General features: G+C 41.5%; 1 protein-coding gene across 3 annotated transcripts; it reads right to left on the bottom strand.

Annotated features, from left to right (window-relative positions):
- Nucleotides 1–14,504: 14,504 nt before the first annotated feature.
- LOC142149761 (beta-1,3-galactosyltransferase 2-like) lies at nucleotides 14,505–55,769 on the bottom strand. 3 transcript variants are annotated; one of them, XM_075205063.1, is made up of 2 exons: nucleotides 55,700–55,769; nucleotides 14,505–16,401 (listed from the first exon to the last, which is right to left on the bottom strand). In XM_075205063.1, the coding sequence occupies exons 1-2, from the start codon at nucleotides 55,725–55,727 to the stop codon at nucleotides 15,362–15,364; spliced, it is 1,068 nt and encodes a 355-aa protein (XP_075061164.1). In that variant the 5' UTR covers nucleotides 55,728–55,769; the 3' UTR covers nucleotides 14,505–15,361. The 3 variants fall into 3 exon arrangements, with proteins under 3 accessions (XP_075061164.1, XP_075061165.1, XP_075061166.1); XM_075205064.1 differs by lacking the exon at nucleotides 55,700–55,769 and adding an exon at nucleotides 24,302–24,489; XM_075205065.1 differs by lacking the exon at nucleotides 55,700–55,769 and adding an exon at nucleotides 16,649–16,756.
- Nucleotides 55,770–67,858: the final 12,089 nt, after the last annotated feature.

Genomic DNA, 67,858 nt, shown 5'->3' with positions numbered 1-67,858 from the left:
GAAGCAAAAGTCAAAGAATTGGAGAAGGTAGAATAGTGGTGGTCAAAGTCGAGGTTGAAGGACTAGAGAAGGTAAAATTGTGGTGTACAGTTACACAAAACAAGTCTTCAAAAGTACAAGCAGAGAAATCACAAAAAAAACTTTGCTCCTGCAAAGGTTTTGGTAAAACTGAGGCACTTTATAAAGTGGTACTGGTAAGATAAATTGTTCTGATTGACCTTTTTACTGAAGGCTTGATTACAGAGTAGGGAAAGCTGTACAATAGAACAAAGGAGGTGACTACCTAGATTACTGTTCTTAGCCGAGTGCTGATTACAGGAATTGAGAACAGGTGTTTGTGAACCGTTTTCTTACAGCGGTCATTTGGAGCTAGTGTTGTGAATCCTTACAGTAATTGTTTTCTGACAGCTGTCATCTGAAGCTAGTGTTGTGGATCCTCACAACACCCACATGGTGGACGCAAGTATTGGTTCCTTCCCTCCTAGCCCATTCTCTCTTCTCCCTTCACTCTTATCCCTCTTCCCAATGGACAGGGTGCTTTTTGGGCATATGGATGAAGGCTTCAATGGGATAAGGCTACAATAAAGCTAATTGCAAATGAGGGAAGACTACAACGGGTTAATGTGTGCTAATGGAATTGGATGCCAAGGGTTAATGGCAACAGCTACAAAGGATGTTAGATGAAGGACAGCGTGTTTTAAATGCAGATAGTGTGTATATTTTTATGTGGAGACTATGATGGCACACACTATGAGCAGAATAGCGTGGCTAGGACAGCAGTGATAGGATACAATGGCCCTGAGTCATTAAGAAGAGCAAGGCAAATAAAAAGAAGTAACTTTGATCCTGGACAAACCAAGTTACACTGCAAGGGGTGCAAATTAGTTTATTATTTTGCATCACAGGAAAACACTGGCGGCTTTTTCATGTAGCACACAAATATTTGCTAACTTAATTTTCATACTGAAATTTAAAGTTGATCTAGGACATGCTCTACCCCAACTATAAGTCTGTCACCACATTTTAAATTTACCTCCTCCTCCAATGCAACATGATTTTGCCAAGGTGCTCCTTTTTTATGCTTTGCTCTCCTTAAGGACTCAGGCATATAACTTATATGAAGGCAGGGCCGGACTGGCCATCTGGCACTTCTGGCAAATGCCAGAGGGGCCGATGGCCAGATGGGCCAGTTACTAGCTGGCCGGCCCCATTGCTCAGCGCACAGACTGTCATGCCGGAATTCGGCATGACAGTCTGTGCGCTGAGCGATGGGGTCGGCACTACACTTACTGATTGCAGCGCCTCCCCTCCGATGAATGGATCTGGAGATGTCACATGGGACGTGCACCATGTGATAGGTGCCGTCCCATGTGATAGAAGACACTACAGAGCACGCCGCGGAGCGTACAATGTAAGGAAGGGGGGGTAACACCTCCTTCTGTGGAATCAAGTTTTCTTATGTTCCAAATGCTTGACTAGACATAGTGCTTACCGTCACATCATCTGAAACTATATTTTAAGCTTCTGATTTAATATATTGTACCAAATGCCCTGTTAAAGTCTAAATAAGCTATATCTACCGATCCACCCTGATTTAACACTTTACTAACCTAGTCAAAAAACTAGAGATGTGCACCGGCGACTTTTGGTGTCTCGTGTTTTGTGTTTTAGATTCGGATTTCCGCAATGTTTTGGGTTCAGATTTGTTTCGCAAAACACCTGCCGAAAGGTTTTGGTTCGGATTTAAGGTTTTGGATTCGGATTTTTTTTTGAAAGAAGCATAAAAAGTTCAAAAATCAAGTTTTTGGGCTTATTTTCACTCCTACGCTATTATTAACCTCAATAACATTCAATAACAAGCATTTCCACTAATTTACAGTGTATTCTGAACACCTCACAATATAGTTATTAGTCCAAAACGTTGCAACGAGGTATCTTTCTGGACTGCGTAGTGGAGTGGTCCCCACAATATAATAAGAAAACCATCAACTGGTCTTAATCGCACCAAAAAATGTACCTGGACTGCGTAGAGGAGTGGTCACCACAATATAATTTAAAAACCCTGAACTTGTATGATTCGCACCAATAAATGTATCTGGACTGCGTAGAGGAGTGGTCACCACAATATATAAAATAAGAAAACCATCAACTGGTATGAAACGCACCAAAAAATGTACCTGGACTGCGTAGAGGAGTGGTCACCACAATATAAATTAAAAACCCTGAACTTGTATGATTCGCACCAATAAATGTATCTGGACTGCGTAGAGGAGTTGTCACCACAATATAATAAGAAAACCATCAACTGGTCTGATTCGCACCAATAAATGTATCTGGACTGCGTAGAGGAGTGGTCACCACAATATAAATTAAAAACCCTGAACTTGTATGATTCGCACCGAATAATGTACCTGGACTGCGTAGAGGAGTGGGTCACCACAATATAAATTAAAAACCCTGAACTTGTATGATTCGCACCAATAATGTACCTGGACTGCGTAGAGGAGTGGGTCACCACAATATTATTAAAAAAACCCTACACGGGTCTGAATTCCACCCAAAAAGTTTATGGACTGCGTAGTGTAGTATTCCCCACAATATTATTTAAAAATTTTGCAGCAACAGTCAACGTTGTTTAATATCTGATACACCTCTATCTGGACTGCATAGTGGAGTGGCCCCGGTACCCAATTTGGTACCGGGGCCACAATACCTCCTCCAACCATGGTACAGACCATTCATCATTGAGATCCCATCAAGTATGTTAAAGACAGACAGGGTCGAAGTGTTATTGATTGACTTTGTAAACCAAAAAACTGTCCCTGTTGCACATAGTCGTGCAATGAAGACTGACTTTTTCATTTAAAGGCACCATCTTTCAAGTGTAGTATTTGTAAGTCATATTATACTTTTGGTAAAATTTGTTTATTTTCTTCCTCTTTATGGTAACTACTAATAGAATTAAAGTATTAAATAGACGCGGCAGTTCCTCTTTATGGGAATTAGTAATAGAATTAAAGTATTAAATAGAATTAAAGTATTAAATAGAGTGGTATAGAGTGGTAGTGTGGTATAGAGTGGTCCCCACAATATAATAATAAAACCCTCAACTGGTCAGAATTCCACCAAACAAGTATCTTTACTGCGTAGTGGGGTGGCCCCGGTACTCAATTTGATACCGGGGCCACAATAAAATAAATACACCCTCAACTGGTCTGAATTCCACCAAACAAGTATCTGGACTTCGTAGTGGGGTGGCCCCGGTACCCAATTTGATACCGGGGCCACAATACCTCCTCCAAGTTCCAAGTGTAGTGTTTATAACATCTTAACACTACACTAATTCTAGCCACGTCAAAACCTCTTGTTTTAAATAATGACAGGGTATTTAACTTTTGATTTAATTTATTGAATTTGTTGGCATTTTCTTTTACTTTTTGAACATGGCAAACGACTGTTGAATGGTCACATAATGCCCAAAAAATAGTTGCAAGATGGAATTGTCCTTGGGCCCTCCCACCCACCCTTATGTTGTTGAAATAGGACATGCACACTTTAACAAACCAATCATTTCAGCGACAGGGCCTACCAAACAACTGTGGCTGAAATGATTGGTTTGTTTGGGCCCCCACACCAATAAAACAATTCATCTCTCCCTGTACAAACTAAACAGGCTTTACTGAGGAAAGATGTTGTCCTCATCCTCAACCTCTGATTCCTCGCCCCCTACAGTGTGTACTTCCTCCTTCTCACACATTATCAATTTGTCCCCGCTGGACTCCACAACCACAGGTCCCTCTGTACTGTCTGGAGGGCAGTGCTGTACTTCATTGAGGAATTGATTATTCATTTTTATAAACATCATTTTTTCAACGTTGTGAGGAAGCAACCTCCTTCGCCGCTCACTGACCAGGTTCCCCGCTGCACTAAAAACTCTTTCCGAGTACACACTGGAGGGGGGACAACTCAGTTAAAAAATAGAGCCAGTTTGTACAGGGGCTTCCAAACTGCCTTTTGGAGTTCTACCACGTCACTACCTCTAGTTAATTTAGATTGCAAGGCTTGTAAATATAAATACTTTGAAGATAAAAAAAGCAGGCTGCACAGACTGTGGAGCTAGAAAGTGTAATTAAATGGACCACGTTACTTTGGTGGCTATCTATGCCCCCCCCCCCCGCCCTACACTTGTAGTTGAATATAAATAAAGCAGCCTGCATAGACTGTAGAACTAGAAATTCAAATATACAAAGAAATGGACAAAGGCAGTTTGGTATCTGTCTGCATCAGATCCCCTCTTCACTAGGAGTAAAACAGAAAACTATTCATCCATTATATAATCTAGAATATAAATAGAAATTGAGAAAGGCAATTTGGTATCTGTCTGCATCATAATCATCAACATCCTCCTCAGCGCCAACTACATCAATATCCTCCTCCCGGTGTACAACATTCTGGTTAACACTTGCCTGGTTAAAGCGAGTGAGCGAAACGCGCGTCGGCGTTCGCCTCGCAGTGTTATGCATATTAATTAATTATCAAAACTTGTTTTTTCGGGAGGGGACTAATCTCTGGCGTGTGTGTGAATGTTTTGAATGAGAGCCCATAACCAGTAAGAAGAGGGACTCTTAGATCAGTCTAATGATAATCTCAGCCAACAGTTAGGGCTTTATTAGCTTGACAGACTGCTGTGACTGAATGCTCAGATGTGAGCCTCCATTATAGAGAGATACGCAGATCAGTCCTATTCTAACCCAATTATAGCTTATGGTTAGGGCAGGATTTAGCCTGACTAATGCTACAATAACAATCATAATGAAATATATAATCTTTGATGTTGAAAACAACATCTTATAGTGTGGTAATCTGTGGCTTATACATATCATGTTGCCAATAATTAAGAGAGAATATATCTACCCATACAGCACTCTTAAGTCTGATTTATAGTGATAAGACTGCCACTGCCAGAGTTCATGTCCTATTAAACGGAGGTTACGTGATTATGGAATATTAAGGGTCTACCATTTTGATATATATCCCTTGAATAACTACTCCACTACAATAAGGGAATAACTTTGTCTATACTATCATTACTCCGTCAATGATGTCTTATTATATATTCATGACATCTCCCGTTTAGGACCAAAAAATTTAAATGGTCCTTTATATTTTTGGATTTATAGACCGCTATTAAATATTTTGTCATTTATTATAAAATCTTATTGAAGACTTTTTGGCTGTCTCATTACACTGCGAGGCTTGGCGGTGTTCTCTGCCATTTTAAAATTTATATGTTTGTTTATTTCACAATTTTTTGTTTTTTATTTCGCAACTGGTGTCACAGGCACTACATTGGGACTTATTATTATTTTAATAAAACTAATAAAATGTAAGTTTTAAAATACTCCATTATCATAGAGTGCCCCTATGTTACATGATTTTCTTCTCTGCACTTGTTAATTTATTCATACCTTCATTAGCCAAATCTGTAACTGGACTGTGGGTGATCCTTCCAGCATATGCAGAGGGCGTGCTGCAAATGCTGGATGGAGTCACCTCTTCCCGTACAGTGATGGGAAGGTCAGGGTTCACAACCAACAACACCCTTGGACTCGCCTTAGGGATTTGTGATGTCATCTGTTTAGAAGGCAGAGTTCTTTGCTGTTTTGTTGTTGTTGCTGACAGCATAACTCTCTTAATTTTTTTGTAGGGGGGGGGAGGAGGGCTTAGATCCTTGGGTGAAGTTGGACCACTAGTCATGAACACGGGCCAGGGCCTAAGCCGTTCCTTGACACTACGTGTCGTAAATGGCATATTGCCAACTTTACGTTTCTCCTCAGATTATTTTAAGTTTCTCTTTTTGCTATTTTTTGAGAACTTGGGCTTTTTGGATTTTACATGCCCTGTACTAGAAGATTGGGCATCGGGCTTGCCAGACGACGTTGATGGCATTTCATCGTCTATGTCATGACTAGTGGCAGCAGCTTCAGCATTAGGAGGAAGTGGGTGTTGATCTTTCCCTACTTTATCCTCCAAATTTTGGTTTTCCATTATATGTAGCACAAGAGAGCGTACCCCTAAGCCACACACACTCGGCAAAGCCTTTAAAAATTATATGCGGCACAGGAGAGTAGCACTGGACTTATACTGCTGAATCAGTGAACTTTGTAATAGCAGTACCACTGGACTTATACTGCTGAATCAGTGAACTTTGTAATAGCAGTACTACTGGACTTATACACTGCTGAATCAGTGAACTTTGTAATAGCAGTACCACTGGACTTATACACTGCTGAATCAGTGAACTTTGTAATAGCAGTACCACTGGACTTATACACTGCTGAATCAGTGAACTTTGTAATAGCAGTACCACTGGACTTATACTGCTGAATCAGTGAACTTTGTAATATATCAGTACCACTGGACTTATACTGCTGAATCAGTGAACTTTGTAATAGCAGTACCACTGGACTTATACACTGCTGAATCAGTGAACTTTGTAATAGCAGTACCACTGGACTTATACTGCTGAATCAGTGAACTTTGTAATATATCAGTACCACTGGACTTATACTGCTGAATCAGTGAACTTTGTAATATCAGTACCACTGGACTTATACTGCTGAATCAGTGAACTTTGTAATATCAGTACCACTGGACTTATACTGCTGAATCAGTGAACTTTGTAATAGCAGTACCACTGGACTTATACTGCTGAATCAGTGAACTTTGTAATAGCAGTACCACTGGACTTATACTGCTGAATCAGTGAACTTGGTAATATAATATTGCAGTACCAATGGGCTTATACTGCAGAATTGGTTTTGCAAATTTTGTTGTAATTAATTTTTTTTGCAATTATTTTTTTGTATTTTTTTTTTATAACTTTTTTTTATTTTTTAAAGCACTTGGGAATAATGGGGAAATAATAACTATGCCCTTAGAAGCACAGAGCACAGCACACAGCACCACTGGACTGATACTGCAGAACACAGCACAGCACAGCACAGCACAGCACAGAACTAAACAGCACAGCACAGAACAGAACTAAACAGCACAGCACGAGATATAGTAGGACAGAGGACCACCTAACACACCCTCCCTCTACCCTGATCAATGCCCGAGTGAAGATGGCGGCGACTAGCGGGGAATTTATAGGATCCGAGTATCGCGAGATCCGACAGCGGGATTATGACTCAGAGCCTCGGTTTCAAGTTTTCATTTGGCGCCAATACCCGGATCTGTCTCGGATCCGACTCGGATCGGAAAGGTTCGGGTGGGCTCGGATTCACAAAATCCGAGTGCGCTCATCTCTACAAAAAACATGATTTGTTTGATATGATATCTCAGCAGCAAATTCATGCTGCTATGGGTCTTGCAACTTGTTTGACTAGTTTGTCTGCATTTGCCATTCTCCACTCACTTGGAATTACACCAGTCAGCAACAATTGTTTAAAATGTTTCATTAATGGTTCTGCAAGCACTAATGCTAATTCTGTATTACTCTTGGATGTATAACATCTTGTACTAAAGACTTGTCTACTTAGAATTTAGTAAGTTCAAGTAGTGCCTCTTGTATTATTTATGATATGTTTGTGTTGAAAGTTTTTGGTGGAATGATGACTTCTGTGCAGAGTTAAGGCAAACTGGAATAAATCACCCGACGCCCCAATATGCACAGACAAAATCAATCTATCCCAGCTTTTTTGTTCCTTAATTCCTTAAGTGTGTTTAGCACAGATGGATGTATTTGCTAGACATAGTTTCATGTTATCTTTCTGTCTAGTCTCTGAACATACCTAGGGAGTTGTGCCAGCACCCACTCTTCTGCCCCCTGCCTCCGGAAGGGGGGACCTCAGAGGGTTCAATGGGGTGGGAACCACACGGCCACACCATTCACCCTAAGTCATGGAGAGGAGCCCATAAGTGGAGGTGACAAACAAGGAAATTAATTAATAAATAAGTGATGAGTGTGTACGGGGAAGGGGGGGGGTAGTTTGTGTACAGGGGATCTATGGTAGGTTTTGTGAGTGTGACAGGGGATCTATGGTAGGTTTTGTGAGTGTGACAGGGGATCTATGGTAGGTTTTGTGAGTGTGACAGGGGATCTATGGTAGGTTTTGTGTGTGTGACAGGGGATCTATGGTAGGTTTTGTGTGTGTGACAGGGGATCTATGGTAGGTTTTGTGTGTGTGACAAGGGATCTATGGTAGGTTTTGTGTGTGTGACAGGGGATCTATGGTAGGTTTTGTGTGTGTGACAGGGGATCTATGGTAGGTTTTGTGTGTGTGACAATGTGTGTGTGAGGGCCAGTGTATGACTATAGTGGGTGTGTGAGCCAGTGTATGACTATAGTGTGTGTGTGTTACAGTGTAACTATAGTATGTTTTGTGTGTGACAGGGTATGACTATAGAGTGTGTATGTGTGTGACAAGGTATGACTACTGTATGTGTGTGGGGGCTGGTGTATGACTATAATGTGTGAGGGGGGAGGGTCTTAATATAATGTGGGAGGTAGGCTATTAATCTAATGGTGAATTGCAGGTGGGGCTAATTATTGGGTGCTATTTTATTTGTGGGGTGATGGTGGGGCAATTTAATAATGGGGCCTAACAATTTAAGATGGGCTGATTGGATTTTTAATTTAATGCTGGGGTGGTTTGGGAGCTAATAATTGAATGTGGGGCTGTTTGGGGAAAATGAGGTCTATTTATTAAATGTGATTATGAGTTAATGCCTGGGGTGGTTGTGGGAAATGGATATATTTATTAAACGTAAATGCTATTTAATTTCTTGCTGGACTTGTTTGGAGAGAGGTAAACAGTTTTATTTATTAAATGGGAATACTATTTAATGTCAGGGCTAGTTGGAGGGAAATTGATGTATTTATCAAATGTGAATACTTGTATTTTAATGTTGGGGCAGGAGTGAGGCCTAATTTTAAAACGTGGATGCTATATTGATTTAACACCGGGGGGTAAATGTATGAATCTCCGGATTCTTCATCTCCGGCGAGTTCAGCCTCTTCAGCGCTTAAATTTAAAGCGGCGCTGCCTTGTAAAGGGAAACTTCCCTTTACAAGGCAGCGCCGCTTTAAATTTAAGCGCTGAAGAGGCTGAACTCGCCGGAGATGAAGAATCCGGAGATTCATACATTTACCCCTGGGGCTAAATTTCATGTACTCATTTTTTTTTCCAAATAGGGCATCCAACATTCCAGGATCCAGACAAGCAGCAACTGATCTAAAGACACCAGCAGCCACAAGTGGTAACAATGACAAGACAGGTAGGAGAGACCAGGACAGTCTGCCAACTGTTCTGAATTTGGTGGGTGACTGTCCGCTTAATCAGGATTTGGTCTGACTACAAGAACAGTTGGGAGATATGTCCTGCATCACACGGTACTGCTTGTTAAGGCAGAACTGCGTGCACCTAACAGTAGTGCACACAGTATTGCCTGTGTATTTGTCAAAAATGTGTCTAATAGCCAAATTACATCATAGGAGACCCCCTGACTTAAGTGCCTGGGCCCCCCGAGCCTTAATCCAGTTCTGGTAAGCAGGAGGAATCTGTGCTCCCAGTCCAGGGCAGGACACAGCCTGCAGAGCAAGCCGAGGAGCTCTAAGTTGCATGAGATTTATTAATCTCGTGAGACTAAAAGCTTCCCTGCTCACTCAACAGGAATGTCAGCAGCATTAGAAGCATTGATAAGTACAGTGGGCTAGGGGTGTCATAATGTGTCTGGGGGGTGACGTAATGTGGATGGGGAGGGCCTGATAAATGTAATGTTTTATTATAATGTATGTATCAACGCACCATTTTGACCATGCCCCCAACATAATGTAGCCACGCCCTTGGCGGCGCACCAAATGCGCTGTGGCACGTGTTTTTTTTTCCTGCTCATCAACAGAGGTGGGCCCGTGTGCTTTAAATGCCAGGGCTGATTTTTAGTCCCAGTCCGGCCTTGTATGAAGGGCAGGGTGCTATGTGGAAATACCACATATAGATAATACTGAGGTTGTATATGGGTGCACAGAAGTATTTTACAGTGTGCTGTAATATGGAGGACACTGTGTTTATATCGAGGAACAGGTTGATATGTGTTTATATAGGGTACCTACACATATATATTGTATCATCAATATGTTTGGTGTGTAATATTACGTTATTGAAGATATGTTGTAACACTATTCTCCAAATAAAGATATTTTTCATACATATATATCTGCATTATGCCTGAAGGTTTTATACAGCCCTGATACAATAGAAAGTCATGCGGTCTGTTGCGTCCATTGACTGCAGTCGCTCATGTGTTTTTGTTTCTTAAAGGCAATTCAGGGCAGGTATTACTAATTCCTAATATGTGTAATCAGATTTCAGAAGGACTAATCTCAGGTAATTAATGGTGCAAAGTAGGATAAAATAGCGCCATATTTTGTAAGCAAGCAACCTTATGAAATTTAACAGCAGAGGCTAAAAATTGAACAAAACTCCCTAAGGCAAAGGTGCTCAAACTCAGTCCTCAAGGGCTACCAACAGTTCATGTTTTCAGGATTTCTTTAATCATGCACAAGTGGATTAACCTATTTATCTGGGTCAGTATTTATCCCACCTCTTTCTACAGACAGAAATCCTGAAAATATGTTGGTAGCTCTAAAGGGTTTGAGCATCTCTTCTGAAGGTAAATTGAATGGTAACCCTGTATGCTGTATTCTTTGTCTCATGCTCTATGTACCGTGCTGTGAAACCTTTGTGATGCCTCATACATATAAGATAATAATAATAATAATAATAATAATAACTCTCCATAAGGTACTTCTAAGGTTATGTCCCTATGTGTATGCCCTTAAGGTTTCTTTGCACGTGAAACAGTGATCGGCTTGCCAAATATTGGGAGACTCCAGACTAAGGGACGTAGCTGTCTTACCTCAGCCCTAGTGACCTCCCACCCCATAATTCGGGTACCTCAGGAATATTTAGTGGAAAGAGATATAGTCCTACTCGATATAATCTTTGAGGCATGTGAGAGCACACCCAGCACTTAGTTTGGTCTAAAACCTTACCCACCCAAGAATGATAATCATTCTCAAAGATGCCTGCTCATGTCCGAATATTACTGGACTGGCATCGCTGGATGTACCTCTCTTCAACTATGGGGTCAACGTACTTACGGACGCAATACTCCTCAGACAATAGCCCCTCGCAATTTCTCCAAGCTCCAAGGTTTTCAAATTTTCCTTTACCCCTGAATTGAATAGAGTAATTGGCTGGACCGATTGTGCTACCAACTTCTCCTTTATCTCCAACTCCTCAATATCATTACCTGAACCAGCGTCTGTCACCTGTCCACAATTAAAATAATTGACTGTCCTGAAAAGAGAATGAGATGAGAGAAACACAGAACAGGAAAAACTACAACTTCATGCTGGACAACTGTCTTAGTCTTTGGCTCAGTTGCTACTAACTGCATTTGAGGCTTCCCAGAACAGATTCATGAGTGCATCTCTGGGTGTTGGCTCCTCTGCAGTGGGTGGAATGGGTACCATTGTGTCTCTGCTACCCTTGAGGTCATGCTGCTGGTAGTCTACACTTGGTACTTGTCCGCCAAATAATCTGAGCCTAGGAAATTACTGTTCCACAACTTACTCTCCCGGTCCAACGTCCTGACAGTTAGTGTAACTTTTCAGGAGACAGTGTTTTGAACGTTCTCGGTTGCTGTCTCACTATTTACCTCTCCTCCCAAGGTCTAGACCAGTCTCTCAGTTACAAACTCATCACAAGAAAAGTCATAAACATTTCAAAAGTCAACAGGTTAGGAGTGATCTTGATAGTGGGGAGGACTAGTGGCCAAAGCTACCAGCCACTTCAATGAAGTTCCAACCCTCATTCTATTCAATTCGTTCTAACTAGTACCGTTACTTTATGTTCACACTGGTTTGTGGCTAATCAAAAGTTGGTTCAGCAAAGTATGTTATGCATAATAAATATGGTGCGTATGCAACGGCATACTGTGACAAATGGGTCAAGATGACCCGGGAGTGTGTGAAACCTTTCCCAAACATCGGTAGTTTTGACTCAGAGGTGTAAAATAATGTTAGAGATAAAGTGCGGTTGATTAAATCTAGGACACATTGTCACACAGCCGCGGCGCTGTCTAAGAAGCGTCCGCGGCGGTGCTGTATACACTACAGCACTGCCGCGGACGCTTCTTTGACAGCGCCGCGGCTGCTGTATAGGACAGTGCAGCTATAGCGGCCACTTAGTTAGCGCAGGGGGGTTTCTGGAGACTCAGAAACCCCCCCTGCGTGCGCCACTGGTCCTTATGTTTATGTTCCAAGGCACCCAACAGTGCCTGTGCAGTAGGGCATTGCCCAAAAATATGCTGTGCTGTTTCCGATCTGGTGATGCAGAAGGGGCAGTGGACATATCAGCACGGGTTCCGGGAGTGCATGAATGTCCTGAGAGGCAGACATCCCTGCATAGCCATCCATGCAATGTCTTTGTGTCAAGTAGTCAGCCTCTTAGAGGCCACATTCTCACGTGTTTAGATTACAATTTTGTCGGAACTGGGGCTGATTCAAAGCTCACTGATGAACTGGCTTTTTGCTGTGAATTTCAATGGCTCTTTTTAGTGCATTGTCTGGCACCCTTGATTGGTGTGTGTCTGATAAAAGCATGCATCCCGGGGGGGGTCAGCGCTAGTTGCTATGTATTAGCTGTAGAATTACCTCACTTATCCAAGAAACAGGTGGAACGATCAAATGAACCATAACTGATTTCATGATCCAAGGACAATTCCATCTTGCACCACTTTTCTTCTCTGCCACTGCTGTGTGACAATGTGTCCTAGATGTGCTAGGAAGTGCCGTGTGTTTGAGCCATTGCTCCGTCGCTTACCACCCAGCCAGATTGCTGCAGTATTTGGCTGAAAGTGTATAAAAAGCATATTGTGACCAGTGAGATGGTAAAAATTGAATGGAAATCACTGGAATTTAGTGTTAGTGAGGTTAATAATAATGTAGGTACAAAATAATACCTAAATTATGTGATTTTAGCCCCCAAAAAATTAATTTTTAAAAAAATAGCTAAACAAAACCAAAACCAAAGCACGCAAGGGTGGTTTTGGCAAAACCAAAACCAAAGCCAGAAGGCAATCCAGATCCAAAACACTGGGGTCAGTGAGCATCTCTAATAATTATATATATATATATATATATATATATATATATATATATATATATATATATATATATATACACACACACACACACACACATACACACACACACACATATATACATACATGCTATAGATGTGGGATAGAAATATTGTGAAACTAGCCTCATGTGAATCCTCATGCAAAAAGACTTAAACACTAGTCTTCAAACCTTCAAGTGTTCTCACCTGTTCAGGCAAGCTTATAATATTCCTCAACCACCCTCTTAATCTCCCTAGGTTACCCTATTACCACCTTCTACACAGTTCACACAAGACAACAACCCGGTGACCAAACATTGCTGTGTGACTGATCATGCAGTGCACTAAGCACTTTTTACCTTTGCATTCTGGCTGGACCAATGTGCAATATGTAGCACTTAACCTCATGTGTCAGACTCCCATTGTCCCATAGATTGGAAAGGCCTCCAAGCTGAAACCTCTTAACTCTGTGTGTATGTGTATTACCCAGTATTATTTTATTGTTCTGAATTGTAAAGCTTTCCCCTAGCTAGCTCAGTCCCTTTCTATCCTCCTTTTGGGCATGTCAGATTGAACACCATTTGAACAGTTAAAGGATATAGATGATAGATAGGTACCAGATCAGCTCTCACTATAGTTCACTCCCTCATTGAACTCCTCCAGCACATACTTAATAGTTGCAAGAATGGTTGCACTAAATACTCAACCGGACTGGACAGTCAAGAGCAAAATATGGCTTTAGGCTCACCCCATGGGTGTAGAGTGGGACCATAAGTCATGGGCCTGTCTGCTCTGTACCCATGGTAAATTCACCACTGCTCAGCAGCATTCTGCTATCACAAATCCAACATTTTAAACTTATGAAACATCAGTAGAACCATATATGTTATATTAAATATTATCTCCTTAAGTAAATTAGAAATGATCCTACCTCTCTTTCCCTCTGACCTTTCTGTCTGACTTACCAGTGGAAAGACTCATGAATTGGGGTCAGTACCCCTTACTTTTGGTTTCTTGCTTTCTTGGCTTTAATTTCTGTTACACAGGCTGGATATCTGGGGCTCACACACACGCAAACTACGCAGGCTAGCCCAGAAAAGCACTAAATTAACTCTTACTGCTCCAGCCAGCGCAACACACTCGGCTGCCTTGGCAGTATTTCCTTGCTATATGCAACCGCAAAATGGTGACAATAATAGGCCCTTAATTCCAAAGTTTCAATGAAAATAGTCACGCTCATTAATTTAAGTATAGTAAATAAAAAGTTTTTGCATTCATGTTTGCAATTAATAAAAAAATGAATACTGGAACTATCAGGCATTTTTCATTTATTCAAACAGTCCCTAAATAGAGACGATACAGGTAGCCAAATGATATTTGGGTTTTTTTGTGGGTTTTTTGCGTTATATAATGATAGCCTGGGCTACTTCTTTAGATTGTCCTTTATTTCTGTGTTAACCCCCAGCCAATGTGATTTTAGGCCAAAGATAATTAGGGAAAATTATATAAGGTTTTGGATCAATGTCTTGCAGATCCTACTGAAAGGGCTCCTTTCATTGATGTTCTCACCTAAGTAGTTTCCAAATATTAGTGTTCTAGTCAATTGACGAACACACAGTCTGCTTCTAGTTCCAGGGCCAACTGGATTTCTTGCAAGCAGAAACTTTTTAGAGTGTTTGGTCTCATGTTTCAGGGAGACCTGTGATCCCAAGCTTGGTCCTTCTTCTAATTGGTCATCACAGGTTTAGATCCTCTGCTCAGCCTCTTCCAGTCTGGCAGCTGTGCAGGGGCTTGTAATGATTGTTAGTAGACAATATTACATTGGAGGACACTTCCCTTGGCTTCATTCAGTGCCAGTTTTGTTTAGTCTAAGGGCACCCTGGGGGCCTCAAGCTGAGTTATCTAGATCAGATGTTGGCGGAACTGCCGTCTTCAAGGCTACTGACTCCATATTTGGGAGGGGGGGTTTATTCTCTAATTTTCTAGCTATGATCATGTCCATATCATACTCTTGGTAAGTATTTGCTCCATTCTATTAAATATACAGGGTTCAAACATTCATAATATATTCATTAACTCCTAGAAAAAAAATGTGCTTGACTATAAAACGGTCTATTATGGCTCCTAATAATAACTTATCCCTTTCTCTAACGTATTAGCTCCTGAAATCAACACCCCAATGTCTTTTTTCCCCAGAAGTCTGTCCAAACATTTTTCAAGTCATCATGCTTATAATGGTGAACCGTGATGGCATTATTAAAAATGCAGCGATCATATTCAATCCTGTGCCCATAAAACAAGTTTTTTGGGGGTCGTGTGGGTACAATTTTCAGCTTGTACAAACATATTCCCATAAAGGCATCTTCAACAGAAATAACAGCGATTTCCTGTGCCACCTTGTAGATCTTCCTAGCTACGTCCACTGAGAATACATAACCTGGACCAGAAGGGTATGGTGGATACGTGTCCCCAGGGTAAATATCCTCAGGTACATACCATTTGCTCTCTTTGCTCCTTATAGGTTCAGTATAGTACACTATAAGCCCGGTGATATAATTATTACGAGTTGGGAGTTCTGGATGTAGAAGGTGGTGAACAAGATAATTCACGTTGAGAAAAACATCACTGTCTATCTTCATTGCGTAACTGGCATTAGGGCAGAATTTTGACAACCACTCCATTCCCATTAGAGTCTTTAGAGTTAGGTTAGAATAGGTATCCAGAAAGTCTTGTTGTACAATGTCTCCATAAGTAGCACTTTCCTCCTTCAGCAGTCTCTGTACGGCTCCAGTCATAATCGGAGAGAGGCCTATAAGGAAAATCTTTACGACCTCTACGTCTCCATAGTTCTTTTCATTCCCCCAGGTTTCACGGATTGTATCTCTAGCTTTCACATTATGACTGTCCGCAATCACCAGGAGAACTAGGAATGGGATCCGATTCTGACACTTCTGAGACTGGTTGATAAGAAATTTATAAGGATATGGATATGGAGATGCCAAAGGGTGCCGTATGGTGGAAGATGAGGAGTTCAGGATAACTATCTGGCTTGTGAAGGAATGGAGATTTAAACTGTGTTGAAGCCAACGCAAATTGTCTAAAATTACATTATCTTCTACAAAGGTAACGAAGAGCCACAAAAATACTATAGCCAGCAGACATAGTTTAAAGTATTGACAGGTGATCCATCTTCTTCTCATGATGACAGCTAAAAAACAAAAAACAAGACAAAGGGAAATTACATTTGTACACCTTGCACAAGTATACCTCTATTCATGTTCATATTGTACGTGGTGGCTCTTAATGCGGACTGGGTGATTTTTGTTTATGTTATAGTTAATGTTTTGTATGTTGTAGTAAGTGGTGAGGTTGTCATGGGAAGAGAGCCTGGTGTTATTTCTAGCCGAAACAAGAAAATTCAGTTAAGTAAAACCTGCTCCTAAGAGATTACTTACTAGGGGGCTGACCTTCCAGCGATCAAGTGAGCCTGCCAATGTCTTGCGCATTTGCTGTAGCTCCGCTAGCTCACAGTGGCATCATATTGTTCATGGATCTGACAAAAAGACTGGTTCAGCAGGGGTGAGGAGATTATCTAGAGTTCATATTTACCATAGATGATGATAACAGAGTAACTGAAGCTTTCACAGCATACAGACAGATCACGATTAGGAGTGTTGTTTGTTCATAAGGGTGGAATTCATGTAGAGAAACCGCTTGTAAGATTAAATTCAGTATGTCCAGTAGTAAATAGATAATAATGCTTTGCTTATCCAAAGATTAGCTGTTATCAGTAGAAGTATGTCTAGTATATCTTGCCTGACATGTCGGCTCAAAGGGCAAACTTTGTCAAAGATAAATGGTGTTAAAGCTGTATGCTGTGAAAGTTCCAAAGGGGAGGGGCTTCCTCCCACACCAGCTACAACACGCAATATATCTCATTTAGATCGTGAAGATAAAGGTCACATAGTGTCCACAGACATCTGAGTGCTTATTTTGGGACCCGTATTTTATGCATGTGCTATCAGCACTGTAACTAGATGCCAGCTGCTTTTGGGTGAGATTATGAATACAACAGTATTTACACCGCTGTTCAATTAACTGAATATTTCAGACACTGAATCTTTACTACATGCCCAGGATCTAGAATTTTACACAGAGTGTATTGGCCACACACTATGTCTTTTTGATCTATAATATATAAATGAGAAATTTGCAAGGATCATTTCTCTGCTCTGTATGTCAGTTTTGTTGATCTGTAGTTATATCCTACTTTTGGAGGTTAGATATACTTTTGCATTTTTATACATAATATTCTATTTGAAGTTGGGTTGATATAATATATTGTAATAAACATTCTTGATTAGAAGGACATCCGCCATCTGGTCACTATTTTTTATATGGTCTGTTCTATTGGCGCACCATATTATAACGCTATTTTTATTTTTGTGTAGGTTTGGCACCTTTAAGTTGGTTTTTGACATTTAACAGACACTTTACAATATATTTTTTTATTATAGAACTATAATCAATTGGGAGCGCTCAAGTTGTTGTTATCCACCCGCAAAATAGCTTACCAAAAAAAATGCTTTATATAACTCCATGTTGTTTTGTTATTAAAGAGCTGCTGAAAAATGCTAAGCAATGATATAGAGCTTTTTAGGCAATGATTTTTTGTTGGCAACAGAAAAATGTTTTGAAATATTGATGAGTTTCTTCCCTAACTGGTATTATCACACCACCATATATATCTGCAGCAGTCCTGGAGTTTATAATAAGGTAATAGCGGGGTCTACCATGCGGGATGGTTAAGGTGAGAGGAAGCAGAATCAGAATGACAGGGTATAACATATGTGTTAAAAATCAAAGTAATATTATACAGTCACAAAGAATAACAGCGCAAAACAGTAATAGTGAAAAAATAACCTTAAATAATAATAGCAGAACAGATTGGGGTAATAAAACATATAAATTAGAGATGCTCAGGCTCAGTTCCCCGAGAACCGAGCACATCTGAACTTAGCAGATCAGAGTACCGGTTATTTTGCGCACCCTCGGAATTGAAAACGAGGCAGAACGCCATTGTTACGTCGTGGGATGTTGGGTCTTGCGAGTTTTGGATTCTATAAGTACCGACCTCAGAGCGATCCAGTGCCATTTCACAGAGGGACACAGAAGAGGTAGCACAGTTCTTTTCAGTCTCTAGTGCAGTTGGGCAGCGACATAGGTAGAAAAGAAAGAGGAGGGGTAGCAGTGTTCTTCAAAGTCTCCAGTGACATTCAGGAGAGCTCCTTTGCTCCATTGCTAATTGTCATTGCTGAAATAGAAATAATATGTCTGGCAGGCTTGGTCTTCTAAATCTGCAGTCACATTGTACTGTGTTATATAGATAAAACACAAAGAGGAGAGCTCCATTGCGAATTGTGATTGCTGAAATAGAAATAATATAGCTGGCAGTGTTGTTCTTAATCTGCATCCACATTGTACTGTGTTATCAAAATGGATTCACAACAGTACACAGAAGGCCAGGAGCACAAAGCAGCTGCTGGCACCAGTCATGATGATAGTAATCCCTCTACGTCATCTGCTAAAGCCTATGTTAAAGTGCATAGTGTTTTTAAGTCAGGAAAACAAAAATGTAAAAAAACACCTTTTACCTTGGTCGAGAAAAAAAAAAAAAGACCTGTAATCCAGGCAAAGTTATCTGCAGAAAAAAATACAATTGCCAACATGCCATTCTACACATGCAGTGGCAGGAAAGAGTGAGGCCTTCGCCTTTTTCTATGAGTGCTAGTTCTGCAACTGCCATTGAGGCATCTTCAGTCATGACCAAGCAAGACCTTGTCATTCGGACTCCAAAAGTGGTGTCCAAATACTTTTACAAGTAAAAGTCGAGCTGGAAGAAAATAGTAAGGCTTTAGAGGAAACAGTATGTTATGATTCAGAAATGACACAAATCCCTGAGGAGAGTCTATCCACAAGTACTCTGTGTAAACCTGACATGTCTGATAGTGTACCCATAAAGAAGGACCCTTTAAGCATTTCTGCAGATGTGTGCATGAACAGCCCAAGTGTAGCCATTGATACACAAATTGAGGATGCCACTTTGGAATCGCAACAGGATGAGGGGGATATTTGTGTAGCTGATGAGAGCGCTAATGAGATGAGGATGATGTTGTTTCTGTAAGTCCTGCACCGGTGGAAGATACTTCTTGCATGTGATAAGAAGAAGGCCATTGTCATGCCTCGGCACAAGACCAAAAAAATCCACCTCTTATGTGTAAAATTATTTTTACCCAAATCCTAACAACAGTTGTCTAGCCATTTGTAGCGTTTGTAAAGCCACAGTCAGTAGAGGTATGGACCTTAAACATCTAGAAACCTCATCCATGTTACGCCATTTGAAGCGAGTTCATGGCAAGCTGTTGGGGAAATCAGAAACTTACGGTAAAAAAATAACAACAAGCAGTCCACCATCAGCTAGGTCCCTTCTCTCAGCTAGATCCCGACGCCTGCAATCTACACCCACAACACCATCCTCATCAATATCCTCAGTAGGGATCGAAATTATTCCTGCATCAAAGTTGCTAAGGCTAGATGACTCCTCCACTATCCTGGATTCCTCAGAAGAATTTTTGACCGTTAGGCCCGCTGCTGCTGCTGCTGCGGGTGGATCTTCATCCCAGAAGCAGACTAAGAAGAAGATTACTAGTAGTTTGGAACAATTGACTGTTAAACAATTCTTTGCAAGAGGAAGCAAGTATGAAAAGCGGTCACCCAGTCGCAAAGCGGATCACAGATGCCATAGCGACTATGCTAGTATTCGATCTGCGTCCAATATCCATTATTAATGCAGCTGTTTTTAGACAGTTACTTGACGTCTTGTGTCCCCGTTACAAAGTACCATCATGACACCATTTCACTAGAAAAGCTCTTCCTCACCTCTACCAGAAGGTTTGTAAAAATGTAATTATTGGGCTACAAAATGCCATTCTACCCACTGTACACTTAACTAAAGATATGTGGACAAGCGGAACTAGGCAAACTAAAAATTATATGACTGTGACAACCCACTGGGTTGGTGATTCTCCTTCACCAGCAGGAACAGCAGCAGCATGTACCCAGGTATGTCATATGTTTCAGAGGCAGGTTACTCTGTGTATCACCAGCTTCACTAAGAGGCATACAGCTGACAATCTGTTACAAAAACTAAGGGATGTCATTGCAACATGGCTTTTTAAAAAATGACAGGTTCGTGCAAGAGTTACTGTCTGTGGCCCATATAATATCTGGACATTTTCGGCATTTGGCAACAGCATGTAGGAGCTTACAACAGCTACAAGAGCAATTTAATTTGCCCTGCCACCAACTAAAACAAGAGGTGGTGGCAAGGTGGAATTCCACCCTGCATATGCTTCTGCGGATGGAGGAACAGCGAAAAGCCATCCAAGGCTTACTCCACAAGCCATGACATTGGGAAAGGAGGGGGGATGGATTTTACTCAAGCGCAGTCGAGAATACTTTCCATGTTGTGCAAGGTGCTGAAACCATTCGAAGTAGTCACCTGTGAAGTGAGTTCAGACACTGCTAGCTTGAGTCAAGTGATTCCCTTAATTAGACTTTTAGAAAAGCAGCTAGAGAAACTGAAGGAGGAGATTAAACAAAGCAATTACGCTAAGTATGTCGGACTTGTAGATCAAGTACTTTATTCGCTTTGCCAGGATCCAAGAGTTATCAAAATCTTGAAATCGGATCACTACATTTTGGCGACTGTGCTTGATCCTCAGGTTAAGAGCTATGTCTTCTCTTTATTTCCAACTGACCCAGATCTGAAGAGATGCAAGGAGCTCCTGGTGAGCAAGATGACAGCTCAAGTGTTACGTGACAAGACGGCGTCTCCGTCTTCAGTTTCTCACTCAACTGCTGCTTGGAAAAAACTTAGCTCTCCCAAGAGACCCAGGGATGATGCAGATGACTCAGCACAACCTTTTGACATCTGGTCTAGTCTCAAAGAATTGAACAAAAAATGTGACACCTCCGCCCTTACTCCACCTGATCCCACAATCCAAACATGGTGGAGAATTATTTTCATGACAGCATAGAATTAGACACATCAGACAGTCCCTTGGGAGGAAAAAAAGGGAATTTGGAGACCCATGTACCAACTCGCTTTGCACTGCCTAAGCTACCCATCCTCCAGTGTGTACTGGGAAAGAGTTTTCAGCACAGCCAGGAACCTTGTCAGCGATCAGCGTAGGAGGCTACTTCCTCAAAATGTGGAAAAGATGATATTCATAAAAATGAACTTCAATTTCCATGAGGAAAGCCTTTCCCGCCAATTACATCAAAATACTTAGACTTCTGTAATGGTGGATTCCAGCGGTGATGAATTAATAATGTGTGAGGATGATGTACACACTGATGAGGGCGAGGATGATGCTGAGGAGGAGGACAACAACATCTTGCCACAGTAGAGTTCATTAACAGCACTGCTACCTGCCTTAAGCCCATTGTTAGCTTGTTTTGTGTGGGCCCAAACAAACCAAGCACATCAACCTCAAAAGTGGCACTCCTTGTCGCTGAAGTGCTTGGTTTGTTAAAGTGTGCATGTGCATCCTTTTTAAGATCCAACATAAGGGTGGGTGGGAGGGCCCAATGACAATATCATCTTGCACCACTTTAAATTTCAGCTACCGCTGGGTGCCAATGTTACCTACATGTGCTATATACTGCTGTGTGCTTTGCAAAAATCTGAGACACCCATTGATGATGCAGATGACTCAGCACAACATTTTGACATCTGGTTTTGTCTACTGTAAAAGAATTGGCCAGAATTAGTGACACCTCTGCTGTAACTGCACATGATCCTACTATCAACATCCAAAGAATGGTTGAGGATTATTTTTAATAGTTTTGAACGGTATAAAGACAACAGTTTTATTAACAAAGAACAACGTTGCTTGCAGAAGTAATGTAAGCATGGATGTCTAAATAGACGTGTATATGTATTACATTCCACTTTGCTGCTGTTTCATTAGTAATTCCATGTATTAGCTGTAGAATTATCACAGTTATCCAAGGACAATTCCATCTTGCACCACTTTATTTACGGACACTGCTGCTTGGCAATGTTTTCTACATGTACTAGGAACTGCCGTGTGTTTGAGTCATTGCTCTGTCGCTTAGCATCCAGCCAGGTCGCTGCAGTCTTTGTTTGAAAGTGTATGAAAATAATATTGTGACCTGTGACGTGGTCAAAATTGACTGCAAATGACTTGAAATTAGCGTTATTGAGGTTAATAATAATGTAGGGGGAAAAAAAAGCAAAAATATGTGATTCTAGCAAAACAAATCGAGATTGTAGAAAAAAAAAAAATCAAAAAAACAAATCGGGTTCCAAAACCAAAACTAAAACATGCGAGGGCGAAGTTAATCCAGATCCAAAACCAAAACCAGAACACAGGGGTCAGTGAACATCTCTAATATAAATCAATATTTATTCCAACAGCAGATAATAAAACTTATAAGAATACAGAAATTTATATATATATATATATATATATATATATATATGTGTGTGTGTATATATATATATATATATATATATATATATATATATACACACACACACACACACACACACACACACACACACACACACACACACACACACAGTATATATCGCAAATGGTACCAACTAAATAACATTTGTAGACCTTAAATGATAACAATACCTAACAATTCCTGAGTATGGATTTCAAGATTCACACACTAGCAATCCCAAAAGGGTGTAATAAGGAAAAATAAAAACTGTTAAAAAATTGCATAAGGATCTGATTCGTTAAGGATCTTAACTTAAGACACTTCTTATTTCAGTCTCCTGGAGAAAACCATGTTACAATGCAAGGGGTGCAAACTAGTTTTCTGTTTTTCACATAAGTTAAATACTGTCTGTTTTCTCAACTTTGGCAGCATGATAACTGGGAGAAGGCTCAATCATGGGGTCGTGGCCATGTGAATCACATCTTTAGACCCTGCCCCTTGCCAAACTTTACTAATATCGGCCTTTCACAACAGGGGAGAACGCTAAACAATTCAAGGCGATTTGGCAAGGCATATGATGTCCCTAGTTGCGGCATTAGGCCCGTGCCAAATCAGTGTTGACTGAGGAGGGTAGAACTTGATGATGTGACCTGCATCATCACAGCATATTCACACCCACCTGCTAGGCAAGTGAGCGCCCTTCAGAGAGATTTGCTTGCAGTCTCTGGATTTGGGGGTTCTCCCGGACATTCCCGGGAGGGTAGGCAATTATGATCTATGTGTTGAAGGGATATGTATTACAGAAACACATTTCCCACTTTTGTTGCACATAGACTACAGGTAATCTCAATAAACTTTGGCGTAAAAATGCTAAATGTTTTTTTATTTTACATACAATTAAAAATGTTATTTACTTTATTGTAATACTATTTATTCACTACTGCATAATAATAAAGCATTAATTTGATGCCTTTATTATGTAAACACCATCCTAGGACGATGTTACCCTAAACAAAGTCGCACTAGCCTTGGTACTTGATAGACAGTGGTAACCTCATTGATATATATACGATGATGAGATAATGAGCCCTATTCCCAATGAAAACAATTGTTTTCTCTGTCAATAAGGCTCTTCTCCCCTTTCATAAATAGGCCCCTTAGTTTGCTTGTAACATGCACAGAGAAGTACATTACATTTGTTTCTAGTGCATATGTTGCACTATATTGGTTGGGCACAATTAAACAAAGAAAATTCTACAGGTTACAGTCCCTTTAAATGACTAGCACCGAAATAGACGCATGGGGCAGATCCAATTAGCAACTATGTCTCGAGAAATATCGCGGCCGCCCATTTTCACCGTTACTATGGTAAAAAGTAGCGCTTTATTTTACCATTATTGCTCGCACCTCTATGGGGCGCAAGCAAGAAAAAATCTCAAGGCTCCTTGAACATAATTTTTTAGAATTTAATTCTCCCCTTAGTATACAAAGCATGGTGGGGATTGTGATGCCTACCTTGCAAGCACAAAGCCCTGTAAATTAACACATAGTAGTGCTACTCCACCTACTTGTATTGGGCACAAGATTCTGCAGATGAATTCCAAAGCTCTTCAGGATTCCATTCAGATCAATGATCTTCCATCACAATAATAAAACTGTGCACCATCTCCTTCCATCCTGTGTAACATATGGTACGTCTCTGTTGCCTGCCATAATGAATGACTACATAACAGATTTCTTTTTTATGCTAACTGGGGTGTAGCTGTGCTGGCAATCATTCAGCTATAGCGCATTTAGAGCTCTAGGGAGACCTCACACTGCTACAGAAGGGACAGCTTTTTGCTGCAGGCTTTTAACAACAGCTTAGAGTCACAATTATCTGCAGCTGTACCGTTAAATTAGGAGGCATCTTCACTCCAAAACACTACATGCAACAATCAGCCTTTGCTACAGTATATTTACATTTCTGCTGACATACAAAGCCAGTGTACTGGTATGGTGCCATTTCTGTTTGTTATAGACAGGGCCTGAACTGGCGTTTCCAGCACCCCTTCCCCTGCTGGCAATTTGCTCATGCAGTGAAGCCCTTTTGAGAACCTCGGTGTATCTATTTCGATCCCTGCAGGGATTTGGAAGTTAAGGGAGAAGGTGCCCGTGTCGTAAAAAAAAACATATTTGTCGCGCAGGAGGGCAGTCGGGGTGCCCCGGAAAACACAGCGCCCTGTTGCCATGCTTACCGGGCTTATCATGTTCCACCATACCCTGGTTACAGACTTAAAGGACCACTAATCCCAGTATTGACATTTCAGATATCTAGCATGGAGGTAGAACACATTGTTAGGTGTTAATATGGCATTCCACCAAAGCTCTGCTAAAAGTAAAATATTACCCACTGCATTACTGATAGCTACATATTTAGGACAGTGATCTAATAGAGATAAGGGAACCGTTTTGCTTAATATTCACTTCATTTCATATTTGGGTGTTGAATTTTGCATGGTTTTCTGCAGAAAGTGTCCGTAGAGATGTCCCACTATCACTTATGTTCCTCCCGAATTCAAATCCCGCCACAGAATGCAGGATGTATTAACAAATGAGTACAAAAGGGCCCGTGGAACAGCGAATCAAAAGTGGAACTTGTATCGCTGGAATCACGCACTTTTGGTGATTTGGCCTGTTCCCCTGCAAAATTCTATTTGCATAAAATGATGTTGCACCTCATCTCTAGGATCGCATACAGGTCATGAAGACCCTACCAATGTGCCCTCTTTTACCCTTTATCTCATTTCAAATATCTTGCTGCAGTGTGCATGTGCACACATAGACAAACCGAGGGGGGGGGGGGGGGGTTCCTAGTGCCTGGAAACCCCCCTACAAGCATGGGGCACTGTAAAATTGAGGTGGCTGGACCCTGCCTAACAGTAGTGCATGCAGCATTGCCCATGTATATTATAAGGATATGAAAAGTTGGAGAGCAGCAAAGCACTGTCTAATATTATAGCCATGCCCCCATGCATGCTGGTCACACCCACTGGTGGCGTGGTGTGGAAACCCCCCTCTACAAATCCTGCATATGCCCCTGAAACACCACCATCTTATTCCGCAAAACCATGCGCCGTGGAAAAATTTTAGGAGCACAGTGGGACCAAAGCTGATTTTCACCGCACAGCGGATGCTTTGTAGATGACGTCAAATTACCCACAGTAAGTCCATCTAGCTGTCGACTTGTTCACGAAGAGAAGCTACTCCCTCATATCATGGCAACCTGCTGCAGAGGAGTGAAAGAGCATTATGGACATGGTACATGCTTGCCAACATTAACAGCAGGATCTCTGAGAGGAGGCTCCATGATGGGGGTGTGGACCCGCGAATCATGCTGTTAAGCCCCACCCCTGCAAAACGTGACATATTTCGGCCTATCACCGCTGTGGGCGGGGCCATGATGACACATTGAGCTCCACCCCCACCCACTTCACCAACAAAGAGCGCAGGATACGGGAGGTTGTCCTGCTCTTTTGGGAGTCTGGGAAAACTCCCAAATATTTTGGAGTCTCCCAGACATTCCAGGAGAGCAGGTAGCTATGGTTTTAACCCCTGGCTGGACACAGAGTTCATCTGAGCCACACCAAGCTAGTATGGTGGATTAATTCACAAACACATATTTGCAATTTTATATGTAACCTCTGGGGATCCTGCCTCCTTCCTTAGCCCTGTTTTCATGAGCCCAGGTCTACTTCACATTGGACATTACCGTCACTCTTACTCACCATCCTGTAAATAATTTAATCTGCATTACCAAGTAATTTCCTGTGTATTCTGTTAACTAGTAGATGTTTGGTCTTTGTATAATTATGCTTTGTATTATGGAACGTTGCTGTCTGTGTATTGTATAGTATAATTTTCATGTATGGCGCTGCAGACCTTTTGTGGTACCTTAAAAGTAAAAGATAATAATAATTATTCCATTTACGTCTTGGATATTATTCAGCACTAATAAACAATTTATATACAGTATATGTAAAATTGTGGCTTTACTTTCTATTTAAATATGGGAAGTAGAAGCCATGAAAAGTTCAATCCGCAGGATCCAGAGATAGAGTGCTGGCTTTTGCAATATTCTAGCAGAAAATACATTTGTGTTGCTATGGTGTGTGTTTTCCATTTCTTTTTGCATTTATTGAAACATGTTTTAAACAAAAACGATTTTACAATTTGCCAGAAATACAATTGCTATCCATAAGTGGAAATATCAGAAAATATGTTGAAATTTCTCATATATAATCTCTATAATACCATATGCCTAAACGCCTGGAATTTACAGGAAGGAAATCACCTGACACAAGTTGGATAGGGAGGAGAGCTGCAATAAGGGTTAGGTCCAAGTTGAATTAGATTCTTTTTGTTTCAAAGATTTAATGACTCATGAATGAGCCAGAGAGACAAGGGTTTAAATGTATCAAGCTGAGATTTTGAAAACCCAATCAGATTCTAGCTATCATTTATTTAGTACATTCTACAAAATGATAGCTTGAATCTGATTGGTTGCTATAGGCAACATCTCCATGATTCAAACCCGCTGGAAAAGTCATACATTTCCCCCAAGGTCTTCTAGACCATTCAAAAATCTCTTACAAATAGAGATTAACCCTTTGAAACCCTGCCGAGCAGCGTCATTAAATGTTCCAGGTTGACTGAGGTTCTTTCGGTTTCAAAGAGTTAATGACTCATGAATGCAAAATTTATTGTGACCTCTATGTTTACGATAAACAATTTAAAAGAAAAATTAAATCAAATACTTAGCTTACAATATGTTCAAGTAATAGTTCATTTCCTCTTTCACCCGAAAGCTAGAAAAACAATAGGCACCTTTCTTCATCAAGGTCCAGTTATGAGCCAAGGGTCTATCTGGCTGCTTTCCAGTTTTATACTCAGAGAACAAAGGGTCTTAGAATCAACTTACATATAAGGGTATAAACATATTTTTAGACTCGCTACTGGTAAATTACTGATAAGAAATAATATATTCTTGCACATGTGCAGAACCATCTGAGACAACACCCTGGCATTATATGTGGAGATGTCTTGGTCCAGGCTTTGATCAGATAAGCATTTTACAATACACACAGAAAATATGAACACAACAAAACTAGAGGTCAGCGGCCATTTTGATAGGTCTGTTACAGTCACAAACCCCACTTTTAAGAAAAAAAATTAAAAGTATTATTATGCACTGCCACAAGCAATTAAATAGAAAGAGGAGTGTGGCTGCATTGTGCAAACAAAGACATTAGTTTAAGTATTTAATTATTACCATTTATTTATATAGTGCCACTAATTCTGCAGCGAGTGAGAGAACTCACACTCATCAGTCCCTGCCCCATTGGGGCTTACAGTCTAGTTTCCCTAATACACACACACAGACTAGGGTCAATTTGTTAGCAGCCAATTAACCAACCAGTATGTTTTTTGGAGTGTGGGAGGAAACTGGAGCACCTGGAGAAAACCCACACAAACAGAACATATAAACTCCTCACTGATAAGGCCATGGTCAGGAGCTGAACTCATGACCTCAGTGCTGTAATGCAGAAGTGCTAACCACTGAGCCACCATGCTGCTTGTGATAGAATGGTCATTTTTGTTAAAAATACATTTTGTGACCAAACCCTTATCGTACCTCCCCTCCCTATCCAACTTGTGTCAGGTGATTCCCTAGGATTCAAATAGCTGCTATTGCTTGAGGAGTACTTGCTTTTAAAAGTTGTGTGCAGGTAAGACACAACAATCATCCAAGATTTAAAAAAACAAAAACAAAACAATGATTATGTTAAAATTCAAATTGAATTCATGTTTCTATTCAGCATAGGACTAGAGATGTTTACTGACCCCCCTGTTTTGGTTTTGGCAAAACCGCCTCGCTTGTTTTGGTTTAGGTTTCTGATCTGTATTTTTTAGAAAAATAGTTAAAGTATGTTAAAATTAGGGGTGTGCACCGGCCACTTTTAGTGTTTTGGGTTTTGATTAGCTTGAGGTTTTGGGTTCTGATTTGTTTTGCCAAAACACCCCACTCAATGTTTGGTTCTGATTTAGGGTTTTGGGTTCTGATTTTTTTTGTAAAAAAGCATAAAAAGTGCTAAAAAACAGTTTTTGTTTTTTTTCCCCTCCTACGCTATTATTAACCTCAATAACATTCAATAACAATCATTTCCACTAATTTCCAGTCTATTCTGAACACCTCACACCTCACAATATTGTTTTTAGGCCAAAAGGTTGAACCGAGGTAGCTGGATGTCTAAGCTAAGCGACACAAGTGGGCGGCACAAACACGTGGCCCATCTAGTAGTGGCACTGCAGTGGCAGACAGGATGGCAGTTTGAAAAACTAGGCCCCAAAGAGCACATAATGCCAAAAAAAGAGGTGCAAGATGGAATTGTCCTTGGGCCCTCTCACCCACCCTTATGTTGTTGAAATAGGACATGCGCACTTTAACAAACCAATCATTTCAGCCACAGGGCCTACAAAACTGTGGCTGAAATGATTGGTTTGTTTGGACCCCCAAAAAACAAGCTGGCAAAGAAAAAAAAGAGGTGCAAGATGGAATTGTCCTTGGGCCCTCCCACCCACCCTTATGTTGTTGAAATAGGACATGCACACTTCAACAAACCAATCATTTCAGCGACAGGGCCTACCAAACTACTGTGGCTGAAATGATTGGTTTGTTTGGGCCCCCACACAAAAAAAGCTATTCATCTCTCCCTGTACAAACTAAACTAGCTCTACTGAGGCAAGATGTCGTCCTCATCCTCATCCTCTGATTCCTCGCCCCCTTCAGTGTGTACTTCCTCATCCTCACACATTATCAATTCGTCCCCGCTGGATTCCACAATCACAGGTCCCTCTGTAGTCTCTGGAGGCCAGTGCTGGTCTTGATTGAAGAATTGATAATTCATTTTTATGAACATCATCTTCTCAACGTTTTGCGGAAGCAACCTCCTTCGCCGCTCACTGACCAGGTTCCCCGCTGCACTAAAAACTCTTTCGGAGTACACACTGGAGGGGGGACAACTCGGGTAAAATAGAGCCAGTTTGTACAGGGGCTTCCAAACTGCCTTTTTTTCCTGCCAGTAAGAATAAGGACTGTCTGACATGTCTACTTGGATGGTGTCAGCAAAGTAATCCTCCACCATTTTTTCAATGGTGACAGCATCCAATGCAGCGACAGTAGACATGACTGCAATGGTTGGCAGGTCCTTCAGTCCGGACCAGATGTTCTCAGCATCCCCGCCAGTGGGTCGTTTATGAAATCTCAGCTGTTTCCTCGCAGCCACAGGTGTGGAAGAAAATGAAGGAGGAGCTGTTGGCATGTCACGGTCCTCTTCAGAGGACAATCTCCTGACCAGCAGGTCTTTGCACTGCTGTAGACTTGTGTCCACCGGAAACAGAGACACAACATACGCTTTAAACCGAGGATCGAGCACGGTGGCCAGAATGTATTCCCCTGACTTTAAAAGAGTGACCACCCTCGGATCCTGGCAAAGCGTACGAAGGGCTTTATCCACAAGAGCTACATGCTTTGTGGAATTGCAATGCTTTAACAGCTCCTCCCTCACTTTCTCCAGCTGCTTCTGCAACAGCCTGATCAGGGGAATCACCTGACTCAAGCTGGCAGTGTCGGAACTAACTTCTCGTGTGGCAAGTTCAAACGGCTGGAGAACCTTGCACAACACGGAAATCAGTCTCCACTGCGCTTGACTCAGGCACATCCCCACTCCTTTGCCTATGTCGTAGGTGGCTGTGTAGGCTTGAATGGCCTTTTGCTGCTCCTCCATCCTCTGCAGCATATAGAGGGTGGAGTTCCAGCGCGTCACAACCTCTTGTTTAAGGTGATGGCAGTACAGGTTCAGCCTTTTTTGATGTTGTTCGAGTCTGCGGTAGGCAGTGGCAGAATGCCGAAAGTGTCCAGCAATTTTGCCGGCCACCGCAAGCATATCCTGCACACTCCTGTCACTCTTCAGGTAATGCTGCACCACCAAATTTATTGTGTGGGCAAAACATGGCACGTGCTGGAAATTGCCCTTATGTAATGCCCGCACAATGTTACTGGCGTTGTCCGACACCACAAATCCCCAGGAGAGTGTAAGTGGGGTAAGCCACTGCGAGATTTTTTCCCTCAGTTTCTCTAAGAGGTTGTCAGTGTTGTGCCTCTTATTAAAACCGGTGATACACAACGTTGCCTGCCTTGGAACGAGCAGGCGTTTTGGAGATGCTGCTACTGATGCTGCTGCTGCTGTTGCTGCGGAGGGCGATGCATCTACCCAGTGGGCTGTCACAGTCATATAGTCCTTAGTTTGCCCTGAACCACTTGTCCACATGTCCGTGGTTAAGTGGACAGTGGGTACAACCGCATTTTTCAGAGCACTGAGGACACTTTTTCGTACTTCTCTGTACATCCCGGGTATCGCCTGCCTAGTGAAGTGGAATCTCGACAGGATTTGGTACCGGGGACACAATACCTCCATCAACCGTCTAAATCACACTCCACTGATGGCAGACACCGGACGCATGTCTAACACCAACATAGCTGTTACAGCCGCAGTTATCTGCTTTGCCATAGGATGACTACTGTCGTACTTCATGCTCATGGCAAACGACTGTTGTACGGTCAACTGTTTAGTGAAAGACGTAGCATTCTTATGACTTCCCCTCTGGGAGGATGACCGTCTACCAGCAGCAACAGCAGCAGCGGCAGTAGTAGGCGTAGCGCTGCAAGATCCTCCGGAAGAATCCCGGATTGAAGAGGATTCAGTCATGCCGGTGACATGGCCTGCAGGACTATCTACAATCAAGATCGAGTACTAAATTGACGAGGAGGGTTTTGCTGGTGTGGATACAACAGGACCAAGGGATTTAGGTGTCCCTGGACTGCTGACAGTCCTAGCCACAGTTCCTGAACTAAACACTGAATTATGAAGGTTATTCAGGTGACGTATAAGGGAGGATGTCTCTAAGTGGCCAAGATCCTTACCCCTGCTTATTTGAGCTTTACATAAGGTACATATGGCCATACATTTGTTGTCCGGATTGGGATAGAAATAATTCCAGACCGAAGAGGTGGATTTCTTGGTCTTCTGGCCAGGCATGACAATGGGCTTTTTCTTCCCATGGACAACAACTGTTTCCCCCTCTGGTGCCTCATTTAAGATAACCACATCAGCATCCTCCTCATCAAGTTCCTCCTCAGCGCCAGCTACATCAATATCCTCCTCCCGGTGTACAACATTGACACCTTCATTAGCCAAATCTGTAACTGGACTGTGGCTGATCCTTCCAGCATATGCAGAGGGCGTGCTGCAAATGGTGGAAGGAGCCACCTCTTCCCGTACAGTGATGGGAAGGTCAGGCTTCGCAACCACCAACACCCTTGGACTCGCCTTGGGGATTTGTGATGCCATCTCTTTAGAAGGCAGAGTTGTTTGCTGTGTTGTTGATGACAGCTTAACTCTCTTACATTTTTTAGAGGGGTGGGGAGGAGGGCTTAGATCCTTGGGTGAAGCTGAACCACTAGTCATGAACACGGGCAGGAACAGTGAACGTATTTATTTATTGCAGTAGTAATATTTCTGGAGTGCAGGAACAGTGAACGTATTTATATATTGCAGTAGTAATATTTCTGGACTGCAGGAACAGTGAACGTATTTATATATTGCAGTACTAATATTTCTGGACTGCAGTAACAGTGAACGTAGTTTAATATTGCAGTACTAATATTTCTGGACTGCAGGAACAGTGAACGTATTTATATATTGCAGTACTAATATTTCTGGACTGCAGGAACAGTGAACGTATTTATATATTGCAGTACTAATTTTTCTGGAGTGCAGGAACAGTGAACATATTTATATATTGCAGTACTAATATTTCTGGACTGCAGGAACAGTGAACGTATTTATATATTGCAGTACTAATATTTCTGGACTGCAGGAACAGTGAACGTAGTTTAATATTGCAGTACTAATATTTCTGGACTGCAGGAACAGTGAACGTATTTATATATTGCAGTACTAATATTTCTGGACTGCAGGAACAGTGAACGTATTTATATATTGCAGTACTAATATTTCTGGACTGCAGGAACAGTGAACGTAGTTTAATATTGCAGTACTAATATTTCTGGACTACAGGAACAGTGAACGTATTTATATATTGCAGTACTAATATTTCTGGACTGCAGGAACAGTGAACGTATTTATATATTGCAGTACTCATATTTCTGGACTGCAGGAACATTGAACGTAGTTAAATATTGCAGTAGTAATATTTCTGGACTGCAGGAACAGTGAACGTATTTATATATTGCAGTACTAATATTTCTGGACTGCAGGAACAGTGAACGTATTTATATATTGCAGTAATAATATTTCTGGACTGCAGAAACAGTGAACGTAGTTAAATATTGCAGTACTAATATTTCTGGACTGCAGGAACAGTGACCGTAGTTTAATATTGCAGTACTAATATTTCTGGACTGCAGGAACAGTGAACATATTTATATATTGCAGTACTAATATTTCTGGACTGCAGGAACAGTAAACGTATTTATATATTGCAGTACTAATATTTCTGGACTGCAGGAACAGTGAACGTATTTATATATTGCAGTACTAATATTTCTGGACTGCATGAACAGTGAACGTATTTATATATTGCAGTACTAATATTTCTGGACTGCAGGAACAGTGAACGTATTTATATATTGCAGTACTAATATTTCTGGACTGCAGGAACAGTGAACGTAGTTTAATATTGCAGTACTAATATTTCTGGACTGCAGGAACAGTGAACGTATTTATATATTGCAGTACTAATATTTCTGGACTGCAGGAACAGTGAACGTATTTATATATTGCAGTACTCATATTTCTGAACTGCAGGAAAAGTGAACGTATTTATATATTGCAGTACTAATATTTCTGGACTGCAGGAACAGTGAACGTATTTATATATTGTAGTACTAATATTTCTGGACTGCAGGAAAAGTGAACGTAGTTAAATATTGCAGTACTAATATTTCTGGACTGCAGGAACAGTGAACAGTGGACTCGGATTGCGATAATCCGAGCCCGCTCATCTCTAGCCAAAATCACATAATTTTTTTTGTTCTTACATTATCATCAACCTCAATAACACTCATTTACAGTCATTTACAGTCAATTATGACCACCACACAGGTCACAATATTATTTTCATCCACTTTTGGACAAAGACTGCAGCGACCTGGCTGGATGCTAAGTAGAGATGGTCACTGACCCCCGTGTTTTGGTTTTGGATTCGGTTTTGGATCTGGATTACCGTCGTGTTTTGGTTTTGGTTTTGCAAAACCGCCCTTGCGTGCTTTCATTTTGGTTTTGGTTTTGTTTTGTTTTGCTATTTTTGGAAAAAATAATTTTTTTTTGGTCTAAAATAACCTAATTTAGTGCTCCACCAGTTTCTTAGATAAGTGAGGTAATTCTAAAGCTAATAAATTATGAAAAAAACTGTTTAATCCCTGGTAGGTCGTCCTTAATGCGAACACTTGTCTGCAAATTATACAGTCAAACCTGGTTGTCTACCTCCTCCATCTTTGATTATTGGCAATGTAGCCATCTTCTTTGGGTGTATATTACACCCTACACTTGTAGTTGAATATTAAAAAAGCAGCCTGCACAGACTGTGGAGCTAGAAAGCAAAATTAAATGGACCACGGTACTTTGGTGGCTATCTATGCCCCCCCCCGCCCTCCACTTGTAGTTGAATATAAAAAAAGCAGCCTGCATAGACTGTAGAACTAGAAATTTGAATATACAAAGAAATGGACAAAGGCAGTTTGGTATCTGTCTGCATCAGACCCCCCCCCCATCCACGTGTAGTAAAATAGAAAAAATAGAAAAAAAAGCAGCCTGCATAGACTGTAGAACTAGAAATTCGAACATACAAAGAAATGGACAAAGGCTTTCTGTCTGCATCAGATCCCCTCTCCACTAGGAGTAAAATAGAAAACTATTCAGCCGTTATATAATCTAGAATATAAATAGAAATTGAGAAAGGCAATTTGGTATCTGTCTGCATCATAATCATCAACATCCTCATTAGCGCCCTCGTCACCTCCATAAATTTCCCCCTCATCCTCTTCTATTTCCAAAGTGGCATCCTCAATTTGTGTATCACCGGCTACACTCTGGCTGTTCAGGTACACATCAGCAGAACTGCTGAAAGGGCCCTTCTTTATGGGTACACTAACAGAATGCTCACGATTAGACATACCACTGTTGGATGGACTCTCCACAGGGATTGGTGTCATTTGTGAATCAGAGCAAACATTCTCCTCTAATGCCTTACTGTTATCTTGCAGCTCGGCTTTGACGCGTAACAGTAGTTGTGCACCAATTGTAGGTTTGGTAACTTTTTGGGATCTGCCACTAATAGCCAAAGGTGAAGGCCTCATTCTCTCTTTGCCACTGCGTGTGTAGAATGGCATGTTGGGAATTATTTTTTTATCGGCACTTAACTTTTGCTCAGTAACACTTCTTTTTCGCTTCAAACAGTAAATTTTTGGGGGGTTTTTGTTTTTTGGACTGATTTCGAAACACTGTGTAGTTTGACATCGCCTTGCCCAGATGATGTACTGGGAACACTAACATCAGGACTGGTGACAGAACCTGGTTGCTCATTCTGATCATATGTGGACTGCTTTGAATCCATTCTGAGCGCAAAGCACTTCTAGTGGTAAAAATTATTTAGTAAGATACTGCTGACAAATATGACTTTTGACAGCCAGAAATATTTATGCACAATTATGAGGGACACCCCAAATGCCCTGGGGAGTGCTAAAAAAATATTTGGTAGATACTGCTGACAGATATGACTTTTGACAGCCAGAAATATTTATGCACAATTATGGGGGACACCCCAAAAGCACTGAGGTGTGCTAAAAATTATTTGGGAGATACTGCTGACAGATATGACTTTTGACGGCCAGAAATATTTATGCACAATTATGAGGGACACCCCAAAAGCACTGGGTAGTGGCAAATATTAAAAAAATAAAATAAACCTCTATCCTCCTCTCTTCTCTAGCGATTTTTGTTAGAGCAATTGCAAGAAGAATATTGGATTCTCTGTCCCTGCTCTAATCAGCCTGTGACTACACCCTGCTCTCTCCCTCTGTCAAATGGCGATGGATTGCTGTGGAGGCGTGTATTTATAATCTTGAAGTATCGCGAGATCCGACGATGACACGATGATGTTCGGCCTCGATTTGGATTCGGAGCGGGCGGGAGAGTACCGAGCTTGCTCAGCTCGGTACTCGGATAGGCAAAGTTCGGGTGGGTTCGGTTCTCTGGGAATCGGACCCGCCCATCTCTAATGCTAAGTGACAGAGCAACAACACAAACACACGGCACTTCATAGCACATCTAGGAGACATTTCCACACAGCAGTAGCAGAACAGAAAAGTGGTGCAAGATGGAATTGTCCTTGGGACCTCCCATCCACCCACCCTTATGTAAGATATTGAAAAGGACATGTACAGTTTAACAAAGCAAGTACTCCAGCGACAAGGAGTGCCACTTTTGTGGCTGAAGTGCTTGACTTGTTTGGGCCCCCACAAAACAAGCTACTAATAGCTTAGCTGCCTTAAGCCCAACAGTGCGCCGTCAATGAACTCTACAGTGGCAAAATATTGTTGTCATCTTCAACCTCATCCTCACCCACATTAGTGTGTACATCATCTTAACACAATATTAATTCAACCCCACGGAAAACCACCATTACAATAATCTCTGTAAATAAATATCAAAAACAATAATGTAAAAAAAAAGATTTTACCTTTTTAAAGAAAAAAACACATCTTTAATAAAGGTGAAACTTTACTGTAAAAAAACCATAAAATTGCCAAAATGTCATTTTACCCAAATATTAATAAGCATTCCAGCATCAGCTAACTTCCTTCTCTCCGCTAGATACCAACACCTGCAATCTACATTGTCATCATTCTCACCCTCATCAGTGTGTACATCATCATCCCACTATACAAATTTATTCCCGCTGGAATCCACCATTACAGAAGTCTCCATTCTTTGATCTAAATGCCAGTAAAGGCCTTCCTCATGGAATTTGTAGCTCATTTTACGACAGAGCTGTCACGATTTTTGGGCAATTCTTTTAGACCAAACCAAATGTCAAAATGTTCTGCTGAATCATCTGCATCATCCTTGGGTCTCTTAGAAAAGCTTAGTTTTTTCCTAGCAGCAGTAGCATGAGAAACTGAAGGAGGGGACGCCGTTGTGTCAGGTACCACTTCAGCTGTCAACTTGCTCACCAGGAGCTCATTGCATCTCTTGTGAAATGGGATAGTGGGAAATAAAGTGAAGACATAGCTCTTAAACCTAGGATCAAGCATAGTCACCAAAATGTAGTGATATGATTTTCAGAACTAACTGAAGTACACTGGAGATGGAAAGAGATGTACTGGAGCAGCGATAGTTCAACACGGCCAGAGACTGAGAGCAGGCTGGAGTACACACAATCCAAAAGGAGAACAGGAACCAGAACCACAGGCTGCAGGAAGTGAGCTTGAAGAACAAGCATCAGACAGGTGCATCCAGGAGGTTTGAATAGTGCTCCAATAACAATAACACTTAGCCAATGAAAAGAGGGAGGAGGCCCTGAAGTGCAACAGACCTTGCACCTGCGCAGATCTGACAGTAGCTGAATGAATGAATAGAGCCCTATGGTGAAACATGCCAGTTTCCAGATCAACGAGATGCAGGTAACGAGACAGGTAACCGTTTACGGGACTGGAGCATTACAATGACATTATCATAAATGACATATCCTCAGGAGAGTCTAAACGGGATAAGCCATGTTGCAATGACATCACTAATTTTTTCAAACAGGTTGTCATCTGTATGCCTCGTAGTGTAGCTGTTGATATACAGAGTAGCCTGCCTCAGAATAATCTGGTGTTGTTGGGTACATGCAGCTGCTGTTCCTGCTGCTGAAGTCAATTCACCAACCCAGTGGGCTGTCACAGTCATATAATCTTTAGCTTGCCCAGTTCCACTTGTCCAATTATAGTTGACATGGTGTCTGTGATCCGCTTTGCAACTGGGTGACAGCTTTCATACTTGCTTCCTCTTGCAAAGGATTGTTTAACAGTCAATTGTTGTAAACTACTAGTAGTTCTTCTTGGTCTACTTCTGGGTTGAATATCCACCCCCAGCAGCAGCAGCGGGACTAACGCTCGAGAACTCTTCAGAGTAATCCTGGATAGGGGATAAGTCATCCAGCCTTAGCAACTTGGATGCAGGACTAACTCCGATCACTAGTGAGGATATTGATGTAGAAGTTGTTGTCGGTGTGGCTTTACAAATGTCTAGACAACTGTTGTCAGGATTGTGTAAAAATAATGGCACACATAAGAGGTGGATTTTTTTGGTCATATGCCCAGGCATGACAATGACCTTCTTCTTATCGCTAGCAAGAACTGCTTCCACTGGTGCAGGACTTACACAAACCGCATCATCCTCATCATCATCCTCATCAACATCCACATTAGCGCCATTGTTACCTACACAAATATCCCCTCATCCTGTTGCATATACAAAGTGGTATCCTACATTTGTTTATCACCAGCTACACTAAGAGGCATACCACTGACAACCTGTTTGAAAAGCTAAGGGATGTCATTGCAACATTGCTTATCCTGCTTGGACTCTCCTGAGGACATGTCATTACTAGCAGCACGCTACATTTATTTGCATAGCATGCGAGAAGCAGGCAGAGGATCCTGCCCGGCCGCTAAGATTATGTTTTAAACACAATCGTAAAAGCTGGGCAGCATCCACTGCCGGTTTCTTAGCCGCTAGGTCTGAGCAAAGCGAAGGAGGAGGTGGGCCAACCAATCAGTGTGAGGGAAGGGCATAGAATGCTAAACCGCACTCATTTCTCTCCATTTGTGGTTGATAGTACTTTTTGCACGTGATGTGTGTGATTGGAGTGCCAAGGCTGGAGTTTGGATCCCCAGAGACGATGTGACATGGCACTGATGCCCAAATTTTACTAATGTGATCCCCCCTCTAGCACTGGGAGCTGATCATCCAGTGTATCTCAAATCTGTTTGCCACTTTAAAACAGCGGAAAGCAATGTGTGAACAGCAGGACGAATCATAAACCACAATCACTTGTTTGCGTATTGTGATTACCCCCCTCACACCTCCATTCGGGTTTTCTGCCGGGACTGTGAGAAGAACAGATGAAAACAAGGAATATCTGACAGTGCATGAACTAGCCCTGACTAGGAGTGGAGCAGGTTAGTATAATATTACAGTACAGCTTACTTAGTGAAAGGATAGACATTTAACTAAAGGATAAATCCACTTTTATGGGTTAGTGTGCAAAATAGACACAAAGAGCATCATCAACTTGCTATATAAAGGGTGCAAATACAATCGTTTTTGCATGCAGGAAAAATGACAGCTGCTTTTGCACGTATTACGCAAATACTGGTCACCTATAGTTTTATAATACAATGTAAAGATGAGCTAGGACACGCCCCCTCCACCTTATACCTGGATTTCAATGATGACCAAGGGTGTATTTTGTAAATATAACTCCTCTTGTTCTATGACTCACCATCTGGCTGATGTCACATCAGTGAGTTCAATGCGGTGATTGGGACAGGCATAGACATTAAAAATATAAATAAAGTCCAGGTGGATTTACCTTTAAGAAGAAATTATTTTGTTCAGGCTGATTCGGCCACTTAGTGTCACTGTTCCATTGATATTTAATTTTGGAGATGGAGTAAGAAGTACAAGAGCCCCAGTTAAGTAGACAATAACCACATAAAGTGAACCTGTCACATACACCAGTGGCCAGAGCTGGATTAAGCCCCCTTCCCCCCCAAGCTAGGTTCTGTATAAGGTGAAGAGCTGCCCTAAAATGCAGGTATACAGGGGGCAACAGCACAGGGTCCTGCGTTTAGTGCTTAGTGAGCACTATTCGATGATTTTGTTTTGATTTGATTTGCTAGTGCTTAGCTGGAATAGGCTGGTAGGGACAACCAATATATGCATTATGCATACACGTTGTAAGGTACTATTGTTAATTATGTGTGACACTTGACACGAAGGAGGAAGAGCTGTCCAGGTGCAGGCTGCAAGAGAGGCCGACAGAAGAGTCTGCCTCTCCCAACGCAGCTCGGATGTGTGAGGAAAGGGTTCTTAATGTAATGTGGGTAAGGTGGGCTATTAATTTATTGTGGCGTTTCGGTAGGGGCTAATTATTTAATGATTGCTATTAATGTATTTGTAGGGTGATGGTGGGGTATTTAATTTAATGTGAGGCTGAGTTTAGGGAGAAAGAGGGCTATTTATTAAATGTGAGTATGAATTATTTAATGTCGGCAGTGGTTTTGGCAATTGGTTTTATTTATTTCATGTAAATGCTATTAATTTATTGCCGGGCTGTTTGGTGTTGATGGAATTAAGTTTATTAAATGTGTACATTATTAATTTAATGTCGGGGCTGGTTGGGGAAAATAGTTATATTATTAAATGTTAATACTATTAATTTTATTTCATTTCATATTTGGGGCTGGTTGCAAGAATGCAGACCTTGGGCCCGATTCATCAAGGTACGCAAACTCAAGCGTATGCAGATAATCTGCTAGTCGTCTCTGCGCAATGCGCGAAAACGGGACTTGAGCAGCGTAATGCACCACATACACTGATCAAACACAGCAGATACGGCACTCAAAGGCAATTCAACCTCAAACTGCAGCGCAAATACATTTGAGATGGCGACTGACCACTTGAGAATAAAGGGGTGGGAATGGGAGGAGAGTAGGCGCGGACTCGGCGGAGATGAAAGATCACTTGAGTAAAGTAGGCGTTATGTTTTTTAACGTAAGAACAGTAGGCGTTCCCTCTGTGCAGTTAAGGGAAACTGACGTCACTCATGCCTCAAATCCTTGAGAAAAGTTAAGGAAGCTCTGGGTCATATTTAAGTCCAAAACAGCTAGCGAAAACTAATAAACGCCTTTAGAAGCATACCTTGCGTATAAAAACCACAACCAAGTATGCAAAACAAACATACATATCAATACAGACATTTTTTAGATTTTTTTTTTATAAAGAAAACCAACATTTATTTGTATACATACATATATATATGTATGAAATGTTCCATTAGTGTGTTTGTGTAAAAGAACCCTCTTTTCCTTACAGACACCTTTCTAATAAATGCTACTGGCAAGTGTAAGATGTTTAATGATATTTTGGCCCTTTGGGTTAAAATCGGAACTGCCGGAATGTCGGAACGGTGGAATTAGTTAGCTTCATATAGCGCCCTCTGCTGCTTACTGGGTCCTCATTAAAGAGGCCTGGCTTTTATAGGCCTCTACACTGCAGTTTGGTATGCTAGGCAGATATCTTCTCTACTATCACTCCCTATCCATTCCGGCTGCCGGAATGGAGTGCACACTCATTCCACATTCATTCCGGCTGCTGGAATGGAGTGCTGAGTGCTGGTAAAAAGTTTTTTTTGTTTTATTCTAGCACTAACATTCAACGTTGCCATAAGTATTGATTTTAAATCTCTTTAGAATCACAGCAACCACCATTATAATTACTCTCAACGTGAAATGGCTAATGTGACAGTTGTTGATGGTGCTTTTGCATTAAAAACCACTATTAATAGAAATAAAAACAATATTATATTTTTACGAATTACACGCATGATTTATGCGACTTTAACCAGAGCGTAATATGACCCCTTCTAACATCAACACAAATATGGCAAGGATATTAGTGATCCCTCAGAGACAAGAACATTGCTAAGGAGTTGAACTCAGGTTTGCACGGTTGCAAGGTAGATTAGCTAACTGCTACACCAATGTACAAGTGGTGAAAATAACATGTCAAGGAAATGTAATAGAACTAAAAGCTGACCACCTACTTCTATCATAAGTTGTTCATCTTTAAACTTTGTTAAAAAGGGCAATACTCAGAAATTTTAAACACATACAGATTTGGTACATGCAGAGTGAAAATGTCTGCATATTGAAATGTAGCCATGTATATTAATACAAACCAAAAGTATAATAATATTGCTAGCACTTCAAATTATTGGTTTTTCTCTAAGGTTATTTTGGACACTTAGGTTTTTTCACTTTTGCCAGTAGAGATTTCCTATGTCTTTGCAATCAAGTCATTTGGACCAACTGCTTTTCTCTGTTGTAGCTGACCACACTGTTTAACATGCCATATTACACAGCAAAACATACTAAAGCACTCTTAGATAAATGACAGAGTGTAATACATACACTGACACATGGAAATAGACAAAGTTAAGCCACATACAGGCATCATTCGGGGTTCAAACTCATTACCTTGTCCTTGGCAGCTTGTTTCTTTAACCACTAAGGTATACTTCAGATGGAAGCACCCACACCAAACTGCACATGAACTATTTGCACACAAAAATGTCCTGGAACATAATTAATTGAACACTTGAACACACCTTCTAAGTAACAGACACAAAGGATCATGTTTGGTGTTTGCTAAATCAATAAAGCAATCTCTAGTCTAATCCATATCAGATGAGTGTACAATAAGAAAGAAACACAAAATTACTTTAATCAGTAGAGAATGAAAAGAGACTTAGTCATAACCACCGGTTGCATAGACCCAGCATCAGATCTCGTCAGCTGATACCTGGCCATCCGTGGTAATAGCAGACACATAAATAATGTGCCCTAGGGGCAAGATTCATTCCAAATGGTATATGTCAAATGCCATAGCTCATTAACTAATTCCCTAAATCATGTGCCATTGTTTGATAAACTAAGGTTAGCTTCAAGTGTCAAAGCAAAGCCAGTCACACATCAAGGAGAACATTGAAACTGTACACAGATGAGTGCATGTTTGTGAATTGAACTCATGACCTCAGTGGTGTAAGGCAGAATTTCAAGTGATGCAAAGGTCCATGGTACTGGAGCATGATGAGTGTGGTGAGTGTTCAGTTTGGATAAAGATGAGTACATCACATAATGTGTATGCTGTGGATCCAGATGAAAGTCGATTTGCAGGCAATGTTGCATTTAACTCCAAGGAGGCTGTCCCCTACAACCCCCCCCTCTTAGTCCATTCGTAGTAATAAATGTCAGCATGCACATAATAATGTGCATATGAACTATGATACTTTTATAAAGTTCCCACCCAAAAATTAGTTTATTACAATACGGGATAAATATGAGGGCATTTTTAAGAATGTGGTTGAGCGTGTATAAAATAGCAAAAGTAAAATATGAAACCATTGTGTGAAGTTCCTTTTTTCTTGTTAGCACAATGATTCCTGTCCACACAAAAGTTATGGGTATGCTTGGTATTTAAACTCATGGCTGCTGTGTTGTGAGTCCAAATTGCTAACTAGTGAACTACCTATGCGATGAGTACTTTGTGTATAATTTGTGTGGATAATGAAGAGTACTATTAAGTGTCAGTTGCCTGTGTGGCACGCATGCTGTATTGTTGGTGTTCTTCGTGTATTTTCAAATCTCAGGTTGTTCTAGTCGTTAGCTGTCCCACTTTCCATAAAGTCATTTATGAGTTCTCATCCAGACAGAAACCCTTAGTGTGTGTGTGTGTGTGTGTGTGTGTGTGTGTGTGTGTGTGTGTCCTTTATGGAAGAGTATGCTAGGCATTTTCCTGAAAAGGCAGATGAATTTACACAACATACATTTTGATGTATTCATTATTCATGTGCTTTTAATGTAACCATGTCCATGCATTTTGCGTACTATACGGCGACTTGAAATCCTAAACACAAGAAAGATCTCCAGCAATGTGTTTGTTAAAAGTGTGTATTACTAGGAAACGAAAACAACGTTCAGAGTGTTCCACATCATTGTTATTTGCCAGTGATTAATGAGTAAAGAGCTATCCCATAAAAACAAGCCCCAGGCATTGTGTTGTGTTCTGTGTAAACAAACTGTTGGCCCCTCCCACATTGGGCGTGATGTATACATTGCTTAGCTTCCCGTCAATCGCTTGAGATCCATCGCTTGTGCTTGTACCATGTTTAAAGATCCGCAGGTGGGTGTGTTTTATAGCATTTGCACTGCTTATTTCCGTCCCTTATGTTTAGAGGACCACAGAAGGGGGTGTTTTTGCTGTTTGAGGTGCTTATTTCACTCGCGTAAGTGTCTGCGTCACTCAAAGTATGCAACGCAGATACGTATGCGTTTCCATACCTTGATGAATGGGGCACCTTGTTATTAAAAGGGGTTCTATTGATTTAATATGAGGGCTGTTTGGGGACTCCTAAATTTTATGAACCTGTCTTTTTTCCCAAATACGGCCCCGGAATTCGAGAATCTACACAAGAAGCAACTGAGCTTCAGACCCCGGCAGCTGCAGGTGGTGAAAGTGACAAGAACAGGTAGGAGAGAGCAGGACAGTCTGTCAACTGTCCTGATTCTGGTGCATCAGTCCCGAATTTGGGTGAATATATCACTTAGTCAGGATTTGGTCTGACTGCTTGGACAGTTGGGAGTTATGTCCTGTTTCATAGAAAAATAAAAACATAGAATTTGATGGCAGATAAGAACCGCTTGACCATCTAGTCTTCTTTTTTTTTATTAACCTATGGTAACCTCAAACTCTATTCGATCCTTTAGTCTTTATAAGGATATTCTTATGTCTATCCCAAGCATGTTTAAACTGCTCTACTGTATTAGTCTCTACCACCTCTGATGGGAGGCTATTCCACTTATCCACTACCCTTTCTATGAAGTAGTTTTTCCTCACATTTCCTCTGCACCTACATCCCCCCAGTGTCAGTGCATGTCCGCGTGTTCTAATACTTCTCTTCCTTTGCAGAATGTTTCCCATCTGTACCTTGTTAAAACCCTTGATATCTTTGAAAGTTTCTATCATGTCCCCCCCTTTCCCTTCTCTGCTTCAAACTATACATATTAAGATCTTTTAGTCTTTCCGGGTAAGTTTTGTGCTCTAGGCCATGCACCATTTAAGGTGCCCTTTGTACAATCCCTAATGTATTTATAACCTTCTGGAGATATGGCTTCCAGAACTGCACACAGTATTCTAGATGAAGCCGCACCAATATCCTATACAGTGGCATTACTACTACTAACATTCTTTCTGCTACTGATTCCACTCCCTATGCAACCAAGCATCTGACTTGCCTTCCTCATTGCTTTGTTACATTGCTTACCTAACTAAGTTATCTGAAATAGTAACTCCTAGATCTCTTTCCTCCTCAGTAGTTTCCATTATAGTGTCATTAATACTATATTCAGCCTTTGGGTTTTTGAGGTCCAAGTGAATGATTTTTCATTTTTTAGCATTAAACTGTAGTTGCCACTCTCTTGACCATTCCACTAATCTACCTAGATCCTCAATTATTTGTTTTACCCATCCTTGTGTCTACCCTGTTGCATATCTTTGTGTCATCTACAAAAAGGCATACTTTCCCTTCAATACCATTTACAGTCTTTCCAATAAAGATATTAAAAGCACTGGTCCAAGTACAGATCCTTCGGGTATTCCATTGTTAACATTTCCCTGCTGTGAATGCACTCCATTTACTATAACTCTCTGTTTCCTATCCTGGAACCAAGATCTTATCCATTCACCCATATTTGAATCCATTCCCAAGCTTCTAAGTCTATTTAATAGTCTGCGATGTGGGACAGTGGCAAAAGCCTTACTAAAATCTAGAAAAGCTACATTTACGGCCCCCTCTTTGATCTATTACTGTAAGAGACTTACCCGAACCTCACTCCTGTTCTCGATCGCAGCCGCTGCTCTGTTCCTCCGGGCGGTTTGGCTCGCGGCTGCGGTCATGTGACACAGAGGGGGGGGATTTTAATTCCCTTCTCCTATATCTTGCACGCTCTGACACACTGCCTGTGTCAGAGCAAAAAGTTACAACTTGTCGTCTGGCTCTCCCTGTGTTTCCTGTGCTGTTTTCTGGTGTCCATCCGTGTATGACCTCTGGTTTGTTAGACCGCTGCTTCTATACTACTCTAACGCCTGTGCTCCCATGTATCCGACCCGGCTCTTCATATTAACTATTCTGCTGCCTGTGCTGGTGTATATCCGACCCTGCTATTCATACTGACTACTCTGCTGCCTGTGCTTCCGTGTATCCGACCCGGTTATTAATATTGACCATTCCTCTGTCAGAGTATCAGTGTAACCGACTCAGCAACTCTCAAGAACGTGGTATCTCTTCAGTTTATCCATCCCGGTGTTCCACTGAGACATGACAGGATTCTTTTGTATGTGCTGCACTACCTGAGCTAAACAATCCTGTCGTGCTGTACTACTACACCGCTACAGAGTCTGCTCTCCGGATCCCTCATCTACAACCTCTCACCTATTACACAAGGGTGCTAACCTAAGGGCCACAACCTGCCGGCCTACGGCAGCAAAACCCATCCCGCCTTGCAGCGGTTCTTGGTGAAGACCGGGAGGTCCATTTGTCTTGGGAGGGCCTGTGATAACACTGACTAATAGGAATCTCCCTTGAGACATAACAATTACTTTAGTCACCCCCCAGTAAATCCATGCTTTTTGGGATCTGTAAGTTACTGGATTTGAGATATTCCACAACTCTTTCTTTTAAGAGTGTTTCCATCAATTTCCCTACTACTGATGTACGGCTCACTGGTCTGTAGTTGCTGCCTCTTCCTTGCTTCCATGTTTTTGTAGTGGGACTACATTTGCTCTTTCCCAGTCCTCTGGAATTACTCCTGTAGCTAGTGACTGGTGGAATAATTCTGTTAATGGTGTTACCAGCACCCTTTTAAGCATGCTTGGATGTATGCCATCTGGCCTCATTGATTTATCCACTTTCAGTTTTAAGAGCTCTATTAGGACCTTCTCCTCTGTAAATGTACTTGTATCTACCTCATTTTTATGAGTATACTTATAACATAACTGTGTCCCTTTCCCCACTCTTTCTGTAGTGAACACTGAGCAAAAGTAATTATTACTTGTCACCCTCAACAAGACTCTCACTCTCTGTCTTTGTCTTATTATTCCTCCTGTTTTTCTACTTTAACTTATATACCTAAAAACGTTTTGCCCCCTTTACCTACTAACTGGCCCATTTTCTCTTCAGATTGTGCCTTTTCACATCTGATTACTTTCTTAGCCTCCTTCTGTCTAACACAATACACCATACTTGCCAACTCTCCCGCAATGTCCGGGAGACTCCCGAAATCTGGGTCAGTCTCCCGGACTCCCGGGAGAGCTGGCAAATCTCCCGCATCCCACTGCAGCCACCACTAAATGACGCGATTTGCGGTGAATCGCGTCATTTTGGCCCCCGTGACAAAACGGCATTTTTCGCCACGAGGGGCGGGGCCAAAATGACACGTTTTGCCCCGCCCTCCAGTCATGCCCATCTCCCAGAAACAGATTAGAGAAAGTAGGTAATGAAGACCTCTTTGTCTTCATTATTCTGAGTCTGCCTATATTTCCTAAAGACCATCTTTTTGCTTTCACAATACTTGCTACTTCTTTTTTCTAAACCACATTGGCTTCCTTTTCCTTGTTCTTTTCCTATCCCTTTGATACAAAGGTCTGATGCTTTAGGTATTGCACTTTTTATCTTTTCCCACTTCTCCTGCACTCCTTTCAAGTTCGTCCAGTCTGCCAAAGAGTCACTTACACATTTTCAGATCTCTACAAAGTCAGCCTTCCTAAAATCTAACACCTTTGTTTTTGTGTGGTATGAGTCGGTGTCTGTCTTTATACTAAACCAGGGGTCGGCAACCCCCGGCACGCGTGCCAGACGTGGCACGCTGACCACTTTTGTCTGGCACGCCGAAGCTGAAGCTGCTTCAGTAAAGCAGCCGATGATGGCCGAAACTGAGCTTCTGCGCACCCGCAGAAGCTCCGTTTCGGCCATCATTGGCTGCTTTACTGAAGCAGCTCCAACCCAGGTTTCAGGAGAAAGACGAGTCTACAAAGGTAAGTAAGAGCAGCAAAGTGGCACATATACTTGGCATACTTTGTATTTGTGGGGGCAACTGTGGCATATTATATATTTCTGGGGGCAACTATGGCATATTATATATTTCTGGTGGCAACTGTGGCATATTATATATTTCTGGGGCAACTATGGCATATTATATATTTTTGGTGGCAACTGTGGCATACTTTGTATTTCTGGGGGCAACTGTGGCATATTATGTATTTGTGGTGCCACTGTGGCATATTATGTATTTGTGGGGGCAACTGTGGCATGCTATGTATTTCTGAGGGCAACTGTGGCATATTATATATTTCTGGTGGCAACTGTGGCATATTATATATTTCTGGGGGCAACTATGGCATTGTATGTATTTCTGGGGGCAACTATGGCATATTATGTATTTGTGGGGGCAACTGTGGCATACTTTGTATTTGTGGGGGCAACTGTGGCATACTTTGTATTTCTGGGGGCAACTGTGGCATACTTTGTATTTGTGGGGGCACCTGTGGCATATTATGTATTTGTGGGGGCAACTGTGGCATGCTATGTATTTGTGGGGGCAACTGTGGCATGCTATGTATTTGTGGGGGCAACTGTGGCATATTATGTATTTGTGGGGGCAACTGTGGCATGCTATGTATTTGTGGGGGCAACTGTGGCATATTATATATTTCTGGGGGCAACTATGGCATACTATATATTTCTGGGGGCAACTGGCATACTTTGTATTTCTGGGGGCAACTGTGGCATATTATGTATTTGTGGGGGCAACTGTGGCATATTATGTATTTCTGGGGGCAACTGTGGCATACCATGTATTTGTGGGGGCAACTGTGGCATACTATGAGTTTCTGGGGGCAACTATGAGGCATAAGATGAATTGGGGACACAATTATGAGGTATGAAGTGAACTGGGGCACTACTGTGCGGCATAAAATTTTTTTGCTGGTCCCTTACTGTTAATATGATATTAGCCTCATAAAATGAGACATATATATATATATATATATATATATATATATATATAGCTGAGAGGGGAGGGGGCGGCTACCACCTGCTTGGTGGCCCGAGTCCCCACTGGAGACCTATCTTTGAAAATAATTTTAAAGGTCATGTGACTGCAGTGGTCACATGGTACTCGGCGGGCTGCTGGATATCTTCCCATGCTGTGCAGTGGAGAATAAGGTAAGAAGAAGGTTTGCTGGAGAGGGGGCATTTGTGACTAAAGGTGATGGAGAGGGGCATGTGTGACTAAAAGTGCTGGGCAGAGGGGGGGCAAGTGTGATTATAGTATGTGGGCAGAGGGAGGCACGTGTGATTAAAGCATGTGGGCAGAGGGGACATTTGTGAGCAAAGCTGCTGAGCAAGGGGGCATGTGTGAGTAATGCATTTTTCTGTAAGAGGGTGGCCTGGTGCTTTTCACCTGCTAGACATGCCCCCAATTATGCACTGCCATGCCGGCACATCTGGCTTCACTAGATTTTAGCCGGCACTCTGATAGAAAAAGGTTGCCAACCCCTGTACTAAACCGTACTGCTTGATGATCACTGGATCCTAGGTTCTCATCCACATTTATATCAAATATTTTGTGAATGTGTACTGCTTGTGGAGGGAGAGTTGGGCGTACTTAACAGTAGTGCACACAGTATTGTCTGTTTGTCTAAAATTCTAGCCATATTACAAAACAGGGTCCCCCCCAGTCTTAAGTACCCCGGGCCCCTCAAATCCTTAATCCAGCTTTGCCGGTGGAGACATTTTCTGAATCTAGTTGTTAGAATCAGAAAGGATTAAAGAAAACATTTAAACTATACATGTAAATTCTCATTCTTGTCACATGCACAGTTTATTTTGCAGGAAAAACTAATATGACTTTTGCCTTTCTTAAACTGCACAAAATATTCATCACACATCCAGCTCTCACTACAGCGGGCGTATCTGACAATTTAGGATGCCACCCGCTTAATTGTGATCCAGATTCTGTGGGCTGCACTGCTGCTGGTAAGCTCCGCTGTCATTTGCAGACAGTTCAGGATCAGGGCCATCTTAACAACATTATGGGCCCCCGGGCAAAGCAGTGCATCGGGGCCCCTAGATATAGATATAGATATATAGATGTATACTGATACACATATAGATATAGATATATAGAGATAGATAGATGTACCTGCTCAGTGACCCTTGAAGGTGTTTTTTGCAGGTTTTATTATTAAGACCCGTGCCTATGGGGCCCCCTTGCCCGTGGGGCCCCCGGGCAGCTGCCCATCGTGCCCAATGGATAAGATGGCCCTGTTCAGGATGCTGAAGGCACCATCCAATATCAACACAGTGCTGTGAGTTGAGACACTGTCCATCACTTTTAACTGCGCTCTCCAGCTACTCTGCTCACCTCCTCTCAGTCCCTCTGCCCTCTGCCTCCTCTCGCTTCTCTCCGCTCCCCTCAGTGACTCTCAACCTGTCATCCGTGCCCACCCTCTTGGGCCATAGTTACCTGCCTATACTCACTTTCCCCTCCCTCCCTCTCTTTCATGCTGTGCCTGAGCCCCTAGAGTTATAGTGCTTACTGTTACTTGTACTGTGCTGTTTCACCTTGTACTGTGCCATTGTTTGTCCTTGTACGGCGCTACGGATACTTTGTGGCGCCCTATAAATAAAAATTAATAATAATAATAATAATTGACTGTGCCTTTAGCAGTGTCACGTGGGCCGGCTTCTGCATGCATATTAAGGGTGTGCACCGGGCACTTTTGGTGTTTTGGGTTCTAATTAGCTTGAGGTTTTGGGTTCTGATGTGTTTTGCCTAAACACCTGACGAAAGGTTTTGGTTCTGATTTAGGGTTTTGGGTTCTGATTTATTCTTAAAAAAGCATAAAAAGTGCTAAAATCCAGTTTTTTGTTGTTTTTTTTTCACTCCTACGCTATTATTAACCTCAATAACATTCAATAACAATCATTTCCACTAATTATCAGTCTATTCAGAACACCTCACACCTCACAATATTGTTTTTAGTCCAAAACGTTGCACCGAGGTAGCTGGATGTCTAAGCTAAGCGACACAAGTGGGCGGCACAAACACGTGGCCAATCGTAGGTGGCTGTGTAGGCTTGAATGGCATTTTTCTGCTCCTCCATCCTCTGCAGCATATAGAGGGTGGAGTTCTAGCACGTCATTACCGGACAGGGCATTTTAAATTATTTTTGGATTTGGCAGCAACACTGAACGTATTTTAATATCTGAAACGCAGCTATCTGGACTGCGTACACAATTTGGTACCGGGGCCACAATACCTCCTCCAACTGGTCTAAATTCCACTACACAGATGGCGGACACCGGACGCATGTCTAACACCAACATAGCTGTGCCGGTGACATGGCCTGCAGGACTATCTCTGATGGAGATAGAACTAAGCCCCAAAGAGCACATAATGCCAGAAAAAGAGTTGCAAGCTGGAATTTTCCTTGGGCCCTCCCACCCACCCTGATGTTGTTGAAATAGGACATGCGCACTTTAACAAACCAATCATTTCAGCGACAGGGCCTACCAAACTACTGTGGCTGAAATGATTGGTTTGTTTGGGCCCCCACACAAAAAAAACTATTCATCTCTCCCTGTACAAACTAAACTGGCTCTAGTGAGGCAAGATGTCGTCCTCATCCTCATCCTCTGATTCCTCGCCCCCTTCAGTGTGTACTTCCTCATCCTCAAACATTATCAATTCGTCCCCGCTGGACTCCACAACCACAGGTCCCTCTGTAGTATCTGGAGGCCAGTGCTGTACTTGATTGAGGAATTGATAATTCATTTTTATGAACATCATTTTTTCTATGTTTTGCGGAAGCAACCTCCTTCGCCGCTCACTGACCAGGTTCCCCGCTGCACTAAATACTCTTTCCGAGTACACACTAGAGGGGGGACAACTCAGGTAAAATAGAGCCAGTTTGTACAGGAGCTTCCAAACTGCCTTTTTTTCCTGCCAGTAAGAATATGGACTGTCTGACATGTCTACTTGGATGGTGTCAGCAAAGTAATCCTCCACCATTTTTTCAATTGTGACAGCATCCAATGCCGCTGCAGTAGACATGTCTGCAATGGTTGGCAGGTCCTTCAGTCCAGACCAGATGTTCTCAGCATCCCCGCCAGCGGGTCTTTTAGGAAAACTGAGCTTTTTCCTCGCAGCTACAGGTGTTGAAGATTGGGCATCGCCCTTGGCAGACGACGTTGATGGCATTTCATCGTCTATGTCTTGACTAGTGGCAGCAGCTTCAGCATTAGGAGGAAGTGGGTCTTGATCTTTACCTACTTTATCCTCCAAATTTTTGTACTCCATTTATCTGCAGCACAAGAGAGCGTACCCCTAAACCACACACACTCGGCAAAGCCTTTACAAATTATCTGCGGCACAGGAGAGTACCACTGGACTGGAGTTATACAGTAGTACCTATTTTTTGGTACAGCAGCAACAGTGAACGTAGTTTGACTTTTAAATAGCAGTACCTAGTATTTTTTGGTACAGCAGCAACAGTGAACGTAGTTTGACTTTTAAATAGTAGTACCTAGTATTTTTTGGTACAGCAGCAACAGTGAACGTTGTTTGACTTTTAAATAGCAGTACCTAGTATTTTTTAACTAATTTTTTTATATTTTTTTTCAATTATTTTTGGATAATTTTTTTAGATTTTTTTTAAAAAAATTTTTTATAAGTTTTTTATCTTTTTTTCTAACATTTTTTTGAACTTTTGGATAATTTGGAAATAACAATGCCCTTAGCAGAACATAGCACAGGACACAGGCAGCACCACTGGACTCAGCAGGACAGAGCACAGGACACAGCACCACTGGACTCAGCAGGACAGAGCACTGGACAAAGCACCACTGGACTCAGCAGTACAGAGCACTGGACAAAGAACAAAGCAACACTAAACTAAAAAGCAGGACAGGAGCTCCCTAACTACAACCTCCCTCACGAGTGATCGCAGCCAGAATGAAGATGGCGGCCGCGAGCGGTGAATTTATGACATCCGAGTCTCGCGAGATTCGACGCGAGACTTGGATGTCATAGCCTTGGTTTGGCTTCATTTCCCGCCCGGAAGTTCCCGAACAGTGCTCGGATCCCGTCGGATCCGCACTGTTCGGGTGGGCTCGGATTACCGAAATCCGAGCCCGCTCATCTCTAATGCATATCACTGAATAAACAGGAAATAAGGGTACTATTATCCATATATTAGTCTATGGTTTTTTTTGGAGGGATAGGGGCCAAAATATACCTTTGCTTTCATAGCTGCACAAATTCCAATGCAATAAATACATAAAATCACATAACATCAATAAGATTATGCATAAAGCTTTGCTTAATTTAACAGAAATGACTTTTCTCTGGAACTCTCACGTAATGTCTAAAGTCTAGCGAAATGCCAATAAAGGTTTTTCAAATTGGTCAAAGCTGGGAGTTCTCCTTTTCCAAGCTGGCTGGTTGTGATTGGCAGGCAGTGCAAGGGGGAAGGGGGGGGGTCACAGTGTGAGAGATATACATTTTATGAACTTCTTAAAGTAATGCATTTTGTATAATTACTAATGAAAGGGGAATAGTCTGCAGCTTCTTGCAGAATATTCCCTAATGAACTCTGCCTCACATTCTTATCTTTTCTTCAATATGTCTCTTCTCAAGAATGTGCACATCCAGCAGTTTCAGTACCGGGAGCCCACGACCCCCATTTGAGGCCTACGTGACTGAGATAAGACATCTGCTGGACATCCTGTCCACAAACTGCTGACATGAACAGGATGCCTTCAGAAACCTTGTATTCCTTATCTTCTTTTGTCTGTGAAACTATGCATAAATAAAGCTACTCTGACTTAGGGCTGGTCAGAATCAGAATCATTTTCAGCCTAAACATCTGAAGTTGTCTGTTTCTCTATCGATCGATACCCACAAGGTATAGCAGCCGGAGTTCAGGAGAAAGGACCCATTTAGGTCATCTCTGACAACAGTGACTCCCTACATTCATCATTTAGCTGCATGCAGCCTTAGTGAAGTAATAAATCATTTTTGTATACTGGGACCGCTGGGGTGAAAAAGTTGCCAATCCGAGAGTCCCAATCTCGTTCATTACCATGGACTCCATAGCCCAGGTAGGTTGGTAAAAGCCCATGTGCTGTTCAGCAGAGGGCTGGTAGTTTTCACTATGGCAGCGGAACATCAACTAGGAGTGCTATACCGCCGGACATCAACGCAATGTCCGGCTGTGCATATATTCAGTACAATTTCTCTGCTCATTTTCTCCTGGCATGTCTATGGGACGTGAGGGAAAATGAGCGGAGATTTGAGAAAAACTTCGACCCGGAGCCTGATGCCGATGAAACTGGAAGTGGACATTAGATATAATATAACAACATTATTTTATCGAATGCTAAATTTTTATATATAAAAGTTTTAAAAACAACATTGCTGTTCATTTCACCGCATGCTGCACCCTGGATTGTGGGCAATGAGAAGTTCCTCATTTTCCACCTCTGCTTTTGCTGTGTACCTGGTGCTGGCAGGGCAGGGGGGCATCGGCCCTTCCCCCCGAGTCAGTCCCATAGTGGGCTGTCTTGGGTGGGTCACTGGGCTACCTGCATTTTTTCCCTCTTTAAAATGTTCCTAATTGGCTGCTGAGATGAGTCTCAGCCACTTGGGCTAAAATCTGCCAGCTACCCCCTGGGAAGTACTACAAATAAAAAATGTACATATTCATAGACCAAAATATATATATTCATTTTCAGAAATCCAAGTGAATGGAGAGGTGTTTTAAATTCCTTACAATTTAGGCAATTTTACCAGCAAGTAATAAACTTCTGGATGTCTTAGAGCTTACAGTTTAAATTCCCTAACATGCACAGACTGTTGCAGACCAGGAGAGACTAAGGTGAATTTGATAGCAGCCAATTAACCTACTAGTATGTTTTTGGAGTGTGGGAGGAAACAAGAGCACCCAGAGAAGACCCACGGGGAGAACATACAAACTCCACACAGATAAGCACAGTGGCCTAGTGGTTAGCACTTCTGCCTCACAGCACTGGGGTCATGAGTTCAATTCCTGACCATGGCCTTATCTGTGTGGAGTTTGTATGTTCTCCCTGTGTTTGCGTGGGTTTCCTCCGGGTGCTCCGGTTTCCTCCCACACTCCAAAAACATACTGGTAGGTTAATTGGCCGCTATCAAAATTGATCCTACTCTGTGTGTGTGTGTCTATATTAGGGAATTTAGACTGTAAGCCCCAATGGGGCAGGGACTGATGTGAATGAGTTCTCTGTACAGCGCTGCGAAATTAGTGGCGCTATATAAATTGATGATGATGATGATGATAAGGCCATGGTTGAGAATCAAACTCATGAACCCAGTGCTCTGAGGCAAAAATGCTAACCACTAAGCCACCATGCTGCCCATTGTTGTACTCGTACATTCATACACCATGCTGCAATGGAATTGAAATCTATTTATTATAATAAAATTATGCCTCCCATTACAGATCTGTACAGGAAATCAGTTCAAAGTTTATACCTAAAATGAGGGCACTATAAGAGATTAAGTAGCGTTGGAGTCATCAAGCCTGTTTTCTCTTCTAAGAAGTTCTGCAGCAGCAGGAACATCACTATAAATCTACAGGACATCTGAGTGCAGCAATGTCAATATATAAATAGAAAGACTGTGGGAGATAAGCATTCTCTGGCATCTGTCTAAAACATGAAAATTCCTTACATCATATTTTAATAAAATCTATACATTTTCTATTTCTATTAGATATGTACAGTTCTATTTATTTCTGTTCTAAAAATAATCACAGGGCTGATGATATTCTCCTGTCTCTTGCAAACCATGAACCAAAGCAGCACTGCTGCAATGTGGGCATATGAATCGTCTAGACAGTACCCCATTATCTACTAACCTGAGAGCCCAGGGAACTGGCAGTACATGACTGAGACTCTGCAAATAAAGGGTGACACAGATAAAAGACATGCACATAGGCAGCGGATGTAGAATGGGAAGTGGAGGAGGAGCTGCTAGAATAGTTGAAATGATGCTTAGACTGCGAATGATGAATTCGCAATTAGATGCAGTATCCTGTCATCTCTCCTGCTTCCCTCTCACTTCCTCTCTCTATTCAACTTCATCTTTTCTCTCTCACTTTCTCTTCTCTACTGATACTCTGTCTATTAATCACTCCCTTTCTAATTCACTATCTCCATCACTTACTCTGCATCACCCCCGTCTCTCTCCTAGTACTTCTTTCTTATTCACTTGGCTGACCCTCACCATCTCCTCTTTTGCTCTCTCTCTCTCACTTTCCATCACTCATCCTCCTCTTATTGTCTCTCTGTCTCTCCATCACTCCTCTTATTATTATCTCTCCATCACTTGTAGTCCTCTTATTCTATAACTTTGTTTCCTGCTCTGTCTTTTACTCTCTCTCACATAAATCCTCTTCTTCTAACACTCTCTCCATTACTCCATACAGAAGTAGAAGTTGCTCAACCAATCTATAGGTTCACAGCAGGTGCTTGACAGGGTGGGGTTATTCAGAAAGGAAAGCAACGGAGACAAATCCCCCAGCACACTGCTATGAAATAGTAAAAGAGCTGCTTTTCTACATAAAAATGCAGAATTCTCCGTTATACACATTTGCAAATGCATGATAAGCCACCTGCCCTGTCAAGGCGCTTCGCCTAATAGAGTGGTTCATCATCATCAACATTTATTTATATAGCGCCAGCAAATTCCGTAGCGCTTTACAATTGGGAACAAACATTGATAAAACAATACTGGGTAATACATACAGACAGAGAGGTAAGAGAACCCTGCTCGCAAGCTTACAATCTATGGGACAATGGGAGTTAGAAACACAAGGGCATGTGCTACATCATATTGCACAATGGACCAGCTAGATTGCAAAGGTAAAAGTATTGAGTGGGGTGTGTGTGTTGCAGTGTTGGTCAGAGGGTTGTTGTCTTGCGTTAGCTGTGTAGAGGATGGTAATAGGGTAATCTAGGGAAATTAAGATGGTGGCTGAGGAATATCATAACCTTGTTTGAAGAGGTGGGTTTTCAGTGAACGCTTGAAGGTTTGAAGACTAGAGGAAAGTCTTACTGTGCGAGGGAGGGAATTCCACAACGTGGGTGCAGCCCGGAAAAAATCCTGTAACCGAGAATGGGAGGATGTGATGAGAGTGGAGGAGAGACGTAGATCTTGTGCAGAATGGAGGTGTCGAGTAGGGAGATATTTCGAGACCAGTGAGGAAATGTATGTCGGTGCAATTTTGTTGGTGGCCTTGTATGTTAGTAGAAGAATTTTATATTGGATTCCTTGAAATACAGGCAGCCAATGTAGAGACTGACAGAGTGGCTCAGCAGAGGAAAAACGGTTAGTAAGGAAAATCAATCTAGCCGCTGCATGCAAAATAGATTGTAGGGCTTCAAGTCTGACTTTGGGGAGACCAGTAAGGAGGGAATTGCAATAGTCGATGCAGGAGATGATGAGTGCATGAATTAATGTTTTTGCGGTGTCTTGTGTCAGATATGTGCGTATTCTGGAAATGTTTTTTAGGTGTATGTAACATGATTTAGATGTAGAGTTGATGTGGGGGATAAATGACAGTTGTGAATCAAGGATTACACCTAGGCAACGAGCTTGCGGGGTGGGATTTATGGTCATGTTATCAACAGAAATTGAAATGTCAGGCAGGAAGCTTCTGTTTTTGGGTGGGAATATTATTAATTCAGTTTTTGAAAGATTGAGTTTGAGTTGGCGAAAAGACGTCCAAGATGAAATGGCAGAAAGACAGTCAGTAACACAAGACAACACAGATGGTGAAAGATCAGGAGAGGATAGATAAATTTGTGTATCATCCGCATAGAGATGATACTGAAATCCAAAGAAGATTATTAGTTTTCCAAGAGAAGTAGTGTAGATAGAGAATAGCAGAGGACCTAGGACTGAGCCTTGTGGTACTCCAACTGATAAAGGAAGCGGAGCAGAGGTGGATCCAGAGAAATTAACACTGAAAGAGCGATTAGATAGGTAGGATGAGAACCAGGATAGGGCAGTGTCTTCAAGACCTAGGGATTGTAGCGTTTGTATGAGGAGAGAGTGGTCAACAGTGTCAAATGCAGCATAGAGATCCAGGAGAATTAGAAGAGAGTAATGGTTATTATTTTTTGCTGTGATCAAATCATTGACAACCTTGGTCAGTGCAGTCTCTGTGGAGTGTTAAGAGCGAAAGCCTGACTGAAGAGGATCCAACAGGTTGTTTGCTGTAAGAAAGTATGTGAGGTGAGTGTAGGCAATTCTCTCGAGAAGCTTGGAGGGGCATGGGAGCTGGGAGATGGGGCGGTAATTTACGAGAGAGTTAGGGTCAGAATTTTGTTTTTTTAAAATGGGAGTAATCACTGCATGCTTGAATAGTGATGGAAAAATACCAGTAGAAAGAGAGATTACAGATTTTAGTTAGAGGGGGAATGAGAACAGGAGACAGGGACATACCAATTTGTGAGGGAATGGGATCAAGAGGACAGGAGGTAGAGTAGGAATATGAGAAGAGAGTAGAGACTCCCTTTTCATTTGTGGGATCAAATGAAGAGAGAGCGTCAGAGGGTGCTACAAAGAAATTGAGCCTGAATTGATTGCCTGTCAAGGGAGATGATACCATTTCAAGCCTGATCTTATCAATTTTGTCCTTGAAATATGAAGCAAGAGCCTGTGCACTGATGTTAGTTGGAGGATGGTGGTTCATTTATATACAAGTAGAAAAGCAGTTCCTTAACTAGTTCATAGCAGTGTGTTGGGCAGAGGGTTGTTGTCTTGCGTTAGCTGTGTAGAGGGTGGTAATAGAGTTACTTAGGGAGATTAAGAGGGTGGTTGAGGAATACTATAAGCTTGCATGAAAAGGTGGGGTTTCAGAGAATGCTTGAAGGTTCGAAGACTAGCGGAAAGTCTTATTGTACGAGGGAGGGAATTCCACAAAGTAGGTGCAGCCCAAAAGTCCTGTAACCGGGAATGGGAAGATGTGATGAGAGTGAAAGAGATGCAGATCTTGTGCAGAACGGAGGTGTCGAGTTAGGAGATATTTTGAGACAAGTGAGGAGATGTATGTCGGTGCAATTTTGTTGATGGCCTTGTAGGTTAGTAGAAGAATTTTATATTGGATTTGTTGAAAAACAGGCAACCAATGTAGAGACTGACAGAGTGGCTCAGCAGAGGACAAAAATGATTTGCAAGGAAAATCAATCATGCCGCTGCGTGCAAAATAGATTGTAGGGGTGTGAGTCTGATTTTGGGAAGACCAGTAAGGATGGAATTACAAAAGTCGATGCGGGAAATGATGAGTCCATGAATTAAAGTTTTTGCAGTGTCTTGCACGAGATTAGAATGTATGTGGAAATGTTTTTTAGATGTATGTAATATAATTTAGATTTAGAGTCGATCTGGGGGATATAGGATAGTTGTGAGTCCAGGATTACACCTAGGCAGCGATCTTGCATCATCTGTGCTATGTTCATAGCACAGAAGAGTGATCTTGTTTTCCCCTGGTGTTCTACTTAATTCTCCATTTTATCATGCGTATAACTCTCCACCTCTGCTCTCTGACTTCCAGCTGCTGTGATAAGTTGTCAGCAGTATACAGTATGTATAAACCTGTGAAAGGCTCTTTCTGACTTAAACATTCCATTTCATATCATTAACCAGTAACTACCTGGTTAGCAAGGGTAACTGAGGTCCCTCAGCTTCTGAGCCCAGTGTAGCTTCCACGTATGCTGCTCTGAGGCCCTGCACACCCACACGGTGTCCCTGCTCATCAGGAAATTTAGGACCTGAATCATGTTCAGACTTTAGTTTGTTTCAATGCTGTATCTAGTGTGAAATATTTCTGTGCATGCAGGACTGCCATCAGAAATTATAGGGCCCAGAACTAACTAATCTGACAGCCCCCTCCTTCCTCTCCATCATACAAGCCTCCTCATCACAGTAAATGCCCCCTTCCACTGCATAGCACATGCCCGATGCAGCGTTTCTTGACTCCTTAGGCAAGCGATCAAGCTACCGCTCCCCCCACCCCCTCAATACCCACACTTTACTTTTGTCAAATAAAAATAATAACTTACCTTCTCCTGGCTGGTAAGGCTGCAGTTCAGATGCACTGATGCCTGAGCATATATGCTTTCAACGCTATTCAGGCTCCACTCCTACCCGTTGGCAAATTACTGCAGTAACAGCAGTAAATTATTTAAAACTGCTTGCTGATATAATAACATTTATTATTATTTAAGCTATGACTTCTGTTTTTAGCCACATAGTATTGCTTTTGTATTGATGTGCAGCTGGTAGCCTGAAAAACACAGATGTAGCCTATACAAATTTCTTTCACCGTAGGGAGGAAATATAAAAGCCCTCGGCTACACCTGTATTTGTTGCACAGCAATATAAATTAACTATGCGGCTAAAAATAAAAGTCATTGCTTATAAATATACAAATTGCAAATGTTCTATTTCTAATCACGCAGATGGATAAAGAACAACAAACACTGTCTTCCGTCTAGAATTTACCTGGTGTAAGTGTATTCTTGCTGGCGCATAATTATATGTAAAAATATTTTTGGGGAAAACAATTCTGGAGTGCTCTATTTTATATGCAGCTGCCTACAGTAGTAAATAGGAGCCTGCTGACAAATTTACTATCATTAAAAGGAAAAGGGTCTGTATTCATGGGAATACTCTGCCAATAGCGTTGGGCAAACAAAAAAATAAGCGGTCACACAATTCAATAATGCGAGCAATATATATTACTATATTGAACTGGTCCCACATAGCCAGAAAATTTCCAACCATCTAAAATATAATAGGAGCACCATTTCAATATTATAATGTTTATATATATATATATATATATATATATATATATATGTATATTGTTAGGAACCCCTCCAGCCGGCACAACACAACCCGGAGTCTACTCTGTCAATCAGGTGTTCACTGGAGCCACTGATGGTGGGGACAGACTGGGCTGCAGACTGACAGTGGGTCGTGAAGTGTGTACCGGCTGGGGAGAACCCAGGCAAGCGGAGTGAGGTCCACGCAGAGGTCAAGGGCCGGCAGCAGGTAGCAAGTCCAGTTAACAAGCCGGGGTCAAGGGTCACAGGCAAACAAGAGATACGGTAACAGGCCAAAGGTCAGGGTCACGGGATACACAAGCGAAGTCCAAATCCAAAGCCAAGGGTCATACACGAGAGGTCAGCAGAATACAATAGACAGGAACAGGAACAAGCAGGTCAGCAGACTGAGGAACAGAAGCTATAACCGGCAATGAGGTAGCAGACCTCATTGCCTTAAATAGTAAGCCCAGCCAATCAGAGCCTAGCTCTGGCAATATCCAGCCCCCTTGCACCTAATAATTAATTAGCCCGCAGGCAAGTAATACACTAAGCGCATGCGCCCGGCTACTCACCGCCGGGACGCAGCGGTGAAGCGTCCATCCGTTGCCCCGGCAACGGGCGGGTTATGGGCGGAAGTGACGTCCCGATCGCCATAGCAACGGCCGGGACGTGGGTAAGCGAGTCGCGGCGGCTGGGCACCGCCGCGGCTCGTAACAGTACCCCCCCTTGATGTCGACCCCGACATCCAGGTTTTCTTGGGAATCTCCTGAAAAACTCCTTCAATTGCTTAGGGGCATGGAGTTGTCTCCGCGGAACCCAAGACCGCTCTTCTAACCCGCGGTTCCTCCACTGCACCAGGAAGTGCACCTGCCCTTGCACTTTTTTGGAATCCAGGATCCTTTGGACCACATATCTTAGTGGTTTATTCGAATTTCTTCCAGGCACACTTGAAGATTGGCTAGGATACAGTACCGGCTTCAACAATGAACAATGAAATGTGTTGGGGATCCCTAACGAAACCGGAATTTTTAACCTGAATGCTACGGAATTAACCATCTTGATAATGGAGAATGGCCCAATGAACTTAGGGCCCAACTTTTTGCAAGGCAGTCTGAGCTTGATATTTTTTGTAGAGAGACATACTTTCCGGCCCACCTTGAGAGAGCAGATGGTACGGTGGCGGTCCACATTTTTTTTTGCAGCAAATGAAGCTCGTCTCAAAGATGAGTGTACCTTCGTCCAGATAAGTCTGAGGTCTCTGGCAGTGGAGTGGATCTCCTGGATACCAGCAGATTTGAGTGAGTATAAGGAGTTGAATCTGGGGTGAAAGCCATAATTGCAAAAAAACAGAGATTTTGGTGGATGAGTGGCACGAGTTATTACAAGCAAATTCCGCCCAGGGTAACAAGGAAGACCAGTTATCATGGAATTCTGATGTGTAGCATCTTAAAAATTGCTCTAAGGCCTGGTTAACCCTTTCGGCTTGCCCGTTTGACTGAGGGTGGTATGTGGATGACAAGTATAGGAGGTCAAATATAGATTCAGAGGGCGGCATCTGAATCCGGCGTTTTCGCCGGAGACTGGGGTCTGACAGTTCACGGGGCCATAGATATGCGCTGAAGGTATCTATTTGGCCTTACTAATTTAATATACATGAGCACCGATAAAAGCAGATTCTGGGTTTATATGGGGCAACAGATACGCGCTGAAGGTGTCTGTTTGCTGTTAGAACCGTGCACACATACTTTTGGTAGACAACTCTATCACATGTGATATGTGCCTAAGGGATTCAATTCCTGACACTATTATGTGTACAAAATTAATTAAGGGGATAATGATGACTCCATAACTGATACTTATCATATCCACTAGGAATCTATATGAGTGACATGTTATCATAGATAAAGCGCTGACAATATCTGGTGGCCCTTATCACTATTTGTGTACATATGACTGTCGGTAGAACGAGAGCCCTGATATTATATAGGGTCACGTATACACACTGAGAGTGTCCGACTATTTATGTTACAAGAGGAGAATTTACAACAAATATCTATCATATAAATTAATTGGACACATAAATATGTGACTGTAGATACGTGGTGAAGTTATTTGACCTCCTATACTGATATAATGATTAAGTAGAGTGAGAGTACTGAGAACATGTGAGATTATGTGAAGATGTTTAGACTACCTACAATAATATCATTATTGATATGTGTGAAAATCTTATAATAGGCACCTTCATACAATTCAATAATTAGCCGTTTTTAAGGTATCCAATTGGTTCATTATGTACAATTGATCTCAGTATCTCCGACTGACTGACTCTCTATAATCTATAGAGGCTCCGAACAGTGGTATACAGAATTCCTCCCATTAGAGCTACCCTCCAACATATTAATATGTATACACTGTGCCACCGTTGGGTACTACTTTAAGTTTTAAATACACAACATATACATTTACATTTTTAATATTTCGCAGAATTTGATTATTTTATACATTTCAATAAAAGTAAAGTCTTAATATAAGATTACTCTTTATTATATACAATTGTCTTTTTGGGTACTGGAGTGCATTCTTTGCTTTCTTTCTCTTTTTCTGTTCTAATCACGATATTAGCACATAAGATTGCACCCTATCTTTCTTGGGAAATTATATTTTTATCATCAAAGATTGATATATAGTCCCCTACCTGTGTGCAACCATCCCTTCTTGCTCTATGTATATACCTGTATCCTGCATGCAATATACATCACTGTATCCTGTTAGAAATAAACCAACGTTCCTGGTTACGTTTACAACGTGTGGCCTAACTTCCTTCTCCCTTTCTGATGACGCCTATCACAGGCATCTGCAATAGGTTATGGGCCCAAATTGTGGAAGGTCAGTTAGGACAAGTTACCCAGTTGACGACCCAAATCTCGATTATGTGGATAGGGTCATTGGAACCATTGGCTTAGCTATAGAACAGCACGTTTATTTAATGATAAAAGGGAAAGCATCATAAAAAGACACATGGGTTGGTTGCCCTGCAGACAGCGCATGAAGATAAAGGTCTCATGAGAAGGAGAAACTTGAGGAGCTATGTATGGTACCAAGCTGAGTGCAAAATGGCGCAAAAAGCAACCGTGTTAAAACGAACAAGTTAGTTTTGAGTGTGGCAGATAGTCATAGAACGGACTGTTGGTCCATTGATTCTGGAACCACCAGACACTTCATTTGTAGCGAGCACTGGTTTACCTCATTGTGTGAGTGTGATTCCATCACAGTCAGAGAGATCGGTGACATGATCCTAACAGCAGCGGAAGTCAGGACAATAGCAGTCTGCCTGAGGATTAAAGGTAAAACTGTCATTACAAATATTGACAAAGTTTTGTTAATACCAGATTTAGGAAGTAATTTGATTGCCATAAGTGTTCTAGAGAACAAAAGTTACAAAGTATAGTTCACAGAATGCAAGCAAAAGGGACTATAATAATGACATCTACCCATTGCCAGCAACTCTATGGGATAAATATATCAAGCTGCGAGTTTCCGTCAGGTTTTAAAAAGTGGAGGTGTTGCCCCATAGGGACCAATCAGATTCTAGCTATCATTTTATAGAATGCACTATGATAATTACAGTTTGATTGGACAACATGTCCACTTTTCAAACCCGCCGGATGCTCGCAGCTTGATACATTTACCCCTATGTCTTAGACACTGATGAGTGGTATCCGATGGCTACTTCTGACACAAATAAAAAATAAAGTGAAAGGTATACTCAAGAGCTATCTATCTCCCATATGGCATATTGTTAAATAGGTGATAAAATAAATATACTTAAATTGAATTGATGTGTGAATAATCTTGTAAAGATTCTAACAATGAAACACATAATAGTATGAAAAAGAAAAAATATAATAACAGTGCAACATAGTTTGGATTTAAAAAACCCGGATTGAAATAACAATGGGCCTGATTCATTAAGGAAAGTTAAGCAAAAAATTGAGTACGTTTTCTCACTCAAGTTTTCTGGACAAAACCTTGTTGCAATGCAAGGAGTGCAAATAAGTTTATTATTTTGCACATAAGTTAAATACTGGCATGTTTTTCATGTAGCACACAAATACTTGATAGCTTATGTGTACACTGAAATATAAAGTTGATCTAGGACATGCTCTACCCCAACTATAAATCTGCCATCACTGTCGTGAACATAGAGCACTTAGGAGGGTTAACCCAGAACATAATTGTGGGGAATAAGGCCTAAATCATATCTGCAGTGTAAATATGGTATATCAAATTAATCCATTGATAAATTGAGCTACTAAAGCGTAAAATGTGAAGTCAGAAAGTCTGTTGGGTATGTATTCGGTGACTCTGCACATTCCAGTCTAGCAGCCTCAAAGGGCCCCTGCGGGGAGATATATCCTGACCTGGGATGGTATTTTGACACCTGAATAGACTTTTAGGAACCGCTCAGCATGGTGGCTATAGTATATAGACAAGAATAATTCAGTTTTAAAATATGCCATTTAAAATCAATAAAAGTAGTGATCAACCACAAATTCCTCAATAGCATGATGAAGGGCAGCTCATATGTCAAATTAAGAATTCTGCCACACTGGGAAGCTGAGGAAATAAGTATAAGCTAATTTAATACCCTATACCTAGACCTGTTTGGTATCAATAGATGGGTAAATTCATAGGGTATCTAATAACAATAAAATTGGATCTGTGTGATGCTCAACAAAAAAGTTAGGTCACATAGTAGAATTGGGTAGAAAATCAGGCAACATGCAAATGGTGATTGAAATAGGGTCACAGACCACAACCCCTGGGGGCGGGGACAGGTGTGGAAGTGTCTTTAAAAAGCTGAGACCAGTTACAACAAATTGTCAGTCTTTTGGGAAATCAATCATTCATTGATAAGCTGTCCATCTTCAAGCCAATTTCCCTTGACTAAGAATATACCACTTCGATGTAAGTTTTACTCTGAATCTAATGCTTTTTTTTTAAACTGTTTTGCTTTTATATGTTATGTCAATTGTTTATTAATTGTTTTTTATATTTGCATGCCCTGCACTTTTGTATATTAAATCTAGAATTTTAATAGGTGGCGTCCTTGATACTCTAATGAATCCATTAGCCTATTAGTGTGTGATTTGTAAACACATTTGACTAACAAGCCTAGTGTGTGCTTGCATTTACATTTATGTAACAGTCTGGAGGTGTGACAAGTTAACCCTTTGACTGCTGGGGTGGGCCTTGCTAAACTGTGGGTAGCCAGAAGCCTTGTGTGCCAGTGTGGGACAGCATATTGGGGTCCTATTGCCCATATTCAATAGGTGGTGGTAAACCTGAAGTGTATGGGGGTGTGAGAGCACTGTGTGGGGGCGATTCAGTAGGTCTATAATGTGTGATAGGTAGAGAGAGACTGTGGGCTGGAATCATGTGCAACCTCATACAGTAAACACCCAAAGTCACGGAAGCTGGGAGTGTGTTCCCAATGGGCCTGATTCATTAGCGGACTCAAACTGTTCACAGACTGTGCACAGCATATTTAAAGTAAAAATCTGGGAGAAAGGTAATAAGCGATTCAACAAGCAACGAATCTCCAGATAGGTACCAAGATGAATAGGTTCACAAGTCGCTTCCGTAACGCAAAAAAAATATGCAACATGGAGATGCGAACGACTATGGATATTATACAGTAAGTTCAACATAGACTACGAACTGTATAGTACTTAAGGAAAAGTCTGTGGGCCTTGAGAATCATTAAGGAAAGTTAAGCAAAAACTTGAGTACACTTTCTTACGCAAGTTTTCTGGACAAAACCATGTTGCAATGCAAGGGGTGCAAATTAGTTTATTGATTTACATATAAGGAAAATGCTGCCTGTAACTCGCAAACACTTGATAGCTTAATTTTTACACTGACCCTAAAAGTTGATCTATGACATCTCCTAACCCAATTAAATATTTAGCCACACATTTTATATTTTCCTCCCCCTGAAATGAAACATGCTGAGGCAAAGGTGTAAACTTTCTATTTTTGTTTTGGCTTTACTTTCCTTAATGAATTTGGCCCTTTATGTTCTCCCCATGTTTATGTGGGGTTTCTCCATGTGCTCCGGTTTCCTCCCACACTCCACTCAAGTTAATGGCAATATGTGCTTCCTGGGACCTGTAGTGCACCAGGGACAAATAACTTTCATGTATTTCATGTACTTTCATTGAACCTTAGAAAATAGGTCTTATACCCTTAGAAAAGAAAAAAACATAACAGCAAACATACCTTCATTTTTTTTATTTTTTATAAAAAGGTGGGGAATAAGACCCATTTGTAAGGTTTGATGAAAGTACATGAAATGATGTGAGTTCTCTGTACAGCGCTGCGGAATTAGTGACACTATATAAATAGCTTCTGCTGCTTCTGCTGATGATGATGATGTAGTGTGCCCTGTAGGTATTCAACTTACTATATGGATTCTTATATACAGTATAATGTCTTTATAATACTGCAGAGATTTCCCTTTGAGATCATCGTCATCATCATCAACATTTATTATATAGCGCCAGCAAATTCCGTAGCACTTTACAATTGGGAACAAACATTAATAAAACAATACTGGGTAATACATACAGACAGAGAGGTAAGAGAACCCTGCTCGCAAGCTTAGAGATGGAACTTTGGTTGAATATTGCAGTTTCCTCATTAGAACATCATGCTGAATATTGAACAAAGAAAATAGGAAATATCAAGTGCAATATGCTAAGATAAAAATACCTTTATTACAGTAAATACAACTCATCCACAAATTGAATAATATATCACAATCCAAAGTAAAGAGTGCAGGTGCTCCTACCAAAACAATTGAAGAAACGGTCGTAGAGTAAGTAGAGCTTAAAGAAATACCCCGGGGTGCTGCTGGACCAAACTTCATGGGAGGGTATTGTGCTGAAGGTAGGATTTTCAATTACCTATAGTTCCACTTGACTGTCACTCATCCAACGTGTTTCCACCAAGGAAAGGTCTTTTTCAAGGAAAGTCTGACTATGGAACTGTGGCACAAGTGTTTAGGACATCTTGGATACGATAATGTGTATAAACTTCTGAACAGAATGGTAACAGGAATGACGGTGAATAATCCTGATAAAAAAAAAGTGAAAGTTGTATCAAAGGTAAACAAA

This window comes from Mixophyes fleayi, chromosome 4 (assembly GCF_038048845.1).
Source record: "Mixophyes fleayi isolate aMixFle1 chromosome 4, aMixFle1.hap1, whole genome shotgun sequence".
In the NCBI taxonomy this organism is placed as follows: Eukaryota; Metazoa; Chordata; class Amphibia; order Anura; family Limnodynastidae; genus Mixophyes; species Mixophyes fleayi.
Note: the sequence above shows the minus strand (reverse complement) of the source record. Positions and strands in the feature narration are given on the sequence as shown.

Coding starts and splice junctions, on each gene's coding strand:
- LOC142149761 (XM_075205063.1), bottom strand. CDS start 55,727: ATGTACTGCCAGTTCCCTGGGCTCTCAG. Junction 16,402..55,699: donor CCAGTTCCCTGGGCTCTCAG/GTTAGTAGATAA, acceptor TTTGTTTTTTAG/CTGTCATCATGAGAAGAAGA.